Source organism: Triturus cristatus, chromosome 9 (genome assembly GCF_964204655.1).
Source record: "Triturus cristatus chromosome 9, aTriCri1.1, whole genome shotgun sequence".
In the NCBI taxonomy this organism is placed as follows: domain Eukaryota; kingdom Metazoa; phylum Chordata; class Amphibia; order Caudata; family Salamandridae; genus Triturus; species Triturus cristatus.
Window position 1 is genome coordinate 712,126,276 of NC_140592.1, and position 72,089 is coordinate 712,198,364.

Here is a 72,089-nt window from a genome sequence, read left to right on the forward strand (position 1 = left end):
TCATCATTAAAAGCTGGAAAGCAATGGGCCCGAACGGCTTACCGATTGAACTATACAAACTGACAGCATCCAAAACTGCCTCATACTTAGTAAAGATGTACCAGGAAAGTCTTAAAATCGGGAAATTACCCGAAAACCAAAGGCCCGCAAATATAGTAGTGATTCACAAGACCAGGAAACCACCGGGGAGTTGTGCCTCTTACAGACCAATGTCCCTGCTGAACGCAATGGTCAAGATTTTAGAGAAAGTGTTAGCAACCCAATTGACTACAATGCTACACAAGTTAATCCACCCCGACCAATTTGGCTTTATGCCAGTTAGAAGTACTGCACTTAACTAGCTGCATCTTCAAGGAGTACTGGGGAGAGCTGACAGCATTCAAGAAGAGGCGTTGTGGTGTCCTTGGGTGCATTTGATATGATAGAATGGCCCTTCCTGTTTTCTGTCCTCAAGAGACTAGGGTTTGGGGGAAAGTTCTTAGCATGGGTCCGACTGCTGTATGAGGAACCTTTAGCACAAGTGACGGAAAATTGGGGGCGTTGGGCTGTTTTTAAATTGTAAAGAGGGATGAAACACGGATGTCCCCTTTCTCCTTTGATATTCGCGCTTGGCCCGGGCGCCACTAAAGGTGTGGAAACGGGGTGACCCGCTTATTAGGGGACTTAGATGGACTGCAGATTGGGAGGATAGGACCTCCCTTTATGCAGACGACATCCTTTTCTACTTGGGGAAACCCTACTCCTCCCTACACAGGGTGCTCCATATGTTGATCCTGTATCAAAATTACTCCAGTTACACCATAAACTGGGATAAATTGCTGATATACGTCCTCTTTGGGCCAAGACTAAAACTTCTCAGAACGTGCACAGCAAGAGTTGTAACAAAAGGATTCCAATATCTGGGAACTTATGTCACCAGAGACCCTGTGGTCTTTTATGAACACAACTTAGACCCCCACTAAGTCGGCTTTGGGAAGATGTACATCATTGGAGGGCTTTTCCCTTGTTGGTGATAGGTAGGGCCTCCTTCTACAAAATGATGGCGCTTCACCGACTTTTATACATTTTGCAAAATATGCCCTACTTAGTCTCTCCCACATACTTGAGCAGTTGAAGCGGAGGTACAGACACTCCTCTGTGATAGAGGGACTCCACGAATACAGTTAAATAAATTGACTAAGGGATGGTACAATGGAGGGATCGCTCTGAAGGCGCTTCAATATTATTACTGGGCAGCGCAGCTTCTAGTGATCAATCTGTGGATACATACAGCACATGAAGAACTGGCATATAGGATGGATAGACACAATATGGGATCAAGGGGATTCCTTAGGGTCATCTATGGGGGCAAGCGAGGAACACAAGCAGCAAACACCAACATCAAGCTCAATCAAGATACGGCATACAGCGTCAGCGGCTCTAGGGTGGCGTGAGAAAATTACCCAAGCCACTCCCCTATCAGATAAGGTGCAGTTGGGATTTCTAGCAAACTACCCAGGTTTTGATAAATGGGACCTTATTGGCCTCTCAAGGGTAGGTGACATGTGGGTGAACCTCCAGAGGGACTACGAGTTGGTGTCGTAAAAAACCTTCCGCTATAGTCAGATAACGCATGCTCTACAACTTGCCATTCCAAAGGGTACCGATCTCCCGGTCTCCTCCCCTCAGGAGGATAGGTTGCTAGATTACTATCTGAAAGAAAAATCAATGTCTTTAACCTATTGAAAAATACTAAACAATTCCCCCAACGTCTTGGAGAAAGTCCGGGGCAAATGGGTGGGGAATCTGGGGGACCTGAGTGATGAGGAGTGGCTGGAGGCACTTGCGTCCCCCTGGTGGGTGACCATACGGTCACAATTCTGATTGGTCCAACTAAAGATCTTACACAGGACATATTATTCATGCACAACACTAGTAAAAATGGGCAAACTAGAGTCAACACAATGTCTTAGGAACTGCGGCCAGGAGAGCACATTTTTACACCTGTGTGTGAATTGCCCAATGATTTAGATGTACCGGAAGGCGATTGTAACACGTTTGATGATATTGTGTGGGGAATAGGCAGAGGCTTCTTCTCAATGGTGTTTATTAAATATTTGGGAGACAACAAATCCAACAGCCGGGCAATGACTGTGGGTCACCTTAGGCCTCATGGTCGCCAAACGTAACATAGCTAGAAAATGGAGGGCGGAAGTGGGGTCCACATCCTGGGATTGGGAAACTGACATGGATTAGTGCATGCAGGCAGAGAAGGTGGCTTACAAAGGGAGAGGTTGCCCACACAAATGGATACAAATGTGGGGAGGCTGTAATGAAAGTAGAAGGATGCTCTGTCAGCCGGTTGGAAAACCTCCCAGTTTTGAAGGAACTGAGGATTACGTACAAATGCAATATTGTTGAGATCTGAAAAGGGAGAAATGGGTGAGCAACGCATCAAAACTTGGAGATGAATGTCCTGATATTTATAAGACATAAAATTGTGATCTGATGCTGGGTGTGATAACCACTGCTTTCAGGTGTCCTTTTGTCCTTTTTCTTTTTCCTTTTACAATAAAAAGATGTTAAAAAACAATTGTGTGGCTACGGTGCCAGACATAAGAGACAGGTTTACATGTCAGAGAAAGGCAGAACTTGGCAGAGCCGGTTAGCAATGAATGAAAAAAAATGGCTGCAGTTATTACAGTTGTGCTAAGGCAATGTTTTATGTTCTAAAATCACCAAGTCTAACCTTTGAACTTTAGGCACTCAAATGATTGCACCTAAGCAGTAATATTATGTTCGTCTTGCATGTGTCATAAATTGTGCAGAGTGAAACCCCAGGCTGCACACCCTCTGACAACTGATATTACTGAAGTGGAGACAAGAATTCTCACAGTAATACTGATCACGAGAGAGTCTAGAAGGTAGCGCCATTCATGCCTTGGAAATAAGAGTGCTCCCCGATTTACATACCGCAAGAAAATGAGAGAACTCACTTTGCGCATGCGCATACTCCTAGTAAAGCAGCATTCAAATGTGCAAGGAGGACGGGGAGAGAAAATCTAGACACTGATCACCCATACATCGCCAACATCCTAGTGTGACTGTGGGGTGCCCCTAAAGACCCTCCCCTCACATGGATGCAGTCGCTGCCTACCTCTACCTCTGTCTTTTTGCCCAGTGTCATCTTAAGGATTTTTTAGGTATCCAGAAAGGAATACTTCAACCTTTTTTGTGCAAAACCCGTTTCCAAAGGTTTACTTGGCTCCATATAGGCTACAATTAGCACAAACGTAGGTAATTAAATTCAAAGTTGTAACAAACAGGGGCCCCAAAATATTTCTGACCCGGGGCCCCAAACATTCTTAAGACAACACTGCTGGCCACAGGGGCACTGAGTCTGTGAGTACTTTTTGGACTGTGCACACAGTACATAGGCACCCACAACTCAGTCTCTGATGGAGCTTGAGGGGGTCCAGAGGGTGAGGATCAGTCTAGGCCAGCACCCTCCCTAACCCTAAGTTACTCCTAAAACATAAGGACTTGGGTAAACATGGCGCTCTCCTGTATGATCATCTCCCATATCCCCCCTTTCAAAGGAGGCGAGGCATTGGGAAGCACACTCTTCTCTCTATGGTGTTATTGACGACCACCATAACTGAGTAGGCACTCCATGACAGTATCAGAATTAGTGGCGATACCACCTCTTGTCTGAACCAAGGACATTGTTTGTAGGTTTTAAATGGGAATTACAGTCTCCAGTGCACTACGGTGTAATAAATGGCATTACATGGGCACCTCAGAAGGAAGAAAATAGACCCCCAAGATCGACACATCTATAGAACCCCTGATCACCCTGCTTCTTTGCTAAAAGCCTTCATGTCACAGCTGGTTCTATGTCGCTCTCAAAGTGTGGACCAGAAAGTACAGAATTCGAATTTAGCCCTTGCTTGAGAGGTACGAATGTGCTGCTCATGCTTCACGTGTCGGTGGGTGATGTATTTAAGAATCCATTGTTTCTAGGATTTTTTTGTACCTAATCAATTTGCGGAATTTGTCCTGGTCGGGCTGATAGTATAAACGTGACTTTCCTCTTTAACATTCCTAATTCAGTAGCCAACATGTTTCATTGTTTCCTAGCAGGTGATGAATATTCATGAGCTTTCGTGTCGGGTGTGAGCCGTTAATTACATACTAGTCAATGTGGCAGCGGTGCTATAAAACCTCTTTCGAGGCACACACATTTACCAGCACTTGGACAGCCCGGCACCTTCTCTGCCAACAATCCTCAGACTCACAGGACGGTAAGTGCTTGAATGCGCGCTCTTTATTTGCGGAGGGTAGGGTGGCTTCCATGTTGGGATTTGAAGCTGCTGTAAGATCGCGACTGTTTTTAGTTTTCAACAAACTACATTTGGAATGTGTACTATTGAATTTTCCTGAGAGTGTGAGTAAAACGCCCTTTCTCTTATTGATCTGTAATATTTATAGATGCACGTGCTATTTAAGTGTTTGGGGGATATTACTGTGAATTTTTATTCCAAGTTTTTTTACTCCCGGTGAAAGCAGTTCACATCAATCTCTCGGGTAGGATTAGTTCAGAGCTAGGACTAGTGTGTCTAGAAAAGTGACCAGTGAACTATATACTCAGTGTCCGTAAAGACATGCAGGGGAATCTAAGAAAGTCGGCAGGTTCTCAGTGTACCCTAGTGTATCAACCCTGAAGCAAAACTATACAGACAATTCTTTCCCACGGTTTGAGGTGGTTTGTATTCTAACTGAGTCAGTCATTTCATTTCATTTTGGTACTTTATTTCGGTCATAGACCATTAAAGTAACAATTCATCAGTGCAAGTACAAATACATCATACCATAAAAAGATAAAAACAATTCAGGATGTGTTACATCAGTAATAGCACTAGATTGATAAAAACATTAAAACCAAACAGTACAATGTTATACTTTGATATCTAGAGTCAAAAAACAATTCATTTAAGACGGATGAATTATGAACTCAAAAACAGCACCAGTTAAGTAAAAACAATAAAACCGTACCATACATTAAAGTACATTTGTGTCTGACCAGTCAGAGGACCTAGGTACTGCCTACCAAGGGTCCGCCAGGTTGTTTGAAATGGGGCCAGAGAGGATTTTGCTTCGAATGGGTCATATACTCTCGAGATACTTGCCTACAGAGAAACTTTAACAGAGGACGTATCTGCTCTACAGATCCTCGAGGCTGTCTTATACTGGCGGGCTCCTAGATAGTGACGTAGGGGAGCTAGCCAGTTTTTCAGCGGTTTGTAGTTAGGGCAAAAAAACAGGAGATGATCGGACGTTTCTTCACCCTAGCCACATAAAGGACACATTTTGGATCCACCTTGGTCAGGTTTCCATTTGAATGTGAGTGTAGCAAGAGGGAGTGAACCTAGCCTGAACCTTAAATAAAGTGCTTTCATTAATAGAGGATCTGTCTCATCCATGTAATTCTCAAACAGTGGTACTAGCTTGAACTCAAGGAAGCTTTCAGTCAGGTGCCCCAGGCCTATCTGGTTACATAATTTAACCTCCTTGCTCTCCCAGCTTGGATCTAGTCAATACTCATGCAAACCCCTGGAGCTGAGAAGCTGCTTCACATAAGCCAATCACCGGATTTTTCGTCCAGCCCTATGATCTGTTCAAGACATCATTAAACCTACCCTGTAGTGTTCCAATTCAGGAGTGGATCATACACAACACCAATAAAGGATTGGCTTTAGGCTGGTTACGGACACTATAGACCATAACCTTAAGTCTGGCTTAAAGGCTAATGGAGTACTTAGGGGTAATTTGAGGGTGTCTCTCAGCAAATTATTATCGGCTTTTTCCATGCCATTTAGATTTCTTTGGCCCCAGAGCTCTGCACCAAATGTAGCAGCAGCCACGGCTTGGGCCCTCCAGACTTCAAGATGGGTGGAGACTGGGTGCAAGTTTGTCTTACTTGCAAATTTGAAAGAGCGTTTTTTACAAAGTAGTTTACCCAGGTGTTGCAGCTGGATAAGCGTATGCCAAGATAGTCAAAGTCTGACACTCACTTTAGTTCCACCCCCTCAAGGGGTATATTCCCTCTAAAGCCTCTGTAGGGGTGGATGGCCATAAACTTAGTTTTGCTTTCATTGATTGCTAGGCCATGGTCTGAGTAAACTAAATTGAAGTTATTCAGGAGAGTCTCCAGGCCTTTGGGATCTTAAATGCCAACAATGTATCATCTGTGAACAACAAAGCTGGTTTCTTGGTTCCTCCTAGTACCGGGCAATTATTGTCACAGGCCAGTAGATAGTCAATACAATCATTACCGAACAGCAAAAGCAGCATGGGAGCAAGTCCACAGCCTTGCCTTACCCGCTTATCTATCCCAAAATCATCAGTGATTCCCCATTGGCCTCTCTACGGATTTGGGCAGAATTAACTTCAGTGGAGCTAAATAATGATATTAAGAAGGGGGCCAGGGAGTCCCAGGTCTCTAAGAATTCTCTAGGGACCATGTCGAATGCCGCCTTAAGGTCAACAAAAGCGATATAAAGACTGTCCCCATATAAGTCGACCTCCTTCCAACTTATTAGTTGGAAGCTGAAAATCTGGTCGACCATACTAGTTTCGGTGTGGAATCCGGCTTGAAATGATGTCAGAATCTTGGTTTCATCGATCTAGAGTAACAATCGGTGTAGTATTAGCTTATTTGTTTTTACGTGAGTCAATGAGACTAATTGGGAGATACTTTGCCATGTCTTTCTTTAGGCCTTTTTTGTGGATAGAGTTTATTTCTGCACCTTTCCAAGATGTAGGAATGTCTGCTCCCACCATGATAGCGTTAGCGACAAGGGTGAGGCATGGTGAACAAATAGTGGATTCAGAGATTAACAGGCCCACCGGAATTCAATGCTGCCAAGGGGCTTTCCCAGATGTCTGCGATTTAATGGCATTACAGATTTCCAACAGTGTGAAAAATTCTTCATATCTGGAGGTGTCAGAGTTGTAGACAATGAAACCGAGTGTTGTAGCTGGTAAGGGGCCATAGTTATCATGCGTCTCCAGATTTGGGTGGGAGGGGGAAGTGGAGTATAGGGTTTTAAAGTGGGTTACCCAGTCCTGGGGAACAATGCTAGATTCAGGTTTCACCCTCACTGTCTTGGAGCCTTGTGAGATGACATGCCAGAAGGCTGCCTGATTCCCTGAATACACAGCGGTCAACATTTCGATCCAAATGGCCATATCTCAGTTTGATTTAGCAAAAAAAAATTTTGACTGCTTTGTAGCTGGCTCTATCAGACTGGATGTTGTTTGGCAGCCCTCCCTTGATGGCACAGAGATGGTGGCTCTTTGCTAGTCTCCAAATTCTGTTAAACCGCGAGTGTGATGCAGTCACAGTAGAGTTCTTATTTGAGTAGGGTTTAGTAAAAAAGCCTGATTCTTAACTCCTCGAACCATTTACCATGGATGTCCATTACCCTATCGGAAGGCACATCAGGATGAGCTAATAGGAGCAAGAAGGGGGGGCCAGGCCCTAGTATATGTGGGCAAATGTACTCTCATTATTCAATACAGTCTCCCATCTTACCTTCCTTCAAGGTAATCAAGGGGCCCTATTTGCCCTGTCCGTATTGTCATGCAGTGTAAGAAACAGAGGAAAATGTAGGATCTCCATATCTATATTGAGTTCCCAGAATCGGAGATCCACAGTAATATAATCAATACAACTCTGGCTGAAATTTCTTTTAAAGTTGGGCGCCTCTCTACATAGGATTTCACTCTGCCATTGAAGGCCCTCAGATGACAACATATACAGAGGTCCAGAAACTGCAGGGCTATCTTTGAGGTGAACTTTAGACAAGGACCCGCACTCTGGGGAATGCCCCAGTACTGATCTTCGTCACCGGTTAATTCCCTTTAGAGGGTGGTATGTTCAAAACATGTTAAAACTCCCGGCTACAATTACTATTACCTCTCACTTGGATTTTGAGTTAGTAATATCACTCAGTTCGTCCACAATAGAAGACTATGCTTATTTGGGAATGCTCCTGCTATAAACATTAAAAAAGCACTAGCGTTACATTTTCCTGAAGGGCAACCTCGAGGCCAAGTAGATCCGGTGAATCGATTGGCAGTTGCTTAACGTGGTATCCCGGAGAGATCTTAACCCATGTGGATAAACCGCCTGAGAGTCTACCGGGTTTGGGTTTGCGAGCAGGCACATACAATGTCTAATATGCTTGTCTATGGGTTGGGACAACCTCCCAGGACTCTTTAAACATAATAATATTGGCTATGTATATAAAGGGCCCTGAGTCCCCCTGGGCAAACTTACTCCCCAGTGCCGCAATGTTCCAAGATATGATACAAAAATCATTAGACTTGCACGTCTAGAGAGTAGAAAAATTGTTCACTGTGCAAGATGCAAGAACTAGTTGGAGGAACCTACACTTGGGGCTGCTCTCGGTCATGACTACCATTTGATGAAGGATTCACAGGACAATCCAGTCAATCCACACAAAAAAGAGAAGATATGGTTTGAGGGTGCTCCTGGCTCTGCAGCAGGGGGACCCTTGTTTTCAACGGTATCTGGGGGTTATTGGGGGTAGAGGTTCATGCCTGTAATGACAATAGACCATTCACAAAAGCATAATGTGAGAAATGTAAACTAATGCAGTCAAAGGAGTCAGAGTGTGAAATACGACTCGCACTAATTGTGTCAGAATGTATTACAGTGTAGCATTTCCTCACGTCTCTAATCCAGTGCATCACTTTATTTATCATGGAAGCGTCATCTTCTTCGACACACAAGGGCAACTTGGCATACCAGTTATATATAACATACAACTGTGGTAAAAAGCGTTATGGTTAGTATTAGACAATAGACAATTGGACACTAGGGTGAGGCAGTATAGGTGTAGGAGTAAAATCAGGGTAAAGTAATGGAACCTGGTTATGTGAATCCTTGCAACCGTCAACCTGGCTTGTCGATGGGTTTTCACAGTGTTGGTATTTCGGCGAGGATTGTAACTCATCACCTAGGGCCTTAATCTCAGCCCTTAAAGAATTAATGACTTCCCATAGTTCTTTGATTTGGGCACAGGTGTCATCCGCTACATCTTACCATTGTGGGGGGATCAGGAAGCGCTCCGGAGTCATTTGGCGGCATATCATTAGAAACAGTTTGCAGCTACACAGTGCTGCAAGCCCAATCGCACAGCTTTACTTTAAAGAGTCAACTGACAACTTGTTCATTTTCATCATGTTTATTCCACATTATTCCAATTTAATCCAATTTAACTTTCTTAATCACGATGATGCTGACCGAAGGCCCATTTGCTTCACATGAGGCAGTTGTGCCCATCCAGGCCTCTTACCACATCACGTATGGACTCTAATTAATATTTACAGCTTAAAATCTCATTCCCAATGCATTTCGGGCTATTTTTATGCCCTTCGTCAGGGGTGCCTGTTTGAATCTAAAAATAACATAAAAACCCATGTTAATCTTCTGTTTTTCAACACTATCATGAGAGGTGTGGCTCACTGGTTAGAGGCGGCAGACCCGTAAGCAGAGAATCGGCCAGAGACCAGGGCTCAATTCCCGACGCGGCAGGGTCGTGGACCAGGTTCAAAACGGACTCGATAATTCTCGCCTCGGTACCTACTCTAACCAGGAACACACTCGGCAACTCTGGGCATTAAGCTTGCCTCATCTCTACAACGGCCCCCCACAGACGCCGGGGATGCCTGGTTTCACCTTGGAGATACCCAGAAAGGGACCATCTCACAGGGATAGCCAGGACGGGTTCCCCAGCGGTCTACAGCGCCGGGACGCCCCGTTGCTGGGGCAGCTGTGCGCTTTACAAGTCTACAACATTTACATTTACATTTACATACATTCATCCATGGTGCAATCGATACAATCGATACATTGAACATAACACTACCCAATTCCCACTGAATGGTTTCAAAAAATAAAAAAACAAAATAGTTTCAAAAATGACAAAACAAACAATCAAACAAGGCATATCATTAGAGGCCAAAACAGAAAAATGATTAGAGCATGTAACCACAGGTTCTAGTGGAATATGAGATTTTGATGAATTAGAAGAAATACACAACAGAGAACTGCTGATAGTGGACTCGCCTGGGAATTTCTTATTGAGCTAATTGCCATGAAAGGAGACCATTTGCACTTTCCAACTTTTTAGAACTACCGGGCAATTTGTGTCCACCAGAAGCATCAGGTTGAAGGAAATGATATTCCTCCTCTACAAGATGGTCTATACCTTGTAGGGTACTGCTGTGGGATGGACAGGCTACTGCTTATTCCCTGGTTGATTCACCAGTGAGTTTTTCGGTGCTTTTCCTTTTCCCCAAAGGTCGACAGGTTAAATATCACTCTCTAGGTATTTCAACTAAATAGTCATACTACATATAACAGCCTTCCCTCCAACAACCACAAACAGTTGGCCAGGCTGCAAGCTTACGTGGGAAAACCACGAGGGGTTAATATTATTTTAAATGCCTCATACCGCTTGGCTCGGTGGAGGAGACTATTCGATGATGAGTATTGGATCTGGTCTTTGGCATACAAGGTCTCGGTCTGAAAGGACAACCAAACAGGCACCAAAAAAGTCAGTAGATATATGTTCGTAAGAGTTGACATTATTTAGAATGGGGATTTGCAATTCGGCCACAAGACCAAGGGGGGTGGCCTGCCCCTCCTCTTCGTGGCAGAGGCAGGGTTCCCCGAAAACGTTAATTCGATTGTCATGGTGATTTCCTGTCTGCAAGTCTGCAAACAAAATGCTACTAAATATTATTAGGTAAAAAATGGACATAGTGGTTTGGTAGGTGGGTTGACATTCATAGCAAAATAAACAGAGACATTATGAAAAGATTAAAATAAGGGAAAGACACAGAGAGGGTGGAATAAAAAGGTGAGCATGAGAAAGAATAGTAAGAAAGAACAAAATAAGGATGAGAGACATAAACATGGGTAGATGGAATGAGAGAGGAAAGAGCTGGTGTTCAAAGGAAGGTTGCAAGAAAGGAAGTAAATGTTGAAAGATATAATGAAGAAAAGGTGAAAAGTAGGATGGAAGGGTGAAAGACTGAATGGATGGAAGCATGAAAGATTGGGTAGATGGAAGGACACAAGGATAGATGGAAGAGTGAAAAGATCAACATATAAAAGGGGAAATGGGAATGTTGAAGAATGGGCAGATGGGAAAGATTGTAAGGAACGATGGTGAAAGGAAGGAAGGCAGGATGGATGGATGGATGGATGGATGATTGGATTAATATATAAATGGGGAAAGCATGAATTGATGAATTGACGGAAGGAGCATAAGGTAAACAAAATTCTCCTAAGGGCAGGTTTACTCACTTGGCATGCTGGTTGTGATCAGAGTTATGGTTAAAGTGGAGGTATTTTCATTTTCTACCTCCTCCCTGGAACCTACCTCCACAATATTTTGGCAGTAGATGTTTTTTGTTACAACATTCTTGCAGCATGATATTTCTTTGGTCGATATTCTGACATACAAGTGAAAGGAAAAGTGAGCAAGAAAAGTAAAGCAAGCTAATGAGTGACAGAAAGAGGCAGCATAAAACAGGGAAAGAAGCACTGACAACAAAGAAAACTAGTTCAAGGCAGTCAGGAGTGAGGTGGCAAGGGAGAAAAATAGAAAGAAAGAGTGGAATTGAGATGAACAAAATATGTCAAACAAAGTTCTGCATTTGGGATTATCAAACTAATTAATCCAAACTGTTCTGCAGGTTGGCCAACAAGAAGAACGGCCAATCATCGGCTCATAAGGACATCCTTGGTGTGCCGTGGGACTGAATACGAAGAAAACCAACAAGCAACAGAGTCATGGCCCAAGACAGAGTGCACCAGGACTGCCAGGTAAATAGACAGATGTAAAAAACATAGAAACATAAAAAAATATCAATATGGAATCAATAAGGGCTTCTACTATATTTGAAAGAGAAGATTGGAAGTTTGGTTCGCTTTCACTTCTACAACATTCTTTCTTGGATGTGCAAGCACATATGCAATGCTCACAAATGCTACTATGAAACACAAAGAGGACCTGTGGTACAGCATGAGCACACACACATCTCTCAATGGAAAATTCAACTCATTCTTTACTGTCTTTTTTAATTAGCATTTGTATAGTGCACCATTATTGAGGCTTCGTAGCGCATTTCATGGTTAAAGGCAGCATCCAGGCACGCCTACCACAGCTCCCTGCTGGTACAAAGCAGACCCAAAGCTGCTCAATGCCCAGCTTGAACTCAGTTCTAATGCAATCACTGTCTTATGTCTGCACAGGACACATCAGTCAAGAGTTGCTGTTGCTATGCCACTCAGTGTTTCAGTGAGTATTTGGTTATTTTACTGCATTTGAGTTAACTAAGTTTATCATTTTATTCTGGGACTTTCTTGGTGTTGGAGAGTTCTTGGTGTTTGATGGTTGCGTTCCTCTGGAAATGAAAATCATTTTATTCAGAAAAATAAGTTTCCAGTCACTGCTTTTCTCACAAATTCACATAAATTAGTTACACCTTTATGCCTAGTCACTGCTGAGCTTTTCCATGAATGGATCACCGATGGAGACTTCACCCTCATCTCCATTCATGCCTTGACATACCATCCGGCACAAACATCTTCACAGATGGCAGGTCATTGCAGTCTCCAGGTCCCTGTGGTTTGGAGACCTGGAGTCGTATTACAAAAGTGCCTTAGGGGTGCAAAGGGCATGTGTGGCAGCTTTGTGCACCCGCGAGACACTTTGGTATTACAGAAGAGCCCTCAGATGCTTCTATGGCCCAGTCTGTATTACAGAGGGTGTTTCCTCATTTGCACACAGGCGTGAGCCCATGCATTTTGCCTCTGCGCCTGCGCCCTATTTTGGATGCAGACATGACTTCAGGAGGCGCCTGCTAAAGGCAGCCTTCTAGAGGGGAGAAAGGGGGTCCCATGGACCTCACAGATATCCCCTTGTGGGCGGGTGCAGTCACTCACTGCATCAGTGGCGTAACGAAAGTTGAAGGGGCCCCCCTGCAAGGTACACAGAGGGGCCCCCACTCCGGATTTAATCTGGAGCTCTCCAGCGTGAGTACAGTGCTGAGGGGGCCCCATGCAGCTAGGGGCCCCTCTGCACTGCGGGGGATGTGGGGGCCTGTGTTACGCCCCTGCACTGCATCCACCTGCAAGGGGATTTCTCACCCCTCTTGAAAGTGCAAGCAGGTGCCACCTGCACAGTGAAACACAGAGCAGCTTTGAAACAACTGTGCCGTATTTATCTGGAATGCGCTGTCCCCAGGGCAGCACTGGTTCGCGGCTGCCCTAGGGGCAGAGCATTCATGGTAATATTGCCCTCTTTCCCTGTTTGCACACGGCGCAACTATTTAAAGGTGCACCATTGCACAAAGAGGGAAAGCCACCATATTTGTTACACGGCTCCAGATGTACTATGGGCTGAATCGCAGGCCAGTTGGTGTTTGTACACACCGAACACCTTGTTACCATACCTTCCTTTTCGACTGTGATAGAGATATTACTCTTGAGCACAAAATGAACATTCAGTAGGATTTGCAGAATCCTGTCCTATTAACATCAATGATGCAGGTTTCTGTCTGCGAATGGTGCAGAATGGTAGGGACGGAGGACTGCAAGGGGCAGCGGACCTCATCCCTGCCTTTGCATTCTTAAACAACATTTTATTTTATCATTCCACTTCCTGTGCTTTATAGGAACAGGAACTCCAATAAAAAATAGAATACGCATTTGGCAAATGCCTCGCTGGGTGCATGCAGCAGTACTTTGGAACTCTGGCGGATCCCCATTCCCAATAGCCCACATTTGCAAATTGGAAGCTGTCCCTCAGACGCTACTTCTTCTTATGAGAATGGATACCACAGCGTTGGGTGTTAGTATTCAATCAATGATTTACAGCAGTTATTTGTTGAAGCTGTGGCCTGGAAAGAAGGTCGTTTTCAGCTGGTTAGCTAGATTTGCTTGAATAGATCACTTACTAAATGATATAAAACGTTTTGAACGTAATGCAGAATGGGGTTGGGAGCTACAGAGGAGCCCTGAAGATAGGGATGATGTGGTCACACTGAGGCAGGTGGCTGTATGGAGAATGGCCTTCTTGGGGTGATGGAGGAGTCCACTATGGGCCAGATGTACAAACATTGGGAATATTAATTTCCTAATTGCGATTTCCTGCAAATCGCAATTATTAGATCACTATTCCTAAGGTACGAAACTTTTTGAGTTTCAATTAGCGATTCCTAATGGGTCGTAAATTGACCTACCTCATAAATATTCATGAGATAGGTCGCAGTTTGCGACCCATTAGGAATCATAGCTATCACAGGGATGGTGGCCTGCTAGGGTCCGCAGACCACCTTGTCTGTGATTGCTTTTGATTAAAGCAACACTTTTTACTTTAAAATGCAGCCGTTTAACTTTCATGAAAAACTGAATGTTTAAAAAGAAAAAAATGAAATGCTTAAAAGTACATTTTTAAGAGTAGGCAGTGGTCTTTGGGACCACTGCCCACTCTTAAAAAATATTTGTGTTACATTCTCAAAGGGAAAGTGGTCCCATGGTATTCATTCCTATTTTGAATGGGTTACCACCAACTTTGAATTGGTGGTACAATATTTACGTTTTGTGAACAAAATTTGGTCCCAAAATATTAATACATACCACTGGGAATCACTGTTTGGAAGGGATGCCCTAAACACTCCCCTTCCAAATGCCAAATCGCAGAACAATCTTGCGATTCAGTAACAACTTTGAGGGATCTGAGGTTTCCTTCGATATATTCTTAGAACGAAAGGCACATATTGAGTCGGATGCTTGCCTTTAGAGCGCACACAGGTAATGAAACCTAGAGTGAAACGCGTGCTGGCAAAAAAGATTTTACATGAGTTCTTAACTTACAAAGTAGAGTAACAGTATGGCATGAACTTATTTTGCAATTGGAAATTATAATTTACTGCTTAAAATAGGAAAGAACAATAAATATGCAAAAAATATGTTTGAAATGAACTAAAAATAAAAATCACTTGCTCTGTGATTTGAAACATGTTTCGCCGAGAACTACAAGAAGTAAAGGGCTGAGAATTATAAGACAGGAAGAGATGAGAATTATAGAAATAAGAGGGGTCCGATCGCCCTTTAAATCAGCTCTGTTTTTGATGCTAACCTGTTGTTGGCGAGAAGGTGAGGTGGTTAGGGACGGAACGTTTAATTTGAATGTTGGTTTTTGTTTACTTAACTTTTCTAAATAGCTTCTACCTTTAGTATCACAGATGAGTAGCAGTAGGCATTTCAGAGATTGATATGTTTTCTTCTTTTTCAGAATGGCTTCTTGGTCTAATGTCACTTGTTTGGATAGCACTGAGCATCGCTGAGATTGTCATTGGTAAGATCAAAGGATCTCATTGCCTCTTTGTACTCCTTCGTCTCCCCTCTACCCTGACATATGCATCCCTTTTTCTATCCTCTTTTCATCCCTTTTTCCAGTTCACCTCATGGGATTAGGAGATACCACCCCTGGAAAGTTTTTTTATGCTGAATGGATACATACTTATAACCCGTTGACTAGTAATGCCTTATTTGGTGTACGTCATGCGATTTGGGATCTACCTCATTAACGAGGACGTGGTTGATCTTTGTGCATCTCTTTTATGAAAGATTTTGTTAGTACTCGAGCAGAACTGCTGTGACACTTTGGTTTGTGGTAGATCATTAAGTCCATACTACACCCCACCAAGGGGTTGTCTCCGGCAACAGGCCCACCTCAACCTCTCCACTCAACTAAGGCATCCTTAATTTCACCCTATAAAGTAGCTATCTCTGGAATGTTGGCCATTTGCAATGTTTTCAAACTCAATAAATACAAGTAAAGTAGTCTCAGTTGGAAACAGGCCCAAACAACATCTCTGGATAGTTCTTTTTTAAAATACCTCTTTAGGCCAAAACCCTAATGCTACTCGCCCTTCTGCACTTTTTTTTCTTTTGGAAGAACAGAACTGCAAGCACCAAAATTCACTGAGACAAATGTCTGAGTAGCCGGAAGGGACTCAAATGTTTCCCCACAGTCTAAAGAGAGCTGTCATAGTGAATTAATTGAGTGTCTCTTAAAAACAGTTCTCAACTCTCCGACTGTAATCCAAGGGCAAGAGGTTGAGGGAACCTCTGCCAATATTCAGGATGTGACTCACCTCACGAAATTATTGCAGGTAACTCATCGGAAAGGAATCACATTGGTTTCTGTGTTTAGATTCAACCAACCTAAGCATACACTCTACAATTTTCATAGGATAGGATTTCCTTAACATTCTTGCTATGACACTGCTGAGAAGCATGAGCTCTTTCATGTCACATTTTTGTGAGAGCTCTGAGGTGTGACTGCAGGTGTTATATAATGCCTCACAACTTACAATTGAGTCAGTAGTATAAGTCATGGATCGTCACGTGATCCCAAAATGATCCGATGAGTTATAAGGAAAGCATGTAAAATACAATTAAAATAATAGATTGAAAGAGTTAGCTAGACCATGAAACTGAGCGGTAGGAAGAGAGAGTGAGAATGTAAATGGGAGAAGGAGAGAGTGAGAGACAGGTAGAGAAAGAAAGAGAAAGAGAGGGTCCAATAGAAATGATTGATTGGAAGAGGGCTAGAATGAGAGGAAAAGAACAAAGCAAAGGTGGGGATGAGGATTGGAGAAAGGGAGGTGAAAAGAAGGAGAAAAATAAGGTGACAAGGCACAGGTGGTTTAAAAAGAAAACCAGAGTCAAGTCAGGAGGTATGTTAAATCATTTGTTTTTGAGCTAAACTGCTTTAGGCCCCCATTTCAAGTTCATGGCTAAATTCTGATCTCTGTGTAAAGTAAGGGATTCTGAGTTGTGTGATAAACATACCCTCACAGTTTTACCTATTGGAATAAATTAAGGAAAATGCCTTTAGAAATGCCAAATTATGTGGAATTGTGTGTGCATACAAAACAGTGATGAATGGAATGCTTGAATTATTCTCAGCCACTGGTAATCACTCAGGCCGCATCCCAATCCATCGTTATTTGGCACACAATGACGACTCAGTTTGGACCCAGCTTTACGCAAATCAACCTCGACCCTGCTCCAATAGGAACAGTCCAGCCCGAACTGCCAAGCCAGGTCCTTCCTGAACCGAAACACACACAAACCAGAATTTGGTGTGCTACCATAATAATTGTACATGTTATGTCTCAGTTGCAAGATGAAAACAAGTAGAGGAGGCGTTTACCATAACTGGGGTAGTAAATACCGCATCCTAGGGTAATGTCATTACCAAGTGCCTTCACTGACCTAACTTGTAATGAGGTCCATAGTCTTTCAAGAACAAACCACACAACTGCAAATCCCAGCATGTGCTTAGTGTCCTGGAGATCTGAAGCCATACTGTCTGCATTCTATACATTTTAATAAGACTAGTTCCTCCTATCAGGCGAGTCTGGAGTATCTGGCAACGTGTTATTTACTGGTAGAAGATCAAACTAAATATCAGCCACCCTACTGAAGATTTCTTTGGCAATTTTTCATTGCTCTGTAATGCAACACCTAATGTAGTTATTTCTCTGATCTGTTGTTTTCATACTTACAGGTTCTGTTTATCTACATGAATGCCCAGCACAACGCTTCATCCCTATCTACCTCATCGTCAATGGCGTCACCATCATCGTCATGTCCCTCCTCTCTATTGTGGCTGGACTGAGGCCAAATAAGCTCATCTATGGCATCCTTGCGCTGTTGAGCCTCTTTTGGTTTGCTTGGCTTATCACAGGTAATACCTTTACTTATGTCGTACAGTTCAAGGGAAAGTTATCATCAACAATTGCAGTCCATTTGCAAGATAATTTATAAACACAAATTGCCATCCATAAGATGGTGGATGAAGAAAGGGCTTTAAAATGAAAGCACACAGCACAACAAGCCAGTTACAAGTTAGTGAATGAGCATGAAGTGGTGGGTATATTGATTATCAGTCTCAGTATACTTACAGTTTCAGTTTAACTTTATTCGGATTCAGTAAAGATCCATAAAAGTACAACATCATTGTAAACATATGACATACATTCTTCACTCGAGAAAAATAAAACATAAAGAATAAAAATAAATGTCATGAAGCAAATACATAGCGAAAAAGAAAAAAGGCGATTTTTTTAAAAGGGAGAAATGGGTTTAACCAGTAATATGTACGTTGTCCATCAATCAGGCTGTGCAAAGACGCAAGATGTAAACTTTTAGACTCTGTGCAAATAAGCAAATTGTAAACATCCAACGATAGAATCAGAATTTTGTCATTGTAGACCCTGTATACTATAGTCTTATTGAATAAAAATAGGCGATAATGTATCTAAAATAAGCTGTAGAGAAAACCTCATCATTACTGTGCAAAATGGCAAGCATGTAGACATAGTTATAGTACAGATGGATAATTACAATGACTTGTTTAAACAAAATAAATATATTTTGGTTAGCCATAGTCAGCGCCTTTTAATAGTTAATAACATTTATCATCAGGAAAGCATAGAAGCTCTAGATTTTATGGCTGCTGATAAAAAGGAGCTAACACGAAAAATCATATCATCACTGCCCAATTGTAGTATTTCTTCATATGCAGAGATATAATTAGTCGTCCCATGAGCTTTAAAGTGGGGGATGAGGTAATGCTTAGTATACCTTACATAAAATCCGCAGAAAAACAAAAAATGTAGTAAGGTTTGTTTGCAACCATTGCCACATGGGCAGACTGTATCCTCCAGATTTTTGTTGTAGCCGATAGGGAAACATAGGAAATATTTTACACTGTTGTCCCTAAGGCGAAAGAGCAGACGCCTGTTCCATCTCCCAATAATTTTCCTTAAATATTCCTGTGGTTTTGAATAGTTAGTGTCGACTGTACTCGGGATGGACATATATCTAATGATAGAAGGTTTACTAAACTCTGCCTTTGCTCTATCAGTACGATATAGGGCATATAGTGCATCCCTTGCTGATTTTAAGATTATGTTTTCGGCAGCAAGGGGAAGGGAAAAGCTATGTTCTAGATGTATACTGGACAAGCTTTTGTGAACGGCGTTAAGCCAGGGTATATGTTTGCCCCTATCGCAACTCAAGCAGTCCATTATAATTCGTTGATTGATGGACAACGTACATATTACTGGTTAAACCCATTTCTCCCTTTTAAAAAAATCGCCTTTTTTCTTTTTCGCTATGTATTTGCTTCATGACATTTATTTTTATTCTTTATGTTTTATTTTTCTCGAGTGAAGAATGTATGTCATATGTTTACAATGATGTTGTACTTTTATGGATCTTTACTGAATCCGAATAAAGTTAAACTGAAACTGAGTATACTTACAGATAAAGTGACCTGATAGGCTCCTGTTTCTTAATGGCTAGTTGTACAATTTATTAACATTACCACAGAAAAAACCCACCAGGATTTTAATTTTTGGGCAAGGTAAGAAAAGTGATACATTCTATTTCTGAGTAAAAAAACTCAGATTCATTGTGTACTTTTTATTTAAGAGCACTTAAAGTGGTTGCTAAAATTGGGCTGGATGTAATTTTTTGAAGCATTGTTTAAAATATGATATATTTGTCCGAAGTCAAATTTCCCGTGTCAGCTTGTTCCATAAATTGATTCTAAATACCTATATTTTCCTGCCTCCAGATCTCTTATTTTTTATATTTTATTGGCGATATTTGTATTGGGTTGATGTAGCCCCAGAGGTTATCACAGCGCTTTACATGGGCAGATATTTTGTACTGACAGATGCAGCTTTAAAAAAAGGTCTGGTTTACCTACAAATTGGGTGTGGACAGGTAAAATCCATGTGAGAAAAATCATTGACATCTTCATAAACTGATAGGAGGTGTTGTGGATTGGCCAGGAGAGGACTTTGGGTAGGGAGAGAAGTAAATGGAGAAGGCGAAGAGTTTCAGTTCTTTCGTGGAGACAAGGGCAGTGGAGTTTGACACCTGTCTGTTTCTCGAATCTTGAAACCCTCAATCAGTTATTATTCATTGGTCTATAAAGGGAGACAGGCACATATTCATTTACCCCTTTGACTAGAATGGATGAACCCAGCATCAATCACAACTCAAACATAAGCACAAGACATGTAGGGCCCGATTCACAGAACTAACTTAAGACAAAATCCTGAACTTACTACCATTTTGGTATTCACAGAAGGCACTTACTCATTTTGGTATTCACAGAAGGCACTTACTCATTTCGGTATTCACAGAAGTTAGGAGTCCTAACTTTAGGACTCCTAAATGCCTTCTGTGAATACCGAAAGTCTTAAAGTTAGGATTTTTCTCAGTTTAGGAGTAGTAAAGTTAGGACTCCTAACTTTAGGACTCCTAAACTGAGAAAAATCCTAACTTTAAGACTTTTGGTATTCACAGAAAGCATTTAGGAGTCCTAAAATTTGGAGTCCTAACTTTACTACTCCTAAACTGAGAAAAATCCTAACTTTAAGACTTTCGGTATTCACAGAAGGCATTTAGGAGTCCTAAAGTTAGGACTCCTAACTTCTTTGAATAACGAAATGATTAAGTACTTTCTGTGAATACCAAAATGAGTAATTGCCTTCTGTGAATACCAAAACGGTAGTAAGTTTAGGATTTTGTATTAAGTTAGTTCTGTGAATCGGGCCCGAAGTTTCTCTGCAGTTCCTTGCTGTGGGTGGGCCAGATTTTGCGCAGGGGTCGGAATTCCGAGTTGTATGGAGTTTACATCACCCACTAATTACCAGGGGCAATATAGTCCACACCGTTCATGAAATTTTGGCGAGACAGAATTGACAGATTTAACAGTAGAAAAGTACATTATTTATTATGAGATGCAGATTGTAGTGTGTTAAGCAAGAAGGCCAACGTGATCTACTGAACTAGAGTGGGTTTGTTTTCTTAAAACAATTGGACCAGGTCTATACCATACTGGCTGAACCTTCCAAGCAGCTTTTCCAGCACGGAAATGAAAATTATATTCTAAGAGGTAAACTGGAGTTTACCATCAGTTGTAGGCGGAGCTCGACGATAAAGGGAAAAAATATGTATCCTACTCAAAAAGTATTTCAAACGGAGCCTTACCATACTCACCTCTGATAAAAAGCCATTTTAACATAAAAAATAACCTTAGAGTTTCGAACTTTTATCAGTGGGGTCAGAGATGGCCCCAGTGAGTGAAAACACCTGAAGAAGGGACTTCGGAGAGATTTTCTTTAATCTGCGCCACATCTCACTCAGTACCGCTAAGGTGCAACCAGTTTTACTGTAGCCATCCCATAACTGCTTCCTGGGACTTCCTGATTGCGAATAATTTCTCCTCCAAAAAGGTTAATCTGTCTAAATGCATCCTCATGCTTTCTGTTTTTTCCATGGTAAATATTTAAAGTGAAAATGTACACGTATATACTGTGATATTTAATGTTATGGTCTTCTAATCCCCCCTCCCCCGTGCATTAGAGGGCTTTGGTCAAATTGTTTCATGTAAATTGAATATACAGTGTCTTCAAGCTTATATTATATAACTGCTTAACTGTAAGATTCATAATGTTATCATTGATATCAATGTACCTTCAGGGGATTACATTTTAAGCCAAGAAAAGGGAGTTATCCACATAACTAGAGTTTTAAGTGACACATGGTGGCTGTTGCACTCATGGGTTTTGTGGAAAAAATGTAGGATTATTTTAAAGATTGATTTACACAACAGATGGGTCAGCAAGGATCCGAGATCAGTGTGGGTGATATGCTAAATCTCAGTTTTTTCACCCAACAGGGAGCGTCTGGACTTTCCCGCTGTACCCCAACTACACGAACTGCAACAGAACTGTCTACCTATTTACGTTCTCCATCTTGATCATCCAGTGGATCGTCCTGGCCCTGTCTCTCCCCGCGATCATTGTCAAACTTTTCTCCTCTTTCCTCGCTTGTTCTTCTTGTTCCTCTTGCTGTCTTTGTTCTCAGTGCTCCTCTTGCGTTTCCTGTGTTACTAAATGATGAACCTTAGGCCCCAAAATCCTTACATTTTGTCAGAAAACTTGCAGTTCCTTCGACTATTTGCACAACATTGACTCAAGAAATTGGTTATTTTGTAAATTCATAATTGCTAATAGATGGTTTTTGTTGCACTGTCAATTAGGGACCACCTTTCCTCCTGACTGACACATCATCTAGACACCAGGATGATGGCCCAACACTATTATTATTAGGCACGTCGTTTAACAATAAGGACCACATGTTAACCAAAGGTGTAGTGTATCCTGATTTTGCACAAAGGCTGGACACATGAAGGGGTCAAAGGTAAAACTTGGCAATGAGAGAGGGTCACTGACAAGCGGCCCATGTATTTCGCCAACGGAAAACATAGCATGATCTCAGCCGCGGCCCGTGGAGGTAAGAGCAGTGGGGCGTTGGGGCCGAGTGGGGGAGAAGAGGTATTTTGAAAGATGAAGACGATGAGAAAATAATTTTTTAATTTTCCCTCTTGGTCGGGAACTTAATTTGATACAGAAACATAATAAAATAGCTCAGTAAATAAGAGGCAGAATCCGTGGTATTAGAGGTTCGGAATGGGCTTTATTCCAATGGTCGATTATAATCGGTTGCTCCAAGTTCCATCACCACGAAGGTTCAGGAAGTGAAGTACATACGTTATTGACAATCAATTACTTTTATACAATAGGCATTACAGTGAGGCCAATGCAAGAGGCGTAACAATTGATAGCAAAGATAACATTTCACATGTGTAGCAAAAATAGGCGTAACTGGGAGTGATTTAAAGAACGTCATCAGATGTGATGTCATAAGAGGGCGGTTACATGAAAGAATTTCGCAATGTCAGCAGAAATACTTGACAGAAATGCGCGCGCAGCAGCATGACGTGTGATTGACGTGCAACTAGGGGGTGAAGGGGACTTGACATTTAACTCTACATGTGGCGACAGATGTCTGGAGGGTCAAGTCAACCTAATCCCAAATCATATCTAACATCCTATGTTTAAAGAACTATGTTATCCAAAAGAGAGGTCTCTCAGAGTAGAATCTTATTCTATACTGACTATACTGAATGTTAGTGCGTGTACAAGCGTCTAAGTGTCTACACTAGATGCGAGGGCAGGAGTCTTCCATAGTAACAGGGCTATGAATTACTTGCATGAAGACAGAGAAGCCGGGCCTTTGCTCGGTAGCTGGCAGAATGTTTACTTAAACTACTAGACAGGAATGCATTGAGCAGGAAGCGGAGCAGATAATTTTCGAAGGTGAAATACAGTTCTTGGCAGGCAGCAAGCTGATGTCGGGCATCGTGAGCCGCGCAGAGGATGAGACAAAGTTCATGGTCACAGATGCAGGCTCGGACTGGAGCTTCAGAGACAGAAAGCAAGGAAAGCTTGATGACAGAATCAGGGCCTACTTGCCTGGACTGAAAAAATGGCATAAGTGAACCATATAAAGGCGGTGGCCTTTTGTACTTAGGAATGGAATATCCGGCCTATTCATGGCGGATCTGAAAGAGGACATGTTAACGGTGGACGCACATGTATTTGCGTCTTCATAACTGGAACTGGAGGGAACATACATGTACTTGTAACATGTACATAGAACCGTTGGGGTCCAAGATAGGGGACATAACTGACCAGAAAAATCCATATTTCCACATTCCCTCCTTGTCCCCTACTTGCCCGTCAAGAGATATCAATCTTCATTAATCCATTGATCTGTTCATATAGCATCATTTGTTCTTCTTTCTTCTTCCGGGATCTTGAATGAAAATCTTGATGTGGAATGCACGATGTGGCACACAGACCACAAATCGCTGGTCCACATTGCAGGCATAAGCAGCAACTGAATAGTATGAGAAGGCCAATACCTAGGAAGGATAGAACCTTCCATCCAAAGGTAGATAATACACTCCAAAACCAACCGGACCAAGTCCAGGTGCCTGGGTTCTGGTGTATCTGGCTTACAATCTTATGAAGGCGGGTTATAGCTTTATATACAGATGGCGAATTTTCTGGTATGAATATGCAACAGCTGGATCCGATGACCCTACAAGCTCCGCCCCTATCGGCCAGGATGACGTCAAGGACAAGACGATTTTGAAGCACAACAATCCGCATGGCAGACTGCTCTTCTGTTAAATTGCCTAGGGCGGAAATAGTTTCGTTCACTACTGCTTCAAGGGTTCTGGTTAATCTACGTATCAGCTTACTATTAGTAACGGTACCTATATAGGGAAAGAGACCTTTATTGAAATCTGTGTATTTTTCCCATGCTGTTTCAGTGTAGTCGACTATTGGGAGATCTCTCCTTTCTCTATTGTGTACTAAACGAGTATTTCTGTGATAATCAGGAGGAGCTAGAAAAACAGGTGGCAAAAGGAATCCAATGTAGCAGGTACCATCCCAATCTAGAGGCAAACGTACATATGCCGTCTGACCACATATAAAATAGGAATGGCGGGAAGCTCTAAATGTCGACTTGCCTTGATCACTGAATTCTATTACAGTGGTGCATCTACTATGGCCCATATGTATGGAACCATTCTTTCTTACACATAGTTCACCTTTTACTGGAAATATTGACATAGCGGGCAAAATTGGAGTAGCTTCGGATTCGACATTTAGGATCATAAGATTAAGCGTAAAATTACCTAATCCATATACTTCATTTTCTAGATCAGTTCCTGTTCTTTTGGGAAGTCCCTCCTTGTTGGGGTGGCAGACTTTAAGTAAAACTAAGTTCAGATTTCCCCATACCCAGTTGTCTTGATAAACTGCAGAATTTGAATCTAAGGAATTGATTAAGCTAAACCATGCTCCACAGGAGCCATTGTGTGTGAACGGGTATGGAAAAAGAGGTAGAATTCCTTTATAGTTCTGATAGGGAGGGAGTCGGCCACATATCCAACAATTTGTAGCATTGCTAACCTGATGGGAATGATGTAACATACTAATAAAAGTGTTATTGCGCAGCGCAAATCTGTATGATGATTCAAACGGAGGTAATTCACTAAAAGAATGTTCAGCAGTAACATTGTAAACATGTCTAGAAATAGGATAATATATGTGCAACAATATACTTGTAGTAATTAAAAAAAGACTTAAGAAAAACAAAATTATTAATGTCACTATGCAATAACTACGCAGTGATTTACAGTACGCCTGTCGTTTCAACATTTTTCGGGTGTTTTCTCTATTCAGGTCCAAGGGATACATGTCAGAGACAATTCAACCGCTTCACCTTGGAGAGGACTTAAACAATCAAATTGCTCGACTGATTGGACCTGAGTTTCAGTTTATAATGTTCAGAATTACTTCTTTCAACAAGAGGAAGTTTTGAGTCAATGGGTGAAGACACACGAGGTGTGGTATTCACATCTGCTGGTAGTCCATGAAATTTCTTGATATGACTTGAATGAATCCAGCCTTTCCTGCCTTCGATCTTCACGGCTGTCCTCGTCGTTAATAACACGAGCTGAGGCGACCTCCACCTAGGATCCAGCTGAGTCTTTCGATCAAAGTTCCTAACTAAAACGAGATCCCCCGGAATTACGTCATGGGGTTTCACTTCAGTGTTGTCAGGAAAAGCTGCAGCTACCTGTGAACGACAAGATTGTAGTGCAGACATCAAGGAAGCCAAATAATCTGTCAGCATATTACAGTCAATATCAGTTATTTTACGTGGTATAGGCGTCCCCCACATATTTGGTGGTCTGCCGAAGATCACTTCATACGGGGATAGCCCCGTTCGAGAGTGTGCTACCATTCTCATGTAAAAGAGTGCAACTGGTAATGCTACTACCCAGTCGACACCTTTCTCCCTGCATACTTTGGACAATCTGATTTTCAAAGTTTGATTATGTCGTTCCACGAGACCTGCTGCCTCGGGGTGTCGGACACAATGAAACTTCCACTGATATCCTAGCAAAAGTGAAACGTGTTTCATTAATTCGGAGGAGAACGGCTGGCCGTTATCTGAGTGAACAACACGTGGTAAACCGTATCGTGGGAAGAATTCTCGAACCAACTGTTTGGCAGTAGTCAGGGCAGTGTAATCTGAAACCGGGTATGCCTCCGTCCAACGGGAAAGAGCACAAACAACTACGAGAACATATTTGAATCCTCGACATCGTTCCATCTGGATATAATCCATCTGGAGGACTTCAAAAGGGTGATCAGGAGGCTGAAATCCACCCTGCTCTACGGGAATGCTTTTTCCTGGGTTGAACTGACAACAGATCATACAGGTACGAACTTTTTGTTTCGCTGCTGCTCGTAAATGTTTGTTGAACCAAATATGTTGAATGCTGTCTAGCATAGCTTTCTCTCCTAGATGCGCTGGACTATGGACAGTGTTAATAATGACTTGGATCATTGAATCAGGAAGGAACCACACAGATTTTTCCTTCGTCATCCATCCTTGATCTGTTTGGATCCCTCCTAACTCAGTCCATTTCCTTATTTCGTCTGGAGTAGCATGTGTCTGTATATCAATTACGTCAAGAGTAGGATCTTTAACCGTCATACAATGTGTTGGCGTCGGGACTATTGTCTTTGTCATGTCGGATGTTTGAGTTTGAGCAGTCTGTTTAGCTGTTCTGTCAGCTAAATCATTGCCTTGAGAAATGATATCAGTAACTTTCGTATGTGCTTTGCATTTCATAATCGATATTGCAATGGGTAAATGTATTGCATCTAATAAGGCATGAATGAGGGGTCCGTGCTGAATGTGGGCACCGTGAGAAGTTAAATAACCTCTCTCTCGCCACAGCACGCCGAAGTCATGTACAACTCCGAATGCATAACGTGAATCAGTGTATATGTTGACTTTTTTATTTGTGGCTTGAATACAGGCTTGTGTCAGAGCGACGAGCTCTGCTGCTTGAGCGGACAAGGTATTTATGCAATTTGTTTCAATAATTTCAGTATCTGTTGTGACTGCGTAAGCGGCCACTAACTCTCCTGTACTTGTTCTCATACATGAACCATCTACATACAACGTCAGGTCTGGGTCTGACAATGGGACATCTGTCAAGTCTTGTCTGGGTTTCGTCGTGATTGTAATAACATCACTACAGTCATGAGCTAGTGGGTCTGTTCCATTTACAGGTAAAAGTGTGGCAGGATTCAATGTGTTACAACGTCTGATTTCTATATGTGGCTGAAACAGTGTTAACTCGTACCCTGTAAGTCGCGCTATCGTCAAGTGTTGTGTTTGCGTTCTATTCACAAGAACCTCTACTGCATGTGGTACTTGTACTGTCAATGGATGTCCTAACACTATGGCATCGCTTTGTCTGATTGCTAAAGCTGTCGCTGCCACTGATTTCAGGCACGCAGGCAGAGCCTGAGCTACGGGATCTAATGTACTAGAAAAATAAGCACACGGTTTGTGTGATCCTGCTTGTTCCTGTGTGAGTACTGACAAGGCAGTACCTTCTCGTTCTGTAACAAAAAGTGTAAAATGTTTTCTGTAACATGGTGTTGCTAAAACCGGTGCTTGACATAAGGCTGTCTTTAAGCTTTCAAAAGCTTGTGTATGTTCCTGAGTCCAAGGGAGGACAGTCGATGTGGCTGCCTCCTGTGTTGTCAACTGAATGAGTGGTTTTGCTAGAAATGCATACTGAGGGATCCACTGTCTACAATATGAAGTAAGGCCTATGAACGCCCGCACCTCCTTTTGTGTCTTGGGTATTGGCATGTTAGCTATTAACTGAATGCGGTCGGGTGTAAGCTGCCTTCCCTCCTTGGACAGCGAGTGACCAAGGTAAATAACTCGCTGGACACAGAATTGCAGCTTAGAAGGAGACACCTTGTGCCCTTTTTCGGCTAGAAATTGTAAAACCGTCAGTGATGCTTTCTCACATTCGGGTTCGCTTCTCGCGGTGATCAGCAGATCATCGACATATTGAAGCAAAGCAGTGTTAACTGGCATGTGGATACTGTCGAGTTCTCGTTTCAGTGCTTGGCTATAGATGCTGGGGCTTTCTGTAAATCCTTGAGGTGCGCGTGAGAATTTAAAGCTACGTCCATTTAAACTAAATCCGAACAAATAGTGGCTTTCCGGATCTATTGGGACGCTGAAAAATGCATTCTTGAGATCAATTACAGTAAAGAATGTTGCTTCGGAATCAATAGCTGTCAGTAATGAAGAGATGTCTGGAACTACGGGGTATTGTGGTACAATACATTTATTTAATTCGCGCAGATCAATAACCAATCGATATACCGGCGGGGCCTTCGGATCTGTTCGTTTAAGAATCGGGATTATCGGTGAATTACATACATTGGAGTCTGTTTCCACAACCACTCCTTGGGCAATAAGTTCGTCAATGATTTGCAGTAATGCCACTACAGCATCTGGGGGTAACTTGTATTGTCGCATTCGTGGTAGTACCACTCCTGCCTTTAGTGTGACTCGATATGGTGTAATATTCATGCAACCAACATCAGTAGGGCCTTGTGCCCATAGATGTGTAGGTAAAGTCTGCAGTCGGGAATCCATGTCTCTAGACACATAATGACCTTTAAAATCACGTAAAAACAATCTTACTCCTTCCGGAGAACAACATATTATAGCTCCTAGAGCTTTCAGTGTTTTGATTCCTAACAAGTTTTCTGGACATGATTTAGTAAGCAATAAATCTGTAGTTCGGGTCAAAGGTCCTATCGTAAGTGGAAGAGGCTGTGACACTTCATTAACAATAGGTTTTCCTGAAAAACCAAGGGAAATATTCTGTGAGCCTGAGAGGGGTGCCCCTGGAACTTCACTACGTTTTATGGTTGTTCGACTTGCCCCTGTATCGAGTAAAAATTTTCTATCTTGGCCTAATAATTCACTATGTACATAAGGTCCTTCTTGGTCTACAGGGACCTCAATAAGGGGTAAGTCAACTTCCCTCTCTAGGCTGTTTCATGCATATCGTTGATAATCAGGATAGTCATACTGTGCGGTCTGGTACAGCTGTCGTGTCGTGGTTTGTGTGGCAGCAACAGGCAGCGCTGGTGCAGCTGGCACAAACTGTATAGACTGTGGTGGAGCTGGCATGGCTTGTGCATGTTGCGGAGCTCCTTGTTCATTCTGATCCTGTCTGGGTGGCCGTGGTCTTTCTTTTGTATTACCTATGGCGATATTATGTTTTAAAACTGGACAATCGTGTACGTAATGACCTGGCCTTTTACAGTAATTGCATGTCCCTTTTACAGGTCCTGTTGAATCACCGGAATGTGTCGTACCCTTTTTATGTCCTTCAGCTGGAACTGTCTGAGAGACTAGCATTTTCATTTTCGTGTCTTTCATGCGTCTCTGTTCATGTTCTTGTTCTTCTCTAATTCTATTGTAATGGTACTGTAACATTTGTAACATTTGTGATGGGGTATTACCTTGCCATGTACTCTCGAATTTTAATACTCTATTCTTCACTTGGGGCAAAGAATTTTCAACTAATTTTGTCACAAACAGATGTGGGTATGACTCGCTACTTGCTTTTATACCACTATTTATACCAAAACATTTTTCGAATCGGGCATAGAAATCACTAGTGTCTTCATCTTGCTTTTGTTTACAGGCTGAAATTGCACCCCAGTCTTCCTTTTTCGTAGTTAATAAACGTGGCAGCACCTGTACTAATAAACCTGGTAATGCTTTAGTTTTGTCCCCAAGCCCCGAACCTGGACCTCGGGCCCTTTCCTCGTTTTCTAATGCTGTCCAATCTATCTTTTGGTCTCCTACCTCCCACTCTTTTTCCTTGAGTTTTTCATAAATGCCAGCAGGCATTAATACCTTCAATATTGTCATAATGTCGGGATAGGTATACTCTCCCATGAGTAACATGTCTTTAATTTCTCGGTGGAAACCCGCTGGGTCTTTGTCATGACTGGGTACCACTTTCTTCATTTCTAACAATTCTATTTTTGATATGGGCGTATATACATATACACGTTTAAACTGATTGTCCTCGCCCCTTATTGGGTGTACTTCTCGTAAGGGATTCTGTCTGTCCATGTAATACATCGGTCTTTCCTTGATGGGCAATGAAACATGTTCTGGACATACAAAAAGAATGTACTGTCTTCTGGATTCTAGTATTTCCTTAATTAACTTAGTACCTGAACCTTTCCATCTATTCGTGAGTAATTCAGTCAATATATCAGGTAAGGGACCAGGATCTGAATGTTGGCTTTTATATAGTATAAGAAGTTGTTGAATCATATAAATCCCAGCTAAACGCTGTTCATCTGGGGTGAGGTTCAAAAATGTGTGTGCTATTGTATCATCATCATATTTTCCGGGACTGTCAATCCAATGAACGGCTGACCTGGCTAATTCTTGTTCATCCATAGAATCGAGAAAATGATAACCCCTCCGTTCTCGGAGTAATTTGTCAGCGGTTTGGAACGAATGCTCGGAGGACCTTATATTTATTATAGGTGTATGAGAATTTCTGTTATTTTCTAGACATATCGGACGTATCGGGTCAGTAAGACATCTGGTACTATTACAAGATCTTCCTCTACCTACATAGGCTATGGTTTCTGACTGTCCTGTGGGCAGTCCTGATCCTTCCTCCTCATTTTGTTCAAACTGGTCTACCGCTAATCTCTCTTCGTGTAGGCGTTCTATTTCTTTACGGATCTTTCGGCACATGGCTATTATACAGTTTTGCTTATCATGTCTCCCTTCTGATATATTCTGACTCCATCTGGTAAGAATTTGCATTGCTTCCGGGTCTACCCCCGGTCGGTCTTGATTTCTGATCACACAATTTATAAGGAAACGTAACAGTTCCCCCTGTATTTCCACTTTCTGGTATTCCATAGCTCTGTTAATACATTCTGAATCTCGCCCTGTTTGGACAAAATGGTATATATTATCTAGATGCGCAGCCATTCCTGGTAACTTCCCTAAATACACTGCGGCTCGTCTGATACGTAATGATGCCATGATCATTTCGTCCTCTTTGCCAGGCACAGGGTCATATCTACAATCTACAAGAAGTTCCTTAAGCGTACGGGCATTTATGAGTTTGGGGGTACGTGAATGTGCTGACTCTTGAAAAGTAAGTTTATTTATTCTAGGTGGCGTAGAAAAGATATTGGTAGCACCTCCGGTAGCCCCGTCTGGGGTATCGGGTGTGAAAGGATTCGTTGAACGTGATACAGCAACTATAGGTGTGGATACAGCTATAGAAGTAGCTGTAGGAACAGATGCAGAAACAGATGTGCTTGCCGGAACTTGTGTCAGAACTTGTTGCTGTAGGGATACGGGTACTGGATCTTGGCGTTGAACCTCCCTGGCAGGCGGTCTATGTGGGGCGGGATTAGCATACTCGGGAGCTGCGTCATCTAAATATGAGGAAAGAAAAACATCTTCTGCGGTTCTAGGATGCCCCTTAGAATGTACTTTTATTGGAAATAATGGGGGTGGCAAGTCTTTTGGTATCCCCGCAGTAGCCTTAGGTAATCCCTCGGCCAGAAGGGGATACATACCCTTCATAAGGGCATGTCTTTGTCTGTCTACTTGTTCTGATTTCACTCGTGCACCTTCTTCAATTAATAGATTTTCTCGGACTTCATTTGAATTCTCTTTACTCTTCTCTTCCTGTCTACGTGCTTTTTCTGTACGTCTATACGATTCTTTACGCCATAATTCAATGGCGTCTTTCTGTGATTGTCTAGCTTTCTTTTTCCATAATTCTTCCTCTACTTTCACGATGCACTCTGCATCCCAGGTCCCAGCTGCGGGCCACCTCTGACTTTCTGGTAATTCCTTAGTGTAGTCTACCCATAAATCAAGAAATAATATAGCGTCTAAGCCATGTTTATGATACATGAAGTACCCTGGAGTGTCCCTAGGAGGAATAGGAACGGCTTCTTCGAGTACCCCTTTTCTTGTCGTGATCTGTCTTAATTTCGAAAAGAGCGGCATATTGAAAACTGATCTGATACTTGATTTTGAACAAACTTAATACAGTAATCACAATAATGAACAGTCATTCACACCACAATATGCAGAACGTACTTAAAACATTTAACATTTAACATTTAACTGAGCAACAATGATGATGACGATTAAGAAAACTTAATCACTAAACATAATACTCGACTTTAACTGAATTATTCTGAATTCATATACTTGACATACTAGATATACTGCTAAACAGTACAGATACACTGCTGAAACAGTGCAGACCGGATTTGTGTACCCAAATCCGTCTTGACCGGCACAACCTATGTGCACGTCAGAACGCCTCCCCAGTAATGGTACTCACCGGGTAGCTCGGAAACGGAAGGCCTCGGAAACTGAACTGAACTTGAACCAGACTGGACTCGACTTGAACACTTCGGAAGCCGAACTTGACTTGGGACTTCGGAAACTGGTGGGCCTCTGTATACCTCGGATCTTGCTCTCTCAGCTAGGCTCTGGTCGGGATACTTCGCACTTCTCACCGCCTCGTCTGGGTGTTGATCGCAGCCTCAGTCGCCCCCGCTTGACCGGAGGGAGATACAGGAAATCCTGCTGGTACGCGTTATTGTCCGTCCAGCTGTGGCAGGAGACCGGGCCTGCAACGCACCGCCGGCGCGTGAGATGAGAAAGTGTCCCTATTCGGGCGCCATTCATGTGGTAAATAATTTAATTACCGGGACTTAATTTGATACAGAAACATAATAAAATAGCTCAGTAAATAAGAGGCAGAATCCGTGGTATTAGAGGTTCGGAATGGGCTTTATTCCAATGGTCGATTATAATCGGTTGCTCCAAGTTCCATCACCACGAAGGTTCAGGAAGTGAAGTACATACGTTATTGACAATCAATTACTTTTATACAATAGGCATTACAGTGAGGCCAATGCAAGAGGCGTAACAATTGATAGCAAAGATAACATTTCACATGTGTAGCAAAAATAGGCGTAACTGGGAGTGATTTAAAGAACGTCATCAGATGTGATGTCATAAGAGGGCGGTTACATGAAAGAATTTCGCAATGTCAGCAGAAATACTTGACAGAAATGCGCGCGCAGCAGCATGACGTGTGATTGACGTGCAACTAGGGGGTGAAGGGGACTTGACATTTAACTCTACATGTGGCGACAGATGTCTGGAGGGTCAAGTCAACCTAATCCCAAATCATATCTAACATCCTATGTTTAAAGAACTATGTTATCCAAAAGAGAGGTCTCTCAGAGTAGAATCTTATTCTATACTGACTATACTGAATGTTAGTGCGTGTACAAGCGTCTAAGTGTCTACACTAGATGCGAGGGCAGGAGTCTTCCATAGTAACAGGGCTATGAATTACTTGCATGAAGACAGAGAAGCCGGGCCTTTGCTCGGTAGCTGGCAGAATGTTTACTTAAACTACTAGACAGGAATGCATTGAGCAGGAAGCGGAGCAGATAATTTTCGAAGGTGAAATACAGTTCTTGGCAGGCAGCAAGCTGATGTCGGGCATCGTGAGCCGCGCAGAGGATGAGACAAAGTTCATGGTCACAGATGCAGGCTCGGACTGGAGCTTCAGAGACAGAAAGCAAGGAAAGCTTGATGACAGAATCAGGGCCTACTTGCCTGGACTGAAAAAATGGCATAAGTGAACCATATAAAGGCGGTGGCCTTTTGTACTTAGGAATGGAATATCCGGCCTATTCATGGCGGATCTGAAAGAGGACATGTTAACGGTGGACGCACATGTATTTGCGTCTTCATAACTGGAACTGGAGGGAACATACATGTACTTGTAACATGTACATAGAACCGTTGGGGTCCAAGATAGGGGACATAACTGACCAGAAAAATCCATATTTCCACAGTTTGTCGAATCCCCCCCAACTTGGCCCAACCACCCCACCACACTTACCTGCACGGGCTGCAGCTGCATGAACTGTTTTTCCACTTAAGCAATTAACTGTATTTTGAACATCCTAGTGACACAGAACTAATAGATTTACTTGGTTTGCTGTTGATCCTTTTAGAGGGTATGTATTTCAGCAATTCGGACTGCACTCTTCCTATTGAAGGAGGGTTAATAAAAGATTTCCACCTACGGCTCACAACACAGGTTTTTTTCAGATCATTTTGATGACCCTAGACAGCCAACATTTCTGGGAATTGAGAAAATGGAGCCACACTGTTGAAATAGTGTTAGATGAAAGCGTTTGTTGGAAAGAGAAGGCGGCCGAGGTTTACTAAGGCTTCAAGCCTGTGCAAGCATCCACAAAGTGGCGCATGCTATTCACTATTCAGAGCAAAATCTATGTTCCAATGGGAAGGTGAACGTTACAGATCACACAAACTGTTGCTTGAAGGTGGCATTACTAGGGTGGATCAACGCAAGCATGCACAGGTTCTGACGCAAAGCCGGCTCTATGAAGCATGGCAAGACCAGGCTTTGCCTAGCAGAAGAAGGCTCAAGCAAGGTAAAAACTTTTTTTCTTTTTAAATCATTAAATTCCATATGGGATGCAGCGCACAACACATATCCCATGCACTGGAGCCTTCTGAGTTTGTTTACACGTAGGAATTAGTTCTGGAATGGTATGTCTCCAGCATAAACCCTATGCTAGACAGTGAACACTCACAGATGTACCATGATGCCAGTGCCTTTGAGATTTATCAGATGGAGCAACACAGGTTTAAGGCCATTCTTGGTTGATTCGAAAATAATGTGGGTGCCATGCTGCACTGGGTGAAAAATATGTAAATCCGGGCCTGCATGTGTATTTCAAATGAGAAAGGTATAAGTATAGATTTAATATTGAAATGAATGTGTCCTTGTGTGATGTAACTGGTGCTGATACCTGATACCTTCGGGTCAAGTTCGTGCTATATGAAACTTATTTTTTTTTTTTAAAGTAATGAAGTATCTCACAGGCAAATTGCTGAATGCTATAAGTTATACATTTCTGTATTTAAAACAATTGTATTTATTTTATATGAGTGATTATTTGGTGCTTCTCCTTTCAGTATATTATCATAATGTGAAAAGTCAAAATGAAAAACATTTGGGCGTCATGGAATCACAGGTGTCTAATGCCTTTGAAACAAGTTAATAACTGACAGATCTTTAGAGGAAAATTTGACTGTTAACACATTCAAAATCATATATGAAGATATGATTATTATTTGTTGTCGTTGTTATTGTGCTTCAATAAAGAAATTTGTTTGGAATCCTGGCATCCTTTAAATAATTTGCGCCTAGATATGAATGGGATGAACAAATATAATTAAAAGATTGTGTTTTACAGAAACTGTCGCATTTTTGTTCTTGAATGTTCTTTTGTGTTCTTGGACGTTATACTTCCTGAGCAGAACACTTGCTAATGTACCAGATATGCCATTGCATTTTTGGAAGTCGATCATTTTTACAAACCATTAATACATATTGTTTTAGGTAAACAGAGCATATAAATGTACTCTCCGCTTTATAATATCACCATTTCTTACATAACCCCACTGGCCTTCAAGTGATGGAATTTCCCAAAATGTGATCAGCTTCTTAAGAATCATAGTTAATCATATGTAAATAAGGTAGACGGATTCTTTATTACATTTCCATTTGGAGTTGGAAGAATAGTTGATGATCATGCAGAGTTGCATCATCTACTGAGTTGGGCGCAAGGGGTTACAGGCGCTCATATAGAAAGTGCAAAAGTAAATATTAATCAGTCCTAAACAAATAGTATCTTAGCGGTGTGTTCAGAAAGGGGAGATGCACCCTGCTTCCCCAACCATCAATCTGAGATTGAAAATGACAATTTACACTGTTCAAAGCACACGCAATTCAGATGAAATCATAGTATAGTACACATGAGTAATGTCAAAAACAATGATATAGACTCAGTATCTTCTTTGGTGCTTTAATTCCACCCACTCCTTTTAGCCAACAACGTTTCGTTGCTTAGGGGTGTCACCCCTACGACTTCCTCAGGGCTAAAAGTAATACAAATGCCAATTTTGTAATACACGCAGAAGTTACATATTTAAAGAACACAAAGAATGCCATCTGTTTTGCCTGTGCAAGAAAACAAAAAAATAATGTGCTCCTCATGTGCACTATCTGGTAGCAAGCAATAACATATTCAGAAAATTCAAATTCAAGTCTTCAGTCCATTGACCGCTATACAGCTCAATGAAAGCATGCCCAGATTTGAAAAACATATGGTGACATATCCTTTTAAATTTTAGAAAATAGACAGATCTCGTAATGAGTAGTTGCAACGCCCCAACGGTGTTGTGATATTTAATTTTAACCATAGCTTGTGATAGTTTTAAATTACTAATCACAGTTGAGTAATACACACTCCCAAGGTATTCAAAAAAGACACAGGAGGCGTGCTTTACCTTAGAGTATCAAATAAGTTCAGATATCATGACATAAGGTGCAATGTATCATAAGCAATCTCTTAAATCAAAGATTGCAATATTTCAAGGATTAATGCCAGAGGTTGGGATTACCTCCTAAAGCATAAATTCTGCTAAGAGGCCTTGTGTCCAAAATATGTCAGTGAAATCCAAGAGCAAAGTTATAACCAATCCAAAAGGGTTGCCAATACGTGCCAATATCAATCAAAAAGCTTGCCAATACATGCCAAAATTTAGAATATAATCGTCAAACATCATAAATTAACTGGTTCCCCATGCGTTCCTTTGGATATCTCTAGAATAGACCAAAGTAAGTGTTTACCACAACGCAAGTCAGTGAGTTTCAAAATCCCTTGGGAGACCGTTAAGCTCCTGTGTTTAGAACAGGTCCCTAAAGTATGGGGAAATACCTGTGTGAATCAAAAAAAATATCAATTGGGTCGTGGCCTGCAGCCGCGGAAGATGGCCACTTGCTGTGTAAGCTGCGCTAGCGGTCAGCGATCAGGCCCAAAATCCGTCATCATACGTGGGGCAGTTGAAGCGCCAGTTGGTGTCAGCCCATGTGTGAGGGAAGCGGCGAGCGGATCGGACCTGAGGCGCTCTCCCTGCGGTGCCCCGGACTGTGAAAATGGCACAAAGACGACGCTTCACTAGACGCGCCTAAAATGGCGCCAGCCTGAGATGAGAGCAGCAGCAGTCGAAGCCATCCTCCTGTGGTGGCGTATTGTGGTGCGGAGGCAGCCCCCTGCTTTGCAGATCAGCAGCGCGAGACAGCGGAGGCGCGGCAGGCTGTAAGAAGCGGAAATCTCACGTGAGCGGCGATTGATTGCGGACGCTGCGGGGCTGGGGCCCATATCGTGCGGCGCTCCTCTTCTCCAGACTGCCGGTGAGTGCGTGAGTGAGGCGGCGCACCCGGTGACTGGCCGCCGCATGACGAACACAGCACTGGCCTGTGGAACAGCGCGGACCCCCCGAGACTCTTGCCCAGACTGCTGACGGGGTTTGGTGCCAACACAATGCCATTCTAACATCAGGTGGCTGATTGCGGAACGGAGGTGGCCCCGTGCTTTGCTGATCGGTAGCGCAAGACCACGAAGGTGCGGTCGGCTGTGAGGAGCGGTGACTGCACCTGAACGGCGACTGACACAGCACACCGCGGGGGTGGGGCCCACATCCTGCGTCGCTCCTCTCCTCCAGATAGCCGGTGAGTGCGAGTGTGAAGCACCACGCCCTGTGATAGGCTGCTGCATGCCACACACAGCGCTTGTCTACAGAACAGCGCAGACCCTCTGAGTCTCTAGCCCAGACTGCTGACAGGGCTTGGTCCCCACACAATGCTACCCCACCACGGGGATGGCCGTCTGAAGACTGAGCAGGAGCCGGATCTGGCGGTGTGGTGTGGGGGAGAAGGTGGCAAGACAGACACATCGGCCAGGGGACCGCCTGCCAAACAAGCCTTACTATTCTCCTAAGTGGGACCTACAGGGGTGATCGGACCTGCGTCGTTGGATCCCTGGTACACCGGATATAGCCCACTCTTGGCCCCCTACGCCCGATCGCGGGCCATGGAAAATACAGGGACTGTGGGAGACAACAGTCTGCTGTGCCCGGACCGGACTTGGCAGCGGGCACGTCCCAAGCCATGGGCCGGAACAGACCAACTGGCCCGGGTCAGTCCAATCAAATAGACAAATACGCAGTGGCCATGGGGAGAGAGGATGGAGCTGCGGGTGGGAGTCAACATGAGGATCCCAGCGACGGTGGCCCGACCCCTCCTTGAGAGACATTATGGCAGCCATTCGTGAGCTCCGCGGAACCCTGGAACCCAAACTAGACTGTGTAACCAAGGAAGTCAATCTGCTGCGCGCAGACTTCTGGAAGATGTCGGAGAAAGTGGCAGCGGCCGAAATGGGCATTGGTAGCCTCCAATCAAAAACAAAAAGGCTTGAAGAACAGGTCGCCGCACTCACTAAAAACCAGACCAATATCTTCGCTCGCCTCGAGGACCAGGAGGGGTGGGCAAGACACAACAACATCCGCATGGTGTAGGTCCCGAAGGGTATGGAGGGGCCCTCCAAGGACTGGTTTATCGAAGACCTGATATTGAACCATTTGAAACCCAAGCATTTGTCCAACTTCTTCTCAGTCGGACTGGCCCATCGAGCGCTTGGGGGCAAGCCTAAGCCTGGGGCCCCCCGCGTACTATCATCGCCCGCATTCTGAATTTCAGAGATCGGGATGCCATCCTGCATGCGGCGCGGATGTCTGGCGATCTTTGGCTTGAAAATTCTACAATCCGCTTCTTTACGGACTTCACTCTCCATGTACAGCGTCAGAGAAGGTCCTTTGACGGTGTGAAGAGGGCTCTCTGTGAGCAAGGGGTGAAATATATGATGCTCTTCCCTGCCCGACTCAAGATCCTGGACGGCGGCAAGGCGTACTTCTTCGAAACACCGGAAGAGGCCAGTGACTGGCTGGAGGGTTGGCGGACAGTGGGCAGTAGAGGTGGGTCAAACGGAGCCGAAAAGCACCGAAATGAGCGGGACTCTGTGAGTGTGGAGCGATCTACACCTGGCAGCCAGAGACATGAGCAGAGAGTGATTAAGTGATCTGGGGATGGTCTTGAGATTGAGCTGCTTTCTCTCCTGAATGTTTTAAGGACCGCCCAGGCTCCGATCTTTGGGTGGGGAACACTGTCCGGAGGAGCCTCTCAGGTCTTGGGACTGAACCCGTTTCCACAGATTTGCAAAATCGTAACGTTTTCGTTGTGGTTGGCACAAGCCAGTAATGGTTGGGGGGGATGAGACCTCGGGGTTGGCGCTGGGTTGCCGTAACACAGTTATTAAAATGGGTGGGACAATCGTCTGTTTTGCATAATTCTGATGGCTGGCTGCGGGTTCCTGTCTCCACGCTGTCAAGAATTCCTGTCATGCGAGGGGAGGAAAACACGCCCTTATGTAAACAGGAGAGCTGTTACATAACTCAAGGAAAGCACGCCCTTATGTAAACAGGAGAGCTGTTACATAACTCAAGGAAAACACGCCCTTATGTAAACAGGAGAGCTGTTACATAACTCAAGGAAAGCACGCCCTTATGTAAACAGGAGAGCTGTTACATAACTCAAGGAAAACACGCCCTATAAAGGGAGGAACCGGGAGGTACAACGCTGTCGGATATTGTGTTTACACCGACGTACCTGCTTCGTGAAGAGCAGTGTTCCGGAGTGGAGCTCCAGTAAGGCAAGAACGGAGGTAGGTCGAGTCGTTACTCCCTGGGCCGTGTCTTGCCCCATCGTCACCAGTGAAGGACCCGGAGGCTCTACCGGTCAACCATTGAGCTTCGCTTTTTGACTCGGCTGAGTCAAAGCGCAGTGGCGCTTTTGCTGGTTGGAGTCGTAACTCCCAGCCCGACCAGAGATACAGGGACTGCCAGCTGTAACGCACACCAGGAGGTGTTTGCCGCGTTACAGACTCGGAAGTCCACAGGATCGATCGAGCGGCTGCTCTCGGTTCAGTCTTCTTGGTATTGATTGGGGTATCGGTGACGCATCACCAGGAGGTGACTCCGCGTCCCGGTGCAGTCTGAGGAAGAGGTTGAGCGGCTGCTTCCTTCAGGTAGAGACCCCGGCTGGGTGTTTCCCTGACTCCTCGATTCTCCCCAACACTCTTCGTGCCCCTCACAGCCTACCGATTGGTATTGTCGGCCGTTTCATTTCTGCCCTCTGTTGGCATACGCCGGGACCGGCGTATATGCAGAGGACGGTTAGGACCACCCGTGCTGTGGGCTGGTAACGTACTTAGCCTGGAGGATTCCAGTGACTATAACTTTTGTTTCTTCTTTGTGTTATTTTTGCCTTCATTAAAATAACTAACCCTTCACAAGTGGTTGCGTCCTCATTATCGTGTCTGTTAAACGATCCCGAGACGTTCAGGGCGTTACAAAATATCCGACCTTAAATAACACTAACTGTCTCCCGGTCGATAACAGACATGGCAACACTTGATGATGTGCTGGCTGCTTTAGCGACCGTGCAAGCTGAAGTGGCTGCCTCTAGGCAAGAAACAGCCGATGTAAAAGCCAGACTGGATGCTATCCAATTGGACCCGCTCACGCCCAGCACCTCCCTCACGAACCCGACCCCTGCGGTAGTAGTGGAAATGCCGGTAGCCATCCCCTTGGCAACACCAGAGAGGTACAGTGGGGATCCTAACACAGTGCAGGTATTCCTCACACAAGTGGCGCTACATTTAACGTGCAAACCAAGGGCGTTCCCCACGAGTCAGGCTCGTGTGGCTTTCCTTATTTCCTATTTGGCTGGAAACGCGGCACAATGGGCCGTACCTCTGGTAAGCAGGGACGACCCCATCTTATGTGATTGGGGTGCTTTTCGCGAGGAATTCCTGAAGGTGTTCGACAGAAGGGCTGACTCGTACACGGCGGACCGTGAAATGCTTGAGTTGAGACAGGGATCCAACGACCTGGTGCAGTATCTCAACGCGTTCCGAAGGCTGGTTGCGGAAACCAAGTGGCCTGTTGCTAAACAGACGGCGCTCTTCTATCAAGGGCTGTGTGATGAGCTCAAGGACGCCGTGGCTCATATTGACCCTCAACCCAAGACATGTGAGGGCCTTATCAACCTGGTATTACGGCTGGAACATAGGCTAAGTGAAAGAAAGGGGGATCATGGGAGAAAAGGAAAATCCCTTCCATCCTATGTGACGGTGGGAAGTCCTGAAACTTCCACCGCATCCAAGGGAGAACCCATGGACATCGGCGCAATACGAGCGAGCCTCACAGCCACGGAGAAAGAGTCACGCCGTAAACAAGGATTGTGCCTATATTGTGGCAAAAAAGGCCACTACGTACGTGAATGCCCTGCCAAACCGAAGACGTCACGTTATCGGGCCAACCGGTCGGTAACAGCCGTGGTGGACATACCGGCGGAAAACTAGAGGACTCCCAGACCAAAGAAGGGGCATCTCAGAGTCACTCATCCATCCCTTCACTTTCCAACTCGGTCACTAAGGGACAACGACACCTGTTTCTCACGGTGCACGTGGGAGTGCATGACCAGTGGATACCCGTTGTGGCCATGGTGGATTCAGGGGCCACTGGCATGTTTATGGACCACAACGAGGCATGCAGGCTAGGGCTAGTGCTTCTTCCCAAAGCTGTACCCGAAGACGTCTATGCTGTAGACGGAAGGCGATTGGTGACGGGGCCCATCGGGCAGCACACGGGGGTCCTTCCGATGAGATATGGGAGGAACCATTTGGAACAAATCGATTTTAACATCATCCGAGCGCCCCAATATGGCGTCATATTGGGATTGCCGTGGCTACAGAAACACAACCCCTCTGTGGATTGGCCAACACATCGCCTCGAAATGACGTCACCGTATTGCATCCTGCATTGTGGAATAAGAACGGAATCCCTTGACGCAGATGAGAGCGGGAGTCAGACGGTGGCTACAGCGGCAGAAAAAGATGTGGCTCTCCCCCAGGCTTATCACAGTTTTGAGGATGTATTTGATGAGGTGAAGGCGGAAGTGCTACCACCACATAGACAGTTTGACTGCCAGATCGACCTGGTGCCAGGGGCCAGCGTTCCCAGCGGCAGGCTGTATGCCCTGACGGAGCCTGAAAACGTGCATCTCCGGGGGTACCTGGATAAACTCCTCAAGCTAGGATTCATCCGCCCGTCCAAGTCTCCGGCCGCCTCGCCACTCTTCTTCATCCCGAAGGCTAACGGGGAGCTGAGAGCCTGTGTGGACTTTAGGGCATTGAATGCGATAACCATAAAAAATCGGTACCCCTTGCCTCTCATCAGTGTACTTCTGGAACAGGTCAAGAAAGCTCGTATCTACACCAAGTTGGATTTGAAAGGGGCATACCATCTGGTGCGCATGAGGGACGGAGACGAGTGGAAGACCGCCTTTAAGACCAGGTTTGGCCTTTTTGAGTACCTCGTCATGCCGTTCGGACTGTGCAACGCCCCGGCAGCCTTTCAGTACTTTTTGAATGAGGTATTCAGAGAGGAGTTGGATATCTACGTGGTCGTGTATATCGACGACATCCTCATCTATTCGTCCAGTGAGGAGGAGCACGTACACCACGTCACAGCTGTGCTCCACAAGCTGAGGGAAAACATGCTGTTTTGTAAACTCAGCAAGTGTGACTTCCACGTCACATCCGTGGAATTCCTCGGAGTGATGCTGAGTCCAGAGGGACAGGAGATGGCAGAACGAAAGATCAAGGCGGTGAAAGAATGGCCGGTGCCCCAAAGCGTGAAGGACGTCCAAAGTTTCATTGGCTTCGCCAACTTTTACAGGCGGTTTATAGATGGATTTTCAGGATTGGTGGCCCCAATCACACAGCTACTGAGGAAGTCCAAGGAGTTTGTCTGGTCCCCTGAGGCGAACAAAGCCTTTGAGGCCCTGAAAAGCGCCTTTGGTAAGGCGCCGGTGTTGGCTCACCCCGATCCGGATCTCCCCTACGTGGTGGAAGCGGACGCATCGGATGTGGCGCTGGGGGCTATCTTGTCCCAACGCAACCACGACACAGGGGTGCTTCATCCCGTTGCGTACATGTCCCGCAAACTCAACGACGCCGAACGCAACTACCAAATTGCGGAGAAGGAGCTTCTCGCAATCAAGGACGCCTTCACCGAATGGAGGCATTGGTTGATGGGGGCAAGACATGTGGTATCGGTGTACACGGACCATCGGAACCTGCAGTTCATGACGGCCACAAGACACCTTTCTCCCAGGCAGCTGCGGTGGATGATCTTCTTTGCGGGGTTCAACTTCCGCATTACATATCGGCCGGGGACGGAAAACCGGAAGGCGGACGCCCTGTCCCGTCAATCTGCAGTTAAGGAACCATTGCCTGCGACCGAGCGTTCCATCATTTCCCCGAGGATGGTATTGGGGGTTATCCAACCGGATACTTTCCTGAGGGGAATAAAGAGAGGGATCAGGTCGTTCGCATGGCGGAGGTGGCTCCTCAGTCACAGAGAATGGCAGCTGAAGGACGGGATACCCCTGAAGGGCAGGTGCCTATTGATACCCACGCCTAGGCTAAGGAAAAAGCATTCATCTGGTGCCATGACTCTCCATGCGCAGGTCATTTGGGCTTTGAAAAAACGGTGGCTAGCATGGGACGGCATTTCTGGTGGCCAACCATGAGAGTGGATGTCAGGAGGTGGGGACAGGAGTGTCCTACGTGTGCTACCATGAAGGCCGACCATGGCCGAACCCAAGGGCTCTTACATCCACTTCCGACCCCGGATAGACCATGGGATAGCATATCACTGGACTTCGTGGTGGGCCTACCGGTAGACCAGGGGATGACGGCGATACTGGTGGTGGTGGATTACTTGACGAAAATGGGGCACTTCATCCCCTGCAAGAGAGTCCCTACGGCCGGGGAATTGCCGTCACTACTCCTAAAGAATGTGGTACGACTGCATGGATTACCGGGGGTGATCGTGTCGGACCGGGGGTCGCAGTTTACTGCGCAATTCTGGAAGACTTGGTGCACTGCGCTGCATGTTAAGACCGCCCTGTCCACCAGCTACCACCCTCAAACGGACGGCCAAACCGAGCGCCTAAACCAAACGCTCAAACAGTATCTGCGATGTTTTGTGGACCAGGGCAGGGAAGAATGGGTCGACTTGCTATGGGTTGCAGAGATAGCCTATAACAACGCCACTCACAGCTCCACACAGTCATCTCCGTTCTATAGCAACTATGGCCAACATCCCAGGTTCTTGCCATTTCTACATCCGTTCAGAAAGGACAGGATTCCCGCCACAGCGGACAGGGTGGCACACATAAAAGACACGTTGATGCGCTCAAGGGCTGTCCTAATTGAGGCCAAGAGAAGATACAAGGCTGCGGCAGACAGGAAGAGAAGGCCCGGGCCACTGTACCGCACTGGAGACTACGTCTGGATATCCACAAGAAACATGAGGTTTCGAAAGAACAGTGTGTTCCATCCCAAGTACATGGGCCCCTATCGAATTACCAAGTGTATGGGTCCCGTGAACGTGAAGGTGTGCTTGCCCCAGTCATTGCGGATACACCCTGTCTTTCATGTATCATTGCTCAAACCAGCACCCTCCAAGCCGTCTGGGACACCTAGGCCGGTATGCGTGGAGTCGGAGGTGGAGTATGAAGTGTCGGGCATACGGGCGTCCAAATGGCGCAGGGGGAAGCTGTGGTACCTGGTGGCGTGGAAAGGCTATGGCCCGGAGGAGCAATCATGGGAACCGGTTGAAGGGGTTCATGCTCCGCGCTTTGTCTCCTTGTTCCATCGGCGTTTTCCTGCCTGCGCTGGACCCGTGGGGAGCCGCTGAGAGGGAGGATGTACTGTCAAGAATTCCTGTCATGCGAGGGGAGGAAAACACGCCCTTATGTAAACAGGAGAGCTGTTACATAACTCAAGGAAAGCACGCCCTTATGTAAACAGGAGAGCTGTTACATAACTCAAGGAAAACACGCCCTTATGTAAACAGGAGAGCTGTTACATAACTCAAGGAAAGCACGCCCTTATGTAAACAGGAGAGCTGTTACATAACTCAAGGAAAACACGCCCTTATGTAAACAGGAGAGCTGTTACATAACTCAAGGAAAACACGCCCTATAAAGGGAGGAACCGGGAGGTACAACGCTGTCGGATATTGTGTTTACACCGACGTACCTGCTTCGTGAAGAGCAGTGTTCCGGAGTGGAGCTCCAGTAAGGCAAGAACGGAGGTAGGTCGAGTCGTTACTCCCTGGGCCGTGTCTTGCCCCATCGTCACCAGTGAAGGACCCGGAAGCTCTACCGGTCAACCATTGAGCTTCGCTTTTTGACTCGGCTGAGTCAAAGCGCAGTGGCGCTTTTGCTGGTTGGAGTCGTAACTCCCAGCCCGACCAGAGATACAGGGACTGCCAGCTGTAACGCACACCAGGAGGTGTTTGCCGCGTTACAGACTCGGAAGTCCACAGGATCGATCGAGCGGCTGCTCTCGGTTCAGTCTTCTTGGTATTGATTGGGGTATCGGTGACGCATCACCAGGAGGTGACTCCGCGTCCCGGTGCAGTCTGAGGAAGAGGTTGAGCGGCTGCTCCCTTCAGGTAGAGACCCCGGCTGGGTGTTTCCCTGACTCCTCGATTCTCCCCAACACTCTTCGTGCCCCTCACAGCCTACCGATTGGTATTGTCGGCTGTTTCATTTCTGCCCTCTGTTGGCATACGCCGGGACCGGCGTATATGCAGAGGACGGTTAGGACCACCCGTGCTGTGGGCTGGTAACGTACTTAGCCTGGAGGATTCCAGTGACTATAACTTTTGTTTCTTCTTTGTGTTATTTTTGCCTTCATTAAAATAACTAACCCTTCACAAGTGGTTGCGTCCTCATTATCGTGTCTGTTAAACGATCCCGAGACGTTCAGGGCGTTACACACGCTAAGTTTGACTTTGGGGCTGATGGGGCAACAGGCACTCTGCAAGTTTGTAAGGTGGGAGGTTGGGGACTCACCGGGCAGGGAGGCAGGGAGGGGGGAGTTGGGTGGTGGGGGGGAGGTCTGTGAGTATCCGGGGAAGGGACGTCTGTTTGACAGGAATGGGTGTTGCGGCTAACATAGTAATATGGACATGGAACGTGAATGGGGTCGGCAATAAAATTAAACGCACATTGATTTTACAGCACCTTAAAAGGCACTCGCCTGATGTGGTCTTAATTTAGGAGTCACATCTGAGGGGTAACAGGTGTAAGGCTCTGAACCGCTTTGGATATCGCATGGTGGCCCATTCGAGGTTTACGTCAGGTTCATGGGGGGTGAGCATCCTGGTCCACAACACACTACCCATGACAATCTCAGGCAAATGGTCTGACGATGCGGGCTGCATGGCAGCAATAGTGGGTAAATGGGAGGGGCGTACTGTGGTGCTCTGCTCCTGCTATATCCCGCCAGGCCTGCACTCCTCGACCTTCCCGCGGCTGGGATCATTCTTAGCCCATCTCCCCTAGGGGATCCTTCTGATTGGGGGCGACACTAATGCAGTTATTGATGCAGACCTGGACCGTCCTAGTACCGGGTTGGGCTGCAGGGGAGAGAGGTGTCTGGACTGCTTTGTTACGGCCATGGGGCTTAGTGACCTGTGGCAACCATAACCCTTCACGCAGACAATACACGTTCTATTCAGCCCGACACGGGTCCTTCTCACGACTGGACTATCTATTCACCCGCACTGACCAGGTGGGAGACTTTGACGCACCCCAGATTATGGCCCGTGCGATATCCAACCGCTCACCAGTCAGCGCCACTTTGAGGGGCCCGGCGACCAACAGGCCATCCTTCCCACGGATAGATTTGTGGCGCCTGCGGGACCAGACCCTCGGGGATAAGCTCCGGGAAGGTTTCCGTCTTTATTTTGAGGAAAACAGGGGCTCGTTGACTCTCACAGAACATTGTGGGAAGCTTACAAGGCAGTGCTGCAAGGACAGGCTCAGGCACTGATCGGGGCCCAGAAGAAGGAGGAATCCATACAGATTACTCAACTGGAAAAAGATATTGAACAGATGGAACGTGAGGTTAGCATCGCCTTATCTGTTGACCTCCGCCACAGATTGTTACTCAAACAGCGGGAGCTTTGAGCCCTGGCTGAGGGGGAGGCAAGGGCCCACGCCCTCGCCACACAATATCAGATATATGACGTGGGTGACAAGGCCTTGAAACTCTTGGCGTGGCTTGAGCGGCGGGACAGGGAGCGCTCCTGGGTAGCTGAGGTGCGCGATGAGTCAGGGTCCCTGGTATCCACAAGCACGGGCATAGCGGAAGCCTTTGCGACCCACTTTGAAAGGGTATATTCCCCGGTTTGCACCAGGATGGAAAATGACTGCACGGAGTTCCTACGGGACTTTGTACTGCCTACGCTATCTCAAGACCAAAGAGACCACCTGGATGCGGACCTCACGGGGGAGGAACTGGGGAGGGCTCTCAACTCCCCCCAATCTGGGAAAGCGCCGGGACCCAACGGGCTTCCAGTGGAAATATACAAACGACACGTGAACATCGTCATCAACCCCCTCCTCCAGATGTACTCGGAGGTGCGCGATCGTGGATTCATAAAACGGAGGAGCTGGTGGACCAATGCTCTTCGTATCCTCCTATCTCACTCATCAATGTTGAGGCCAAACTTCTGGCCAAGGCTCTGGCGGACAGACTGGTGACTGTTCTCCCGGACTTGGTGCATGATGACCAGTCAGGATTTATGCCCCGTAGGAGCACCCGCCACAACTTGAGACGTCTGTTCGGGGTACTTTATATGACCGAAGACATGGGGTGCACGCAGACTGCATTGATGGCATTGAACGCCTCTATGGCGTTTGATAGCATTGAATGGCCCTATCGGTTTATGATGCTCCAGAAATTAGACTTTGACCCGATCTTCTGTAGCTTGGTGCATCTGCTCTATGAGCAACTTACGGCCCGGGTGAGGGTCAATGGAGCTGTGTCCAGAGTCTTCTCTCACAGGAGGGGCACCAGACAGGGTTGCCCTCTGTCCCCCCTCTTTTTCACCCTGGCCCTGAAGCCATTGTCTCACTGGATCAGGAGGGACAGATCATTCTGGGGCTTGGCGCTCGTGACGAGTACGAGGAGCGTATTTCTTGTTACGCTGACGATATTGTGCTCTACATGGCCAGACCATACAACTCGATAGCGCAAGCGCTATACCTCTTCGAGCTATTCGGCAGCCATTCTGGCTACACAATCAATTGGGCGAAATCCGTGATCTTCCCATTGTCGGGCCCTCCCCCTCGGATCCCCACTAGGTGTCCCGTGTCCGTGGTGACCGACGGTTTCAAATATTTGGGGATCTATATCACTAGAGACAAGGATGAATTCTTGGCCAGAAATCTAGATCCCCAACTGGCTCACCTTGGGACCGACGTGAGTCACTGGAGATCTTTGCCTCTTTCCCTCATGGGCCGGGCGGCATTATTTAAGATGCTCGCGCTGCCGCGGCTCTTGTATATCCTGCAGAACACTCCATACCCCATCCCTCCGAGTGTTTTCACACAAATATCGCAGGCGGTGTGGACGCTGCTGTGGCATGGGGGCAACCCAAGAATAGCGCTGCCCAAGCTCACTAGAGGGGTATATGATGGTGGACTGACGCTTCCAGACATCAAACTATATTATTTGGCCTCACAGCTCCAAGTTGTCAATGACTGGGTATACACGGACGGTTCTGAACCGGCCTACAGTGTCGATAGACTGAGCATGCCTCGGGGAAATTGGGAGCCCCTTCTCTATGCCCGGAAAGTGCGGAAGGAGTGGCCTGTAAACACGAGGGTGGGGGTTCAATGCTGGAGGGAGGCAAACAGATTCCTGGGATGGACAGATATGCTGACTGGTAGGACCCCCTCTCTGGCTCGGAGATCAACTGAGAGAAGTGACACAGTTGACGGGCTTCAAGGGGTGGAAGCTAATAGGTATCGAATACTTAGGTGACGTTTGGAAAGGGACGGCCCCTCGATCCTTCGCATACCTCCAGAAGGAATATGACCTCCACGACGCACAGCACTACCATTACATACGTCTTCTGCATGCCCTGCGGTCACACATAAACAAAGACGCTTCACTCCCAGAATATTCCCCCATGGAAGATAGACTGCTATTAAACCCCATTCTAGAAAAGCCCACATCCACCATCTATCGTAAGCTTATCAACAACATGCCGGACCCTCTGTTGGCGCTTTGAGCAACTTGGGCCCGGGACATTGGCACCATAGACGATGACTGGCAAGATGCCATACAGTGTCCGCGTGAAATTGCAATTCGCTCCAGGTTCCGATTAGTACAGCTAAAGATATTACATCGCATTTACTATCCCCGCACACACCTCCACGCATGGGGTAGGAGTCAGTCGGCCCTCTGCCTGAGGGGTTGCCAAGGGGAGGGCCCCTTTTATCACATACTGTGGGAATGCCCAAGCTAGTTCCCTTCTGGACTAAGGTCATGGACACTATGTCTGCGGTGGTGGGAGACACGGTCCCGATGGAGCCAAAGTGGCTGTTGCTCATGATCAAAGGGGATACTGGCTGGTCCAGATATGTAGAGCTTTGGCTAGCTTTGGCAGCGGGGGTAGCGAAAAGAAACATCGCCAGGGGTTGGGGGTCACGGACACCTCTGCTATGGGAACAGTGGAGGCGAGACCTTGATTGGTGCCGACGGGCCAAAGAGACTATATACAAAAGTAGGGGCTGCATTAAGAAATGGAGGAAAGTGTGGAAGCCCTGGTCAAAATACAGAGAATCAGAGGGGGTGTTGGGGGTTTGACTACAGTAATGGCGTATCCCACTGGTGTCCTCCGGTGTCTTTATTGGTTAAATGTACAGCTACTCCCTGTCATGCCCTATGGATACTATCTGTCTTTGTATGGTCTTATGAACTATGTTAATAAAAAGATTTATATAAAAGTATATCAATCAGTAACAAGATAGAATCATTGTCCAAGTGTGAGCGCCAGCTTTGAAAAGTATCACTAACCTTGAGGTTTTGAGGTATTGGTTTCCATTATGTGTAATGAGTTAGTGATACTTTTCAAAGATGGTGCTCACGCTTGGATAATGAAGCGTGAACTCTGTTTTTAATTTCCATGATTCGATACCTTAAAACAAACGCGGGCGGGCAGTCACGTTAGATGTATTCTGGAATTGAGACAAGAAGGCAACAGGCACGTTATAACACACATTAACCGATACATTGGGTTTATCTGGACGACGATTCTATCTTGGTAATGCATGATATATATTTTTTAGGGAGTAAAATGTTAAAAGGTAGACTGAGAGAGACTTATTTGTTTTGTTTGCTTTCCTTAAAAAAAAAAAACATATCTCTGACTATTTATTTTCACATTTTTCACACTTAAAGTTCAAAAAGAAAAACTATGTAAAAAGAAAAAATGACAGACATGTAGTTTATTGAAACATTACATATTTTTTAATAATCTATAATAGTAACTATTTTATTATTTGCATTATTGAAATAAACATCAGATTAAAATTATTTGCAATTTTTGGAGAAAGATGATAGATCTGTGTTATAGTGGCAAGAGTGATGCGCAAATTTGGTTTTATTCCCGTGTCTTATGCTGACGACACGCAGCTCCTCTTCCCTTTCAAAACCCTCACGACGGAAATTAAGAACTCTTTCTCGGCAGGCATGAAGGCTGTAGGACAATGGATGTCCTCTAATTACCTACAATGCAATGTCAGCAAAACAGAGATTATGTTGTTTGGAGGAGCCAAGGTACTGTGGTCCCCCGATTGGTGGCCCCCCGATCTGGGTATGGTTCCTGAACCGAAGCAGGTTGTTAAAAATCTGGGGATACGTCTTGACCAGGATTTAGTGTTAAGGCAGCATACCAATTATATCACAGGTATATGCTTCCACACTATTGGCCTGTTGCGTAAGATTCTTCCTTTGTTGCCGGATTCTTCCAGAAGGACCCTGGTGCAGGCTCTTGTCCTAAGTCGGCTGGATTACTGTAATGGCCTGCTCCTCTCAGCAAATGAGGGAGTGTTGGCCAAACTACAGGTGATCCAAAATACAGCAGCTCGACTGGTCCTTAATGCCCCTCCTAGAACAGCGTCTAAACCTCTTTTGGAAAAACTGCATTGGCTGTCAATCCGTCAACGGACTAAATTTAAAATCTGTTGCCTGATCCACAAAAGTATAAATGGCCAAGGTCCCCTGTACTTGGAAAACAAATTCATTCCTTACACTCCTACTAGGACCTTGAGATCCAGCAATGGTTATCTGCTGGTAGTGCCCCGTGCCAAAAAAGCTAGACATGGGGGTAAAGCATTGTCAGTCGTGGGACCTACACTGTGGAACAGTCTACCACAAACTTTAAGACTATGTCCCGAACACTTGCAATTCAGGAAACAGCTTAAAACTTTGTTGTTTAAAAGTGACATCTAAGCCGGCTCTCCCTGTCTACTAATGATCAGCTGAAACCCGATCCAAAGCGCAGAGATACTCCATTGGAGTCGATTCTAGCGCTATATAAACCCGCAAATAAATAAATAAATAAATATATAGGGTGTTGGGTGCAGAGGGGGGTTTGGCTGCCTGGGGGGGTCATCTGCAGTGGCCAACTATAACTTGCACAATCTCCATGCATTGATTATACCCTTGCTTATTACATGACTTATAGCATGTGAAATCATAGCATCAACAGCATTTACGACATCTCAAATGACATCATTTCTGAGAGCACAGTGCATGGTATAGTAGCGGGTTATAGTTAATGTATGGTGAGTGACAAGAGAACGTGTATTATATCAAATTGAAGGTGGTGTGTAAATTAAAAATTTTAGTCATGACTATTCCTTTAGAATCTCTAATCTTAGTTTAAATTGGGGTTGAAAAGAAAGAAAAAATAAAATGTTCTCAACTATAACTTATCTTTAACTTTAAGTTTTTCATTCAATGTAACCAATTTTTCTTTTTTAATAAAAATGTGTTTCAGATAGTAGTGCTGATTGTTATTCAGTTGAATGTTGTTAAGTGGGGGATTGTAGAGTATAGTCGCGGATGGCATCATACAGTTTACTGTCATTGAATCTAGTGTTGTACAGTGGAATAGAATGGAGTAGAGTGGAGTGGAGTGGAGTGGAGTGGAGTGGCGTACCATACAATGGAGAAAAGTGTTATACAGTGGAGTGGCGAGGTGTGTCATATAGTGGAGTGGAGCATTGTAGAGTGGAATGGCGTGTTTTACAGTGGAATGGCATGTTGTACAGTATAGTTAAGTATCTTACAGTGGAGTGTGTCGCCTGCAATATCATGAATTCGAGTGTCATGAAGTGGAGTGTCATGGAGCTGAGTGTTGTACAGTGAAATAGAGTGTAGCAGAGTGTTGTACAATGTAGTGGCATCATAGACTGGTCGTACAGTTCAGTTTTGTGGAGTAGAGTGGCAGAGAGTCTTGTAAAGTGTAGTGTTGTACTGTGGAGTGTTGTACAGTGGTATGTTGTACAGTGGAGTGTGGTACAGTGTTGTACAGTGGAGGAGAGTGTTGTAGAATGGAGTGGCTTGTCATATAGTGGAGTGACATGTCATAGAGAGGAGTGGTGTGTGCTAGAGTATCATACAGTATTGTACAGTAACAAAAAGTTAATGGTCATAAAGTGAAATAGAGTGGCATAGAGTGTATTAGGGTCTTGGAGAGTGAAGTTGCATAGAGTACAGTAGGGTGTCGTACATTGGAACGGCGTAGAGTGGATTGTCATACAGTGGTGGAGAGTGAGGTAAAGTGTCATGCAGTAGAGTAGACTGGAGTGGAGTGGTGTAAAATAGTGTTGAGTAAAGGCTAATAGAGTGGGTTCCCTTGTCGTACAGTAGAGTGGAATGGTGTAGCGCAAAGTGCAGCAAAATGTCATAAATTAAACTGGCGACAGGAGTGTGTGAAAAGCTACAATGAACAGCCATCTTGTTGTCTCAATCCTCTGTTCTCTGGTACAACGGATCCTATAGACATTCCTGCAGAGATCTCACCAAGAGCACAGGTCTAGAAGATTCATGATGCCATATAGCTCTGAAGTGATCTGTAGGGTTAACTGATGCGAGGGTTCGTGAGATAATTATATTTGAGGATTATGCACAGCGTGACTGTTGAATGATATACCTTTCTGACCTGTGTGTGACCAGGAATCGTCCTCTAAACTGAATGAGTTGTGCTGAAATGATTGTGGATTTGTCAAAGTTCATTTAAAGTCCCAATTTGGCATGGAAAATTCCACCACCTTCTAATGTCAGTTGGATTTGAGCAATTTGTTGCCCGAATATAGGTAGATTGAGATCCTTTCGTTGTTGCTCCCACAACCATTTACCTGGAAGGCACACATAAAACTGATCCTGCAAATGGGGTGCTGCACAAGCATGTGGAACATTTCCGTTTTGATCCATTTTTTTGCAGTCTTTACAACTAATATAGGCCAGAACTAATTTCTGTATGTCGTGGACTGCTGTCGAGTGGAATGGCTGCACACTGAGTCGGCTCCTCTGATCGCCATGGAATAACCCTGAGATATCCGTCATCATATGCTCTAAATTCTACTCCCCCTTTGAGGGTTATGAGGGGGGAACAAGTGAGAGGGTAGGTGGGGGCCGTCGACTGTAAATAAGACACTTGAAAGAAGATTGAAGTACCCTGACTGGACTGCAGCAGCTGGCAAAATGGTGACACCCACTCTTGGCCTTCTGAACCGATTGGTGCACTGACATCGGAGGAACAGGGTCAGTCGATGAGGTCCCACACACCAGACAAACTCCTCGGGCACCGGGTGCGTGCTGGAGGCTCCCGGTCACTAACGGCCCTGGCAGGTGTGGCCTAGAGTAGAAGGAGAAGGTGCAGGACGAGAGTGGGACCGGAGCAGTCTACCCGGGCTGCTATTACACACAGCACTGCAGAACCCTCTCCCTGCCCCCCTGGCCCCACAGGGTGACTAGAGCCCTGCATCAGCAGAGCAGAGTGGTGAGAGGAGGCCCTGCCCGGTGGTGCCGAACACTCACCTGCAGTGCTTGGGTGGTGGCTGCTCCCGGCTGTGTAGAAGCTGGGGCTCCAAAGGCGCCTGACAGACCAGCCCAAGACCAGAAAATATCTGACCAGTATTGACTATGAACAATATCTGATGCATGCTGGTGCTCACCTGGGTGAGCAGGAGCAGTTGGATTAGTAAGCTGGGCAGCATTTGATCAAAGTGGCATAGTTATGCAATGTCTGTGGTTTAACTTCCCATGGAGTAAGAGGGATGAGCGGCGAGCCTGCACAGAAGTAAGTGTAATGTTGATGTTCTATTGTAAAGGGTTGACTAGATTCGACAAGTTTTGATTCGTATCAGTTGGCGCCTGAGGCAACGCTCTCCCACCATGCACAAGGTGACAGGCATTCAGCAGGTTGGGGCAGTGGGAAGTTTAAAACTCACTAAGCAGGGAGGCAGGGCGGGGGGAATTGTTGGGTGGGTTTGCAGTTATTGAAAAGTTATTTGGCTATGCTCATCTGAAACACACATCAAGAGTAGCAGAGGTGGACAGATCACTGTTACATATCTGTTCTGCTGATGCTTTAAGCATTAAGCTAGGTCAATGACGATAAAGAGGTTCAAACGAATACACATAGGGACTTGGAACGTGAATGGGCTAGGCAACAAGATCCAACATAGCATATTAAGCGTCACTCCCCGGATTTTGTTCTGCTTCCAGGAGTCACACCTGAAGGCAATTATTATAAGGCACTGGACAGCTTTAGTTATAAACCCTTGGCTCACGCTGGCTACTCCACTGACTCATGGGGGTGGGCATTCTAGTCAAGACTTTGTTACCCTTTGTAGCATCTAAGATGTGGTGTGATGCCTAGGGTTGCTATGCTGTCATTACAGTGTGGGAAAGTCGCACCTTGAACATATGCTCTGTATATATACCATCCCAGACTTCATATGGGGGTCCTCCCCAGATTGGGAGCTCTCCTTTTTGAGCTCCCAATAGGGACACTACTGATGGGGGGTGATATGAATATCGTAATGGACCCCGCCCAGGATAGTTTGGGGGTATCACAAGGCCACCCAGATGGGAAAGTTCCTCCAGACCTTTGTATCAGCAAAGGGGATGACAGATCTTTGGAGACTCCATAACCCCCACCAGTGTCAGTATACTTTATTTCTGCCCCCCATGGCTCCCTCCCACGTCTGAACTACCTCTTTGCCTGCCATGATCAGGTGGGATGTTTTACAGATGCTAGGCATTATGCACGAGGAATATCCGATCATTCGCCAGTAGGAGTCACTTTCAAAGGCCCAGATAAAAGTAGGATTGCCTTTCCCAGACTTGACCCTTTGCATCTCCAAGATGAAGAGATAAGAGACAAGCTGTGTATGTCTGCAGAAATATATTTTTTAGAAAATCAGGGATAAGTCTAATTCCCAGGCATATTCTGGGAAGCATATAAGGCTGTGATCCGTGGCCAGGCACAGGCCCTGATTGGGGGGGAAGAAGAGAGAGTCTGCGATTGAGTGTCGAACCATTGAGCAAGATATCCTGGTCCTTGAAACAGAGCTGGCGAGGGGTGGTGGCCCAGAGGTGCGACACAGATTGCGATTGCGTCAACACAATTTGCGATCTCTAGCGTATAATGCCACGAGGTCCTATGGTCTGGCCACACTGCGCCGTCTCTATGATGTTGGAGACAAGGCCTCCAAATTATTGGCCAGGCTAGAGAAAAGGGATAAAGATAGGATATGGGTAGTGGGGGTCAAGTACAGGTCAGGTGTACGACAAACAACGGGTGCCAATGTAGCTAACACTTTTGCTCCTACTACGGCGACTTCCACACTCCGAACAGCGCCAGAAAATGAGCAGACTGTGATGAGTTTCTAAAAGAATTCTCCCTCTGGACTCTTCCCACTAAAATGATGGAGACTCTTGAGGCTTATCTTACGGCCGGGAAGGTGACAGGGGCCCTTAGTGCTCTTCAATCCAGGAAGACAGTAGGGCTGAATGAGCTGCTGGGGGAGCTTTTTAGGACTGAGACGGTTTCCTGTCCAATGCTAGGAATGTTTAGGGCTGCTTAGGAACTTGGGCGGTTGCCGGAGGATCAATGTACTGCCACAATTGTGGTAATTCACAGACCGGGCAAGCCTCAGGAAGAGTGCAATTCATATAGGCCAATTTCTCTGCTTAACATGGAGGCAAAGGTTTTGGCCAAGGCATTGGGAGCGAAACTGACCCAGGTCCTCCCCACGCTGAGTCATATAGACCAGTCAGGCTCAATGCCCCGCAGAAGCACCCACCATAATCTAGGGTGACTGTACAGAGTCCTCCACATGACGGCTCCGCCGCTGGTATCATAGTCGGCGCTGCTGGCATTCGATAGTATAGAGTGGCCAAACCTATTTCACGTCCTGGCGAGACTGGGCTTTGGCCCGAAGTTTTCAATTCAATTCACCCTTCCATAAAAGTACATGCATTTAAAACAATAATTACGTCAACATAGGTACATTGTCGTGTTAGTATAAATCAGATAAAAACATATTTATACATAATAATATATATTAAAACAAAGATTAATAACATAAAATAGCAGCAGGTTGTTATAATAGTAAAGTGTCACGTGCCCTCACAGCATATCTTAACAATGAGGCTACATGTAAACATGTTTCACTATCAAACAGTTGAAAAATTTATGAAAACATTGCTCCACTCAGTCTAATGTCGCAATATCTCCTTTTAAAAAGTGGAAGCAAAAATAGCCTTGTGTACAATTCATAAAATATACAAAACAGTAAAAAATGTATCATGATTTGGCCTGACTTATTATTACACTGGCAGGGGGTAACAGCAAGATTTGGTTGGTACCCAGAAGGAAAACACAATAAATATTTTACCGTATCAGCATGAAACCTAAATAGCAGGGAAAGCTCCCATCTCCCACAAGACTGTTCTAAATAAACGAATGGTAACACTGAAATGCTCTGGGACAAATATGCGGTTATCAATAGTTTCCCTTATGCACTATTAAGACTATTTTCATGTGCTAGGTTATAAAAAGCTAAGGATACTTCCCTTTTATTACAAGTAGGGCATGAATCTCTTGTTGTAAAAGCTCACTCCATAACTATTTTCCCAAATTCCGATTTAATATATGCCAGCCATGGAATTTGAAGGCCATTATAGCAAGAGATACAGTCATTTATTATATCTCTTGTGAGCAATGCCTGGTCATTACTCTAAATAGATAACCAAAGTAACAGTGGCCTTACTCTGATAAAACTGGATGTGTATAGAAAATGTAACTCTTTATGGCTGATGAAATGGTGGGAAGAAAGTGCTACACTCAACAGTCGCCGACAGAACCTATTTTGCTCAGATTGTATGGTTATGCAATACACACACCCCCAAATGTCGGAACCATAGGTGGCAATTGAGACACATTGAGACTCATATACTTGTAATATTGCTTTCAACTGCCCTCCTCCACGAGGTTGAGGAAGGGAAAGTATTGATCCAATTGACTTTGAAAATAACATTCTACTGTGTGCAACATCAGGTGACCAAGCTCCAGAGGGCGAGAACAGAACTCCTAGGTAAGGGAAGTGCTTAACACTGGTTAAGGAGTTATTGCTTACTTGCATTGAAGACAATTGAATGCAATGTGGCCCACATGCCATAATATGAGATTTTGCAAAATGTGTTCAAAGATCAAGATTAGACATAAAATCAGTAAATGCTGACACTAGAAGACGTAATGCCCTGGGGGTCCAAACCATTAAACTGCGTCATTTGCATATAAAAGTGTAGGAAGGGGTTTCCTTTTGACAGATGGAACATCACTGCTTATGGGAGATTGGGATGGATGGAGATCGTTAATGTATAGTATGAACAGGAGTGGGGCTAACACACACCCCTGTCGAACTCCCCTACCAATCTCATTACCCTTGGATACAGTCCCATTATTGTTTATTCTGACTTTGGCTCTCAAGTCTCTATGAAGAAAAGCACGCAAATGAACAAGGTGGGCTTCCAGGCCCTTAAGTATCAACACGTGCCATAATTTCGACCGATTCACATGGTCGAAAGCGGCGCTTAAATCCATAAATTCCATGTGTAGGGGCACATGCTTAACAACTGTGTACTTACCTATTATTAGGTTCAGGTTGGCACATTGCTCGATTGTCCCTACCTTACTTATGAATCCATATTGGGCAAGATACAAAACCGACTTTATTTGGGCCCAATCCTGGATCCTGTTCTAAATAACACGCTCCAGAACTTTTACAGTTGTATTAATTAGCTATATTGGTCTGTAACAACTGGGGTCTTCTCAGTTGCCTTTCTTGAATATAGGGACAATGATGGAGGTGTGCCAGGAGTCCGGTATATCTGTATGGGGTAATTTACTAAACACATTAGTTTGAATTGCAGCCCAAAGTTTAGTATTGATTTTGAATAGATCCATTGGTACTCCATTTGGCCCAGGCGCTTTACCGCCCATACTACTACTCTACTGTAATTCTCACATCTATTAGCTTACTATTATCTACAGTAAAACTATCTACATTAGGGGGGGAAACATATACCTTGCTAAAATGATCTTCCCAAGACTCACTAGTAATAGGGCAAGAGACTGAGGAGACTGTCACATTTTTACGTTTCATACCAGAAACTGTGGCCCTTTAAGTGCTTGCTATCCTTCGTATTAGCTGCTTGTGCTGGTGTCTCCCATTGTTCAGTGAGAACCTGCTGCCAGCGTGTTAGACCTGGCACCTTGGCGTGAGTCTCCCTCCCTCTTTTTGTCGCTGTGCCTCATGTGTTTTTATGGTGTTGGCCGCTCAGCGCGCTGTGACACTGTCAACCAGTGTCGCGGTGCGAGTGCTCCCTATGTAAATTGTATATGTTGGTTGGATTCCATGGTTGGATTGTTTGATTTACTGTCAGACCCCAGTAAAGTGCGCCAGGAGCGCCGGGGCAAGTAAAGGCAAACACCGCTGGTGGGCTTGCAGCACTGGTTGTGCCACCCACAGAAGCGGCCGGTAAAATATGTCTAAGGTCTGCCATCGCAGAACCTGCGTGCAGTCTGGTACTGACATGCTGACTGGCAAGTGCCCACACTTGCCGGTCCCTAAAACCTTCCCTTAGCTGCATGTTAGTCACCCCTCTGGTAGGCCCACGGGCAGGGTGCGTTGTGAGCATAAGGTAGGACAAGCCTAGATGCGTGGCATGTCCTAGTAGTGAATTACCGCCATCTTGTTGTTCACTACTGCAAGGCTACCCTGTTCCCATAGGCCAGTATGGGCGGCTTGGATTGTTACACCCTATGATCCTAACCGACCCAGGGAACATGGTAGAAGATCGAGTTTAGTATGCCTGAACTCGGAATAATAAGGTACATCTTTTCCCAAGGTTTATTTTAATATTCCGGGTTTGCAAATGCCGCTTTTAGAAAGCTGGCCTTTGCTTGCCTAAACATTTCAGCCCGCCTCTGCGTGATGTGTATCTGATGTCTGGCTGGTATGAGTGACAGGGCTGGGGGAACCCAGATGGGCAGGGCTAGGTAGCCTGGTGGTGAATAGGACGATCGACAGGTAGATGGGGGGGGAGGAGTACTCCTAGGCTCTGAATAGGACAGTGCTCTGCCACCTCAATGCCGGCTCCGCCCCCTGTGGAGCGTATGAGGACTCTGCCCTGCACTCTGAAAGAAGAAGCCTGCATCGCGTAAACAAAGTGCTCAGAAACCGGACTGGACTAGGCAAGGGCCCCCCTGACCTGGGAGAACAAAAGATTTGCTGTATAAATGTAGGAGCCCTGCTCCTAAGAAACTAGATCCGCTTTTGACCAAGAAGAATCTCTGCCTGAGGAGGAGGCACCGGGAAAGCTGTAGGAGGAAGACTGTCCCTGTCCTGGGGGATTGGCCTGCAGTGGTGACCTTGCTACCGAAGGGGAGAAGAGAAACTGTTGCTGAAGACTTTGCTTTATTTTTACTTTCAAGACTTGTGCTTTCCAAAACGATCTCCAAGGGCTTGGAACTGAGCTTGCCCCCTGAACGGAGCCCCAGGACCATTGGGCTCTACCTGATCTTCACTCGCCTGCCGCTGGACTGTGGTGTCATTTCCCTCGCCGGAGCTGTGACCCTCGTGCCCCAGTCCCTCCCTGAGCCGTGACCAGGACTGCTTAGCCGCCCCCGCCTTGGGAAGAGCCTCGCTCGATCAGAGCCGCTCCCCCTACGCTGTGCTGGGCTGCCCCTGTCACCTCGCTCGCCGGAGGCTCGCTGTGCACCTTCACCCTCCCGCCGGAATCGGCGTTGTGAGCATCTCCAAGCCTCAGACGGCCCGGACGTAACCTGCGTGCCCGGCTGCCCCGCTTTGTTCACCCGCCACCTGCAACACCCCGCTCTTGCCGTGAGCCTGAAGATTAGACCCCCATCGTGAAGTGTGGGAGCCCCGGACGCCGCCTCGCCCTTCTGCCGAAGAGCCGCTGAAATCCCGCATCCGCCTTCGCGTCAAGAAACAAGGTACTGTACTTACGAACTCGACCGCGAGCTCGCATCGGATCCAGGGTCCGCAACGTTCTGATTTCCCTGTCATCTGCCGTGTGCGTCCCGGGCGCCGCCTCAGCACGAAGTGCGCTGAGGCCCACAGTTACCTTGTGCCCGCCTAAAGAACTTTCCGTAACAAAGAGACTTTACCGTATTTCCAAGAGTTGTGGCCCCATCAGTTCAACGTTACTGGGCCTTGTATTTGAATCTGCTGCATCTACATAAAAGCTTACTTTTATATACTTCCTAATTGGTGTCCGTTTGTGGTGCATGCAAGGGGTTTACTGTATGTGTAATTGCATTTGCTTAACCGTGTACGCCTGAGACTTAGCCTAGACTGCTCGCGCCACGCACCTAGAGGGTGAGCAGGGGTAATTCTGGGGAGTCATCCTTCGCCCTGACAAGAAGTAAAGGGTCCCTGCTTGTTGTGGGTACATACCTGCGTCAACCAGAGCCCCCTCATTTCTAACACAGCGCTTAGATGTAACAGCCTTATAATGCTTCCTCAGAGCAGTGATTAGTACCTTATTTCTAGGCTTCTTCCCTAGGGACTTCCTTAGTTCTTGATTGGCTGCTTGACAATCTTGGTCAAACCAGCTGTGTAACTTATTGGATGGGTATGTTGGTCTGAGAAGGGTGTTTTTTATGCCTAGACAAAGTTCCTTAAAGGCATCCACTATAATAATGGCACTATCCTCTTCAGATAGACAGGCCTCCACTGAGCTCCTATTTTCTATCACAATTTTCTCTAAGGTTTGTGCAGGATCGCGCATTCTCCAAACCAGTTTTAAAATATCTGTTGTGGGTTGAGGATTGCTAGCCCCTATCTGCCACTCATACACTTGCCTTGAGGCCATTAGGAGCACAGCCTCAAGTGGGTTGTGATCCCTAAAGGTGGATTCAACAATTGATCCATAAAGGAGGATTTGTTCAAGGCTCCGGGTAATAAATATAAAATCAATCGTAGAAGGAGACCCTCTTCCTTTATAGGTTGGGGAATGATTACATATTTCCCTACAGTTGCCATAGTGTCTACTAGGTCATGGGATTCCACTATTAACCCCAACTCCTGGCTTCTATGACCTGACCCCCGTATATTCCCCATTGTGTTTCTATCATTTGTAAGGTGTGCATTAAAATCACCTGCGAGGCATAAATGTAATCCCTGGCCCTGAGAAATAACCTTATCAGACAACTTGGTGAGAAAAATGGTTAATTCTAAAAATGTTGGGTTGGGTACATTATCAAAATCATTATTATAAAAATTAACCAAATAGAAATTAAAATGGGGTTTCCAACAAAGCACTTGGAAGCTAGTACTAGCTGTTTCCAAGAAAGCTACGTGACCGCCCAAGGTAATATTCAACCATACTGACAATCCCCCTGATGTACGAAAGAACGGTAACTAATAGCAGGAATATTATAGCGCTGGTACCCATCTGATATAGTGGGTACCACATCCCACATCTCCTGCAACATAACTATATCATATTTTTTAATGAAAGAAAGTCATTCTGGGACAAATATCTTGGAACAGATTCCTGCAACATTCCAACTCATAATGCGCAGCCTATTGCCCAGAATAGGCAGCCCAGTGGAAATATGGATAGGTTTCTTTGCAAAATTAGGCAAGGGGTGTGCTGGGGCGGTAGCCACTGTGATTCATTCTATGTCTTCCAAAGTGCTTAGAACTTCAAATCCATTATTACAATTCAGTAATGGTGCTACTCTAATAGGGGGACTGCGGATAGTTGGTAAAATTACTGGCTTGTAAAAATAGCTGAGGGGAAGTACCACAATTTGTGTTTTAGTGTGTAACACAAATTCACCATATTTTAAAAGATTATGTACATAGATTGAAGCTCTTAAATTAACAACAATCCAATCACCTGGAATCTCCTTACGCCCCTATCCCACCCGTCCAACTCTCCTTATCATGATAATTAAATTTGCATTCTCAAACTCAAACTGCTTATGTTTATTCAACCAGTGTACAGTTTTGTTTTTTATTTGTCACCAAGTCTCAACTGAACCCTTTTTCAATGGCGGTACACAAGCCAATATCAAAACATATGGACAAGCAGCTGGAGGGAGACTCAGTTAGTTTTTCATTGGGGTGGACACTTCATTAACTCCGCCGGAAGGATCAGGTTGATTTGGTCTCAGGGGTGGTATCTCTCTGGCAGAATTGATGTGATAGTAGGGACAGCTGTTTGTGGGACCAGGTTCCTTCTGGGTAGTGTTTCCTCGTAAGAAGAAGAATCCCTTTGGGGCTTGCTTATTAATTCAGTACCACTGGTCAGCCTTGTCTGCAATTGGGTGGGGTAGGTTGGAGTTGAATATGAGTTAGAACGTCCAATGGGCCTGTCCTTGGTTGCATTGTTTAGGTCACAGGAATTAGCTAGGGATTTCTCAATTAATAACGTTACTATACCAAGCCCCCCTGGCAAGAGTGAAGGTAAATGGAGCCTTATCTTGTCCTTTTCCGCTAAGACAAGGCACAAGGCAAGGATGCCCGCTGTCGCCTCTGATTTTTGCCCTAGCACTAGAACCTCTGGTGGCATGGATCAGGGCTGATCCAATGTTGTGGGGGATCCCTTTAGAAGGCAAGTGGGAGGAGCGCATCTCTCTATATGCCGATTATATTCTGTTGTGTTTTTCAGCCATACTTTTCGGTAGCTCGTATCCTACACATCTTCAACTTGTTTGGGAGCTATTCAGGATATCAAATTAATTGGGCTAAGTCAGTAGTCTTCCACCTGTTCGGCCCCCTCCTAGGCTTCCAACACGATGTGAGGCCGCAATTGGATTAGTAGGCCTCAGAAACCATGGTATATTCATGACAAGAGATCAGCCCCTCTTCCTAGATCTGAACCTCACCCCCTCAACTAGAACGGCTCAGATCGGATGTGTTACATTGGCATAGTCTTCCTTTATCCTTACCTGGGAGAGCAGCTCTTTATAAGATGATATCTCTCCCGAGGTTTCTCTATATTTTGCAAAACTCACCTCATCTCATCCCAGCGATTTTCATCAAACAGGTAGAGCAAGAGCTCTGTACACTACTATGGCAGAGAGGGGCACCCCAAATTGCCCTCACGAAACTCTATCTATGATGGGGTTTTGGAAAGTGCTATATATCAAATTGTCCTATTGGGCCTCACAATTTTTGATGAATAATGAGTGGGTGTACACAAGCTGAGATGAACCTGCCTATAGAGGAGATGGATAGGAAATGCCAAATAACGATTATGAAAACAATTCTAAACACTCGAAAAGGGAGGGAGGGCATTCCTACACATACTGCCATATTGATGAGCAGTTGGACCGAAGCCAAGTGACATGTGGGAGAACGAGAAGCACTGACGGCCATGACCCCCCTCTGGCATAGTAATAGACTGGCAGATGTCTCCAGCCTGACAGGCTTCTCAAAGTGGGCAAAGATAGGAATTGAGCATCCTTCGAGACCTTAAGACAAGGTTTTGACTTGGCCACCTCCCAGACACCCATTACATCCAGTTGGGACACACCCTTAGGGCTAACATCCAAGAGGGAATGACCCTTCTGGACTCCTCCCTCTGGAAGACTGCCTGTTGGAAGACCCGATCCCACAAGGGTGGGGTTTCAGTGATTTACAAAAAATGAATGAATAACTCCCCTGACCCACTCCGCCCCTTTTAGGCAGCCTGGACAGAGGACTTTGGGGATATAACAGATGAGGAATGGGTGGAGACACTGCAAGGCTCCTGGAACATAGCGATTTGAATACTTTTTAGGCTTATTCAACTTAAGATCCTCCGCAGAACATATTACCCTTGCACTTTACTTCACAAAATGGGAGCTGTGGGAGAGCCCTTGCGCATAAGGTAGTGTGGACAGATAGGCTCCTTCTACCACATACTATGGGAGCGCCCACTAATACGCAGGTACTGGAATGCTATAGCTGCTGTTATGTCAAATGTACTCTCAGTTGAAGTCCTACTTGAAGCAAAATGGTTGGTGTTGATGATACAGGGGTAGACGGACTGGCCCAGATAAGCCGGATATGGTTGGCATTGGCAGCGGGGGTGGCTAAATGGAGGAGATGGGGGATGTGGCTCCCACCAACGGTGGCGCACTGGGAAAAAGATCTAGATTGGTGTCAGAGGGCAGAGGAAGTGGTGTATCGCGAGCAGGGAATGCCCCAAGAAATGGGAGAAAAAATGGGGACTTGGCAAATGTATCGAGGGATAGACCTAACTGCACACTAATTTCGGGCTTGCTAATATTTCTAATGGGGGGAGACTAGGGAGTAAATAAAGGGCATACCCACATTTTGTGGTGTACTCCATTTTACAAGAAAGGCTAGACACTACATGTATAGCGAGAACCTATTTCTTTTATAAGGTCATACTATGAAGTATCTCTGCACCTGCTATGTACTGTTTACTCTTGCATTATGTGATGAGCTTGTTTAATAAAAAGATTTTTTCTTAAAAGAGCTCATTTCTGAACCCTGTTTTTTCACTACAACCTATTGCGATAATCTACCTTCATCTTCTGATGTTTTTAAGCTTTTTACGTTTCCCTTTTTTGTTAAGTTTTGCATCGACTATAACAGCTGTCCATAATAGTTTCAACATCACTCATGGAATACTAGCCTAGGGCTCAAAATGATTGGTTCCCCCATTATTGCTCATTTGTTTGCGGGCCCTCAAAGTCAATCTTGTAATGGGCCAGATATTCCCTACATCCAGAGTTACTGGTACCCTCCACATCGGTATCTCTAGAGGTGGTGAAAATCCAGCCCATTCACCAGGCCCCTCACAATTTGGCCTTAGATGAGAATTTATCCAGTGGACCAATTAGAACTTCACATCACCACCTCTTCTCCCTCATTTTGTTCCAAAGAACAGAGGTGAGTTGGTATCCTGTAATGATTACTGAGCTATTAATAGAGTCACAATTAAGTATTTTCCATCACCTTTAATATCTGTTCTATTAGACCAGGTTAGGCTAGATCGAAGGGGAATTTATAATATAGTCAGAGTCTGCAAGGGCCATAAGTGGAAAACTCTGTTTTGCAGAAAATATGGATTGTTTGAATACCGCATCATGCCTATTGAACTCTGTAATGGTCATGCTTGTGCTGCCTTCCTGTACCTTATAGAGGAAGTTTTAGGAGGCTACATGGATGTGTTCTATACAGTTTATCAGTATGACACGTTGATCTACTCAGACTCCTTAGAATCACACATATCAAATGTTATAGCAGGCCTAGGGACCATCACCTTTTTGCTAAGTTAGATAAGTCTGCCTTTCATGATACTTCAGTAGAACATTTAGGTTAAATAACCACACCTAAAAGCATTATCATTGATGAGGAAAAGAGGACCAGCAATAGTTCAGTGGCCATACAAAGTTTCTGGGTATAGCCACTTTTAATGGAGTGTTTATGCATCAGTTCTCAGAAATGATAAAACCCTTACCACACTGTTAAAAAAAGGGGCAACTTTAGTGTGGTGCATGGAAGTTGAAGGAGTTTTGTGCCATTTGAAGAAGTTATTTAGCCAGTGCACTCATTTTGGGACATTCTGATGTAGAATTGCCATTACTTGTTGAAATGAATGCTTCTAATCAAGCCATGGGGGACAGTGGGGTTGGTTGCAAAGAAACCCAGATACTTTTCGTGGTTAAAAGGTGTTTCAAAAAGTGGAGGCCACTGCCAATTGAAAGCAAAAAGACAGTAGGCGTTCTTACTAATCATAGAAACTTGCAGTATTCAAAATGGCTCCAACATTGGTACCTGCACTGTTCAGATGTATTTTGTTCGTTCTGATAAGGATTTAGTAATGAAAAAAATAGATCAGGTCCACATAAAGCAGATGTTTAATCTAGAAATAATAAATGGGAAAATGAGAAGAACTTGATGAATGAATGACCCACACCTTTGTCACTAAAACCTTAATTGATAATTTTACACAATTGGCTAATGTAACATCGCTCTTGACACAAGTGCCTACAAAAAAACAGTATAAAGATAAGGGAGCTTGAATTAGGAAGATGAAAACAGAAGTGAAGGGATAAATTAGTATTTTAAAAGAAGTCAATGTATTTATCAACTGTTCAATTTAGGCAGTAAGCTATGAATTAGCCTCATGTTTATTAGGCCGCTTGACACCCAATACAGCTAAGACTTTGGCAGATGTTACAGGATATTGTTAGTGTCCAACTTGTACTGATGCTAAGCAGTATGTACTAGAATGTTCCCTTTGTCTCAAATTAAAAGTTCTCTTATAAAATTGTTGGTCTTATCAGACTATTACCTGCACCACCGAGACTCTAGCACACAATGTTGATGGGCTTTAAATTAGGATTACCTGATAGTCAGAACTATACAGTTATTGTAGTAGTTGTGGCCCATTTCACTAAAATGGCCATTGTTTTGGTAAAGTTACCTACGTCTAAAGGGCTGGGTCTGTCATTTCTACAAAACAGTATTTGCTTACATGGTGTTCCACAAGTTATAGCTACTGATCAGTCTTATTAGACCTCAAAGGTTTGAACTGCTTTGTGTCAGGGAGTGCATAAGGTGGTTAGATTGTCTATGAGTTGGTTCAGTGACTAAATATCAAGGGACATAATATAGAATGCCCAAAATATCGACTCCAAAATATAGAAGTACAGAATATAGAATCCCTATCTACAAACAGGTAAGTACTAAAATATTGATTCCAAAATATAGAAGGTTAAAATACAGTTAGCTAAAATATCGATTTTTTAAAATGTATTAAAAATAATATAAAAGTTATTAAATATTAAAAACAATTAAATAACACATGCTTAAAATAATATAAAAAAGCTTAAAATGTAAAAATAATAAATGTAATGTAAAAAAAAGTAGAGATTTTGTTGGATAGTGAGAGCGTAAAAATTACTATTCCAACTCCAGGGAGTGCAACAGTAGGGAAAACGTTGGATAGCGTAGGGGTAAAAATTACTATTCCCACTCCAAAGAGTGCAACAGTAGGGAAAGCGTTGGATAGCGGGAGGGTAAAAATTATTATTCCCACTCCAGAGAGTGCAACAGTAGGGAAAGCGTTGGATAGCGGGAACGGAAAATTACTATTCCCACTCCCGTGAGTGCTACAGTAGGGAAAGCGTTGGATAGTGTAGGGGTAAAAATTACTATTCCCACTCCAGTGAGTGCAACAGTAGGGAAAACATTGGATAGCGTAGGGGTAAAAATTACTATTCCCACTCCAAAGAGTGCAACAGTAGGGAAAGCGTTGGATAGCGGGAGGGTAAAAATTACTATTCCCACTCTAGAGAGTGCAACAGTAGGGAAAGCGTTGGATAGCGGGAAGGGAAAATTACTATTCCCACTCCAGTGAGTGCAACAGTAGGGAAAGCGTTGGATAGTGTAGAGGTAAAATTTACTATTCCCACTCCAGTGAGTGCAACAGTAGGGAAAACATTGGATAGCGTAGGGGTAAAAATTACTATTCCCACTCCATAGAGTGCAACAGTATGGAAAGCGTTGAATAGCGGGAGGATAAAAATTACTATTCCCACTCCAGTGAGTGCAACAGTAGGGAAAGCGTTGGATAGCGGGAGGGTTAAAATTACTATTCCCACTCCAGAGAGTGCAACCGTAGGGAAAGCGTTGGATAGCGGGAAGGTAAAAATTACTATTCCCACTCCAGTGAGTGCAACAGTAGGGAAAACGTTGGATAGCAGGAGGGTAAAAATTACTATTCACACTACAAAGAGTGCAACAGTAGGGAAAGCGTTGGATAGCGGGAGGGTAAAAATTACTATTCCCACTCCAGAGAGTGCAACAGTAGGGAAAGCGTTTGATAGCCGGAAGGTAAAAATTACTATTCCCACTCCAGTGAGTGCAACAGTAGGGACAGCATTGGATAGCATAGGGGTAAAAATTACTATTCCCACTCCAGTGAGTGCAACAGTAGGAAAAGCGTTGGATAGCAGGAGGGTAACAATTACTATTCCCACTCCAGTGAGTGCAACAGTAGGGAAAGCGTTGGATAGCGGGAGGGTAAAAATTACTATTCCCACTCCAGTGAGTGCAACAGTAGGGAAAGTGTTGGATAGCGGGAGGGTAAAAATTACTAATCCCACTCCTGAGAGTGCAACAGTAGGGAAAGTAATGGTTTAATATTAAAATAGGATTAAATTAATTATCAATACCAATAAAAAAGTTAATTAAAAATAATAACCAATTAATAAAAATTAATTACCATTGAAAAAAAAATCATGCCCAATTAATACAAATTAATTACCAATTAATAATTAATTATCAATACATATAAATAAAGATTAATATTTACTTTATTACAATTAATTTACTTCCCACCCTATTCCCCTATAAACCCACAACCCACTCCCAATGATAAAAAATACAATTAACATTATTATCAATTAATCAATTAATACAAATTAATTACCAATGAATAAAAATTAATTACCAATTAATAAAAATGAATTACCAATTAATAATTATCAATCAATTAATTATCAATACATGTAAATAACAATTAATATTTAATTTACTATGATTAAATTACTTCCCACCCTATTCCCCTATAAACCCACAACCTGCTACGGAATTAAATTGCTCAAAAATTAAATTACATAACATTCATTACTTTAAAAAAATTAATCATACATTACAAAAATAATACATAATTTTAACACATATACTACCATACATAACACTAAAAAAGAAATTGATATTATTGAAATCTGTATTTTTAAATTCGATATTATGGAAATCGATATTTCATACCCCAATTTCGATATTCTGTCCTATTTATATTTTGGTAATTCGATATTCTGTGCTATCTATATTTTAGGGTCGATATTCTGCCCTGTCTATATTTTGGATTCTATATTTTGGTCGTTTACCCTATGAGCTATCATCCACAGTCAGATGGGAAGACTAAGAGATTAAATCACTGTGTTGAGCAATATATGAGATGCAAAACCCTACACCAATAATAGGATTGGAGTAAGATATTGTGGTTAGTAGAATTGACCTATAACAATATTTAACAAGTATCATTTGCAATGCAATACTTCATTTGCATGTAGAGACACTGTCCCAGAATATTCTGTCTGGATACATTTTTTGTCTACTTTAGCCCATCCTGTACAAATGCATAAAACTGAATTAAATTAAATCCAAGAATCTTCACACAAAGCTTTAAAAAGGCAAAGGATTCATATAAGGTTTGTGCCGAATAAATACTTAAGATAGTAAATAAACTCTTATATTGGATCTTGCTCTTCACAAGAGAATCAGAAACAAAAAGATAATCTAAAGTCATGTTATTGCCTATACACCTATATGTCTAGAACTAGATGTAATATCATTTATGGCCATTAATAGTTTTATATATTTTAGGAAAACACCAAGACTAGATGAAGCCCATGTCCAGCAGAACTGATAAGTCAGAGTGACAATCTCAGGAGATGTGTCAGTTTTCTCCTATCCCAATCCTCTTTCCCTGGTAAACTACTAATTAATTTATTGCAATTATTTTGGGTTAGTGACAGATAGGGTGAAGTCTGAAGGTATACTTTGTGACTGCTGGATCAGAACAACAAAGTTAGTGCTATTTAACACCTTCTTCTACCATTTGTTCGATCTATTGTGCTGAAATCTAGTTCTGCCATCAACAAATCTCCCACTTGGTGGGGCTGATATGTCATAAGCAATGTACATAACAATGATTCCAGTGGTCTTGTTCTTCCTATACCCGACTCCCAACCTATACCGCACCATCTACCTAATTTATTACCAGTAAAACAAATACTGATGATGGGTTAGGGGGTGAGTTGGTATTGGGTTAGTTGAATTTAGGTGAATGCTCATTCTAGATTTACTTTTGGTTATGGAAGGTTAAGGGAAGGTTGAAGACACACTGTCATAAGAGATGGCATAAGAAGAAACTATGGAAGAAGGTGGGGGAGAAGTGTGAATTGTGCCAAGATGGGAGATTGTAGATATGGGTGAGTAGCAGACCCTTTTTCTACCCATAATATAGCTGAGAGGAATGGACATAATTAGAGTGAAGTGTTTAATAGGGGTTGGGGACCAGACTTGTGGGTAAGGAAGAAAGAATAGGTTAATAAATGCACCATTTGTCATTAACAGAGGAATTTTCACCAGTAGCCACTTCCTATCCCAGTCAGTGCCTGGTCCTCCTCTTCGTCCAGGGTTGGGGGTCAGAACAAAGGTGCCATTTAGTAGTAGCATCACCACTAACCACAGTACGAGCACATGTAAAAACAAGCATTTGCAATGCAATAGGTCTCGCATTTGTGAGAGTTTGAACTATTGGTGTTGTAAATGACAATGTCTTATACTCATGTGTTTTGGTTTGAAATGGAGTAGATGTATGAGGTTTGGAGTGGAATTATGTGTGTTGGATTGGAATGGTTAGTAGTGGAAATAAATTTGGTGGAATTGTGTTGTGAGTAGTGTATTTGTGTAGTGGAATTATGCGGCATGGTGAATAGATAGGGGAGAGATCTGCACAGAATAGTTAGAAAGGAAGACAGAGAGGGATAGGTAGTTTGTGCATGAAGTGGTGAATGAACTGCAAATAGAGGAGCAGAAGGAGTGTGTGAGAACAAGATAAAGAAGTGGAGAGCAGGCCACAGACTCAAAGAGGGAGTGCCTGTGTATGCAGCAGACACCACAAGATGAGGAGAGAGTGGGTTTGAAGGAGGGCAACCTTGGAAAGGCACAGGAAAGAAACTGTGCTCGAAGACCTGAAGTGAACCACATGAGAGAGGCGGAAAGTGTGTGTGAGAGAGCGAGAGAAGGTGTAAGAGATGGTACAAGAGAGAGGAACGAGTGGGAGGAGCACCTAGAGGGGGAGGAGGTTAGAGGTGGACCAGTGCATAGCATGAGGAGGAACAGGAAGGTAACAGTTTATAGAAGCCCAAAGTGTGAAACATTTAAAAGATTGTTGTGAATTTCACACCAATGACTAACCAATTAAATAAATATGAAATTATTCAGGGCAACCTTGTGAAAAGTTTGCTTCACACACCTGTCTGCAGAACGTGTGCTTTCAATGCAGAGCTAAGATTGAGCATGCAAGTGATTATTGGTGGGCACAGTTGGCACCTAACTCCGGCACCCCTCTCGCCTGCCATGGAAAGCTGCAGTGAGCTGACTGGGATGGAGCAAAGAAACATGGACCAGCACATGCCTGGTAGGAGTTGGAAATCCATAACCTTTTCAGAAAAATCCGCCTCAAGGCCTACTTCGGCGAACAACCGATTTCACAACCTTCGGATACTGGTTTACGAAAACCATCTACTTTCACTCCTACTACCAGCATGGTCCCATCAGAAATTCTCACCTTTGAAAAAGCAGTACTTAAAGAAATTTCCAACAAACGCCACACTTCGAATTTTGTAAATATGACCAATGAGGAGGCCCTGGCTATAAAAACACTAGCCAACGACGCTGCCATAACGATCAAGGAAGCAGACAAAGGTGGTGCAATAGTGATTATGGCTAGCACAGACTACAGATTGGAAT

General features: G+C 44.5%; 1 protein-coding gene across 1 annotated transcript; it reads left to right on the forward strand.

Moving 5' to 3' along the window:
• The first annotated feature begins 12,322 nt into the window (after nucleotides 1-12,322).
• Nucleotides 12,323-24,125, forward strand: LOC146798568 (transmembrane protein 272-like). Its single transcript, XM_085627763.1, has 4 exons — nucleotides 12,323-12,380; nucleotides 15,381-15,443; nucleotides 17,667-17,846; nucleotides 21,861-24,125. Exons 1-4 carry the CDS (start codon nucleotides 12,323-12,325, stop codon nucleotides 22,079-22,081), a joined length of 522 nt encoding a protein of 173 aa, XP_085483889.1. The 3' UTR covers nucleotides 22,082-24,125.
• Nucleotides 24,126-72,089: the final 47,964 nt, after the last annotated feature.

Coding starts and splice junctions, on each gene's coding strand:
- LOC146798568 (XM_085627763.1), top strand. CDS start 12,323: ATGTCTGCACAGGACACATCAGTCAAGAGTTGCTGTTGCTATGCCACT. Junction 12,381..15,380: donor CTATGCCACTCAGTGTTTCA/GTGAGTATTTGG, acceptor CTTCTTTTTCAG/AATGGCTTCTTGGTCTAATG. Junction 17,847..21,860: donor GTTTGCTTGGCTTATCACAG/GTAATACCTTTA, acceptor TTCACCCAACAG/GGAGCGTCTGGACTTTCCCG.